General features: G+C 40.3%; 1 long non-coding RNA gene across 1 annotated transcript; it reads right to left on the bottom strand.

Annotated features, from left to right (window-relative positions):
- Positions 1 to 13,910: 13,910 nt before the first annotated feature.
- LOC132395038 (uncharacterized) lies at positions 13,911 to 40,518 on the bottom strand. The gene is made up of 3 exons (XR_009512501.1): positions 40,416 to 40,518; positions 34,738 to 34,793; positions 13,911 to 14,037 (listed from the first exon to the last, which is right to left on the bottom strand). It is a non-coding gene; the product is annotated as an uncharacterized LOC132395038 (long non-coding RNA).
- Positions 40,519 to 72,089: the final 31,571 nt, after the last annotated feature.

Raw genomic sequence — 72,089 nt, 5'->3', positions numbered from 1 at the left:
TAGAGCTTTTGGTAGACATTATAAGATAGATGTGTTCGCAGGCAAGTAAAAGAGACCTAATAAAATTCCTAACTAAGGTTTAAGAATGGAGACATATAGTGCAAAGATAGGGAGAATGACAGAGCAAAAGTTCGAAGCGGCTAAGCAATCGCCATCTTACCGGAAGTTCCCACCAGTCCATCACAGATAAAGCCCACCCCACCATTGAGTACATCCACACGAAGCGTTGTTGCAGGAAAGCAGCAACATCATCAGGGACTGCCACCACCCTGGTCATACCCTCTTCTCGCTGCTGCCTTTGGGAAGAATGTACACAAACCTCAACACTGACACCACCAGATGCAGGATCAGTTATTAACCCTCAACCATCAGGCTCTTGAACCAAAGGGGATAACTTCACTCAACTTCACTTACTCCATCACTGAAATGTTCTCACAAGTCACTTTCAAAGACTTCATCTCATGTTCTCAATATTGATTGCTTATTTAATTTGTTGTTATTATTTCTTTCTTTTTGTATTTGCACACTGGTTGAATGCCCAATTTGGTGGTGGTCGTCCGTTGATTCTATTTTGGTTATTATTCTATTATAGATTTATTAAGTATGCCCACAAGAAAATGAATCTTAGGGTTGTATATGGTGACATAATAATAAATTGATAATACATTTACTTTGAATTTTATTTAAAGTATTTAATTCTGTGAATTATTAATTTTATTTTTAAATAGTCACTGAATGTTTCTGAACATCAGTTGCAGGTCACTCTTCTCCTGCAACTGAAACTTGGATGAAGTTTCCACAGTGAACTAGTTTGTAAGGCCCCTCCAGAGCTGTTCCCTCCTTCCCTGTGATCTCCCTGACCCACAAAACTTGCATGGAAACTGTCTAAAAGGTTAAGGCATTGCTTCTGTCTTACCTACTGTAAAATACTTTGATAGGATCGTATTTTGTTGACGTTCAAAATTAAAAACTGAAAAAAATAATGCAATTGACATGTGAAATACTCAAGTATTTAAAAATAAAACACAAATGAATTTATGTAATTAAGTCAAATGTTTGTGTGTATATTAATCCTTGCCTTCCCACTTGCCTACAAACCCACTTTGGCTCCTTTCAAATCATTGGAGTTGAGATCACTGGCATAGATTGCTTCAATGGATCCTCTAGATTTAAATGTACTGGAATTGTCATTGATTATGATTCACTTCTGGACTTCAAGAACAGGCCAACATCAGACTACAGACAGCAAATTGCCAGAGTACAGCTGCCAAAAGGTTTGTGACTTCTATGCTTGTGCACAGATGCATGGCAGACGTGAGAGCCCTCTTCTTACCAACAGATGAAAAACCTTGGGAAAATATTCAAACCAGATAGAATTATTTCAAATGAAAATATCATGACGAACTATTGTTTAAAAATGTACTTCAAATAAACTGGAGAAGAAAAATCCCTTGAACACTTCAAGATTTCTGGTTAACTGTATGTCAACTTTAGCAGCCAGCTGACCCTCCAGTCAAATTTTGTCTCACTAGACTGCAATGAATGCGCAATATAGTATCTCCTGTAATAACATATTAATACAACTTGAAAGAATAGTTAACATAGATATAACTGATATTCAACATTTTGATTTTAAATACATCATGTCCATGAATCAAACTGCACAGAAAGAGACTTGTAGAGTAATAGAGAAGTACAACACAGAGACAGACCCTTTGGCCCATCCAGTCCATGCCAAAGCATTTAATCTGCCTAATCCCATTGACCTGCACCGAGGACCATAGCCTTTCATATCCCTCCCATCAGTGTACCTATCCAAGCTTCTCTTAAATGTTGAAATGGAGCTTGCATGCTCCACTGTTGCTGGCAGCGTGTTCCACACTCTCATGACTCTCTGAGGGAAGATGCTTCCCCTTATGTTCCCCTTGTACCTTCCATCCTTAACCCATGACCTCTGGTTGTCGTCCCACCCAACCTCAGTGGAAAAAGCCTGCTTGCATTTACCCTATCTATACATCTCATAAATCTATCAAATTTCCTCTCAATCTTCTATGTTCCGAGGAATGAAGTCCTAACCTATTCAGTCTTTCCTCATACTGTAAGTCCAGTCCTCCAGCCCCTGCAATATCCTTGTAAATGTTCCCTGTACTGTTTCAACCTTAATTACATCTACCTATAGTTTGGTGACCAAAACTGCACACAGTACTTCAAATTAGGCTTCACCAATGTCTTATACAACTTCAACATAACAGCCCATCTCCTGTACTCAGTACATTGATTTATGAAGACCAAAGTGCCAGAAGCTTTCTTTACCTGTGACACCATTTCCAATGAATTATTGACCTGTATTTCCAGATGCCTTTCTTCTACCACACTCCTCTGTGCCCTACCATTCACAACGTAAGACCTACCCTGGTTGGTCCTAGTGAAGTGCAACACCTCACACTTTTCTGCAGTAAATTCCATCTGCCATTTTTCACTTATTTTTCTAGCTGGCCCAGATCCTGCTGTGAGCCATGATAGCCTTCCTTACACCACCGTGTAATAGCAGAGTCAAGGAATATGGGGAGAAGGCAAGAACGGAGTACTGATTGTGGATGATCAGCTATGATCACAGCGAATGGTGGTGCTGGCTTGAAGGGCCGAATGGCCTAGTCCTGCCCCTATTGCCTATTACCACCAATCGGTGTTAATCTGCAAATTTGCTGATCCAGTTAGCCACATTATCATCCAGATCATTGATTTAGATGACGAATAACAATGGACCCAGCCCTCTATTCATCACAGGCTGCCAGTCAGAGAGGCAACCATCTCTGGCCTCTCCCATGAAGCCAATGCCTCAACTTAAATGCTGAGCAACTGAATTTTCTTCACCAACCTACCATGTGGGACCTTGTCAATTGTCTTAAAGTCCATGTAAACAACATTTTCTGCCTTGCCTTCATCACCTTTCCTGGTAAAATCCTCGAAACCCCCTATAAGATTGGATAGTCATGACCTACCCTGCACAAAGCCATGCTGACAATCTCTAATCAGTCAATGTCTACCCAAGTACTTACATATCCGGTCCCTCAGAATACCTTCCAATAACTTTCCCACTTCTGCTGTCAGGCTCACCGGCCTAGAGTTTCCCGGTTTATTTTTAGAGCCTTTCTTCAAACAACATTGGCTATCCTCCAGTCCTCTGGTGCCTCACCTGTCGCTAAGGATGATTTAAATATCTCTGCTAGGGCCCTGGCAATTTCTGCAGGCCTCACGCATGGTCCAAGGGAACTCTTTGTCAGGACCTGGGGATTTATCCACTTGATTTGCCTCAGGGTCGCAAACACATCCTCCTCTGTAAGCAGTAGAGAGTCCATGAAGTTGATGCCGCTTTGCCTCACTTCTAAAGACTCAGTGTCCATTTCCTGAGTAAATAGAGACGCAAAAAAAAAAAATTTATATCTCACCATCTCTTTTGGCTTCACATACAGATTTACAGATTACCATTATGATGTTTCAGAGGACCAATTTTGGCCATTGCGATCAACATTTTAAAATGCTTTTAACACTTCTGTGGAATCACCGGATTATCTTTCACCTAGAGCAACCTCATGCCTTGTTTTAGCCCTCTTTATTTCTTTCTAAGTGTTCTCTTGCATTTCTTATACTCTGTAAGCACCCCATTTGTTTGTTCCTGACTACACCTGCTGTGCACCTCTGATTTTTTTCTTAACCCCCTGAAAACCAAGGTTCCCTACACATGTTATTTTTATCTTTTATTCTGACAGGCACATACAAGTTTTGTGTTCTCAAATTTTCACTTTTGAAGGCTTCCTACTTACCTAGTACACCTTTACCAGAAAACACCCTGTCCTAATCTACACTTGCCAGATTCTTTCAGATACCTGCAAAATTGGGCTTTCTCCAATTTAGTATCTCAACCTGTGGACCAGACCAATCTTTTTGCCTATTTACTTTGAAACTTATTGCATTGTGATCACTAGATGCAAAGTATTCTCCTGCACAAACTTCTGTCACCTGCCCTGTCTCATTCCCTAATAGCAGATCAAATATTGCACATTCTGTCATCGGGACTTCTATATACTTATGTCTTTTTCAGGCACCCAGCACCTCTTTTCCAGTCCGAATGCTTCCCAGTCCATGAGATATTGCCAGACACCTTGAACAGTACGCGATTTCAAAATTCTTCTCGTGGTGAAGACCTGTTCCCCATCAACAAATTTGGATGGCAGCAGGGCTAATGGTGGTGGGGCTAATGGGCTGGTGTTCACAGGCTTTAAATTGGAAATCTGGAAAGTGAGGTTGATCTTGAGGATCTTGGGAGCTGCAATGTGTAGGCTACTGGGTTTAACTTCCCTGAGAATCCTGAAAGATCCAATGAACTTTGGCGCCAATTTCCTGGACTCCACTCACAAGAGGCAAATGTGAGTCAACATTGAGACCTGTTGCCCAGTTTGCAAAACTGGTCCCTGTCTCCTCTTGTGGTTAGCCTTTACTTCAACCTTCTGGGTAGAAGTTTAACAAAATCTCCCTTGCCCTAGTTCATCTCACCTTGTAACGTTAGATGAGATCTATGGCCGCAGGAACTCTAACCTCTGCCTCCTGCTCAGGGAAGAGTGGCAGAGAATACCCAAAGTGCAATGTGAAAGGAGACATCCCGTGTGGCGAATGTTGTAAAGTGTCGTGGGCAACCCCTACCCACATCAAATGGATACTCCACTTGTTCAATCTTTCAGAGGCCAGGCATCCTAGGGTACATTCCATATCTTGGTTCACCTGCTCTGTTTGGCCATTAGACTGCAGGGGAAACACAGAGGAAAGACTCACTGTTGCTCAATCAGTTTGCAAAACTCCCTCAGAAACGCGATATGAATTTTGGAGTGTGATCCAACACGCTGTCCACTGGAAGACCCTGGATCCTGAAGACCTGCTGCAGGGCAATCTCAGCCGTCTCTGCTGCAGATGGAAGTCTGCTAAGGAGATGAATATGCAGGCCTTCGGGAAACGATCCACAATTACCATCATAACGGTCTTCCCCTTTGAAGGACGAAGACCCGTGACAATGTCCACAGAGATATAAGCCTGTGGTCTTTCCAGAATAGTCAGAGTGTCTTCCCCATGATCCCCTATCCTCATCTGCAACATCGCAGTCTGTTACTCAGCAGGTGGCTGTTCAAGACACTTGCCGAAAAGGACTGACTCAGCTCTCGCAGCAGTATGTCGAACTGATGGGTGGTTCCTCTATCCAGAAACCTAACCACCGCCCGGAAGTCCACAAATACCCTCACCTGCCTTAGTTTCTTACCCCAGTTTATACTCTGCCTTCAGCACAAAGCCTATTGGTTTGGGCATAGTGGCTGCTACCATTACAGTTCTCCCAATGTTAGACAGTCTTAACAGTTTCCAAGGTGGCTGCAGCTTTGGACATTTGGCCTGCAGGTGACCTGCTACCCTGCAGTAAAGCAGCAACCTTGACTCTGGCGCTGGGACCTCTCATCGATGGAGAGTTGAGTGCAAATGACCTGCATGGGTTTAACTGGATCCTGAGCAGGTGACAGACTGGTCATGGTCCGGGGTTGGAGAGTGGAACAATGATGCGATGAGTCTGGGCTCAACCTCATGATGTAGTCCCATTCTCACTCTGCCAGACAATTATTGGGATGGATGGACTGGTTGATGAGAACTTCCAAGTACTCTGCTGGCTACCCAAGCCAAGGGCATCCTTCAATTTATCTCCGAGTCTGTGGTGGCATAGCATGTTCCTGTTCTTCCCTTTTCCGAACCACTCTCCCAGCCAAGTTCTGAAATGCGTAGTTGGCCACTGACCATCCCTCTTGTCAAACCTTCATCAGGCAGTCTGAGGCTTGGTGAGGAGACACTTCCCTCATGGTGCCCATGAATTCCTCTGTGTTCGAGCAAATCTCCGACCTGCGTTTCCTATGCACAGCGGCCCAGGCCGAGACTCTTCCAGTCAGAAGAGAGACAATGTAGGTCACCTTTCCGCACTCTGAAGGGAACCGGGGTGGCTAGAGCTCAAACACTAATGAGGAAGCAGCAGCAAGAACCTGGGTCACTCTCGAATCTCTTTGGGGTTGGAGGAAGCATTGGCCCTGGAGATCCTAAGCCACACTGGCCTTCTCCTTACAAAAGCAGACCCATGGCTACCTGGAGTTCATGTATCTGCAGGCTCCATTGGGAATTATCTTCACTTTGGCTGGTCACAGTGGACAAAATATTCTGATACCCCACTGGATCCATATTGGCTCAATCGTACTGTGACGAGAGCCTTGATGAGGATTATTTGGACCCAAATGCTGGAGTTAGGATTGATGCATGGCTTCAAACTGGATTGAGAATCGGAGCACCAAATAAACACTATTCAAAATCACGAGTAGGCTTACTATTGAGCACCAAACCTCTGTTCAAGTTCTCCTTATATTCTCAATCCTTGGCGCCCAAAACATGATTGCTAATTAACCGGACTGTCCTGAATCTTTAACAGGGCTGCACCAGCTCGCCGTACTCCAAGGAGTTAGAGCAGCTAAACCTCGGAAGCTGACGTGGATGGTGCATGTCCTAACAACTGATTAAGGAAACTTTCCTGAACAGTTTTGACAGACTCTATTCCATCTAGTTCTTTTACAGTATGGGAGTCCCAGTCAGTATGTGGAAAGTTAAATTCACCTACTGTAATAACCTTATGCTTCTTGCAATAGTTGGCGATCTCTCTGCAAATTTGTTCCTCTAACTCCCTCAGGCTATTGGGTGGTCTGTAAAATAGCCACAATAATTTGGTCACATCTTTCGTATTTCTCACTTCCACCCATAAAGCCTGACTAGTTGAGCTCTCCAGTCTAACATGATTGAGCCCTGCCATAACATGTTCCCCGACTAGTAATGCCACCCCTCCTCCTTTAATCCCTCTTGCACTATTGAATTGAATTGACTTTATTTCTTACATCCTTCACATATATGAGGAGTAAAAATCCTTACGTTACGTCTCTGTCCAAATGTGCAATGTGCAATCATAGTAATTTATAATAAATAGAACAGTCAATGTAATATAGAGTATACTCAAATCAGCGTGAGTTAATCAGTCTGATGGCCTGGTGGAAGAAGCTGCCCTGGAGCCTGTTGGTCCTGGCTTTTATGCTGTGGTACCATTTCCCCGATGGTAGCAGCTGGAATAGACAGTGGTTGGGGTGGTTCAGGTCCCTAATGATCCTACCTGCCCTTTTTACACAGCTGTCCTTGTAAATGTCACAACTACAGATGCGCTGGGCTGTCCATACCACTCTCTGCAGAGTCCTACGATTAAGGGAGGTACAGTTCCCATTCCAGGCAGTGATGCAGCCGGTCAGGATGCTCTCAATTGTGCCCCTGTAGAGAGTTCTTGGGATCTGGGACCATACCAAACTTCTTCAATTCTCTGAGGTGGAAGAGGTGCTGGTGTGCCCTTTTCACTGCATGGCTGGTGTGCACAGACCACGTGAGGTCCTCGGTGATGTGGATGCTGAGGAACTTGAAGCTGTTTACCCTCTCAACCCCAGATCCATTGATGTCAATAGGGGTTAGCCCATCTCCATTCCTCCTGTAATCCAGAACCAGCTCCTTTGTTTTTGCAATATTGAGGGAGAGGTTGTTTTCTTGATACCACTGTGTCAGAGAGATGACTTCTTCCCTTCTGAAACAACAGAACCGCAGAATAATGAGCTGGCAGTCCTGCCTCTCCTGAAACCAAGTCTCATTAATGGCTACAATATCATAACTCTGGGTGTTGATCCATGCCCTGAGCTCATCTGCCTTTCCTATGATACTTCATGCATTGAAATATGTGCAGCTCAGGACGTTAGTCATAACGTGCTCAAGCTTTTGATTCCTGACTTTGTCTCAAGTCTTAACAACATCTTTCTCCACAAACTCTTCACAATCTGTTCTGGCACTTTGGTTCCCTCCCCCTGCAGCTCTAGTTTAATCCCTTTTGTGCAGCGCTAGCAAGCCCTCCCACTGGGGTATTCATCCCCCTCCAGTTCCGGTGCAAACCATCACTTCTGTACAGATCCCACCTTCCCTGGAAAAGAGCCCAGTGATCCAAAAATCCTCCTACACCAACTGCTTAGCCATGTGTTAAACTTTTAAAATCTTCCTATTTCCAGCCTCGCTAGCATGTGGCATAGGTAGCAATCCTGAGATCAAACCCTGGAGGTCCTGCCCTTTAACTTAGCACCTAACTCCCTGAACTCACTTTGCAGAATCTCATCACTCTTCCTTCCTATGTCATTGATACCCACATGGACTATAACTAATGGTTGTTCACCCTCCCACTTAAAAATATTGAAGACTCAATCCAAGATGTCCTGGACCCTGTGGACCCTGACACCCAGGAGGCAACATATGACCCGGGAATCTCGTTCTCATCCGTAGAACCTCCTTTCTGTTCCCCAAACTAATGAATCCCTATCACCACAGCTGGCTTCTTCTCCCCCCTTCCCTTCTGAGTTGCAGAGTCAGACTCAGTGCCAGAGATCCGACTGTTGTGACTTTCCCCTGTTCAGTCAACCTTCCCAACTGTATCCAAAGTGATATACCTGTTGTTGTGGGGAATGGCCATGGGGGTACTCTGCACAGGCTGTTTAACCCCTCTCCCCTTCTTAACTGTCATCCAATTTCCTGTGCCTTTCACCTTGGGTACAACTGCTCTCTTTCTGTCCTCTCAATCACCCTCTTAGCATCCTGAATGATTCAGAATTCATCCAGTTCCAGCTCCAACTCCTTAACACAGTGTGTTAGAAGCTGCAACTGGAGGCACTTCTTGCAGCTGTAGTCATCAGGGACACTGGAGATTCCCCTTCTTTCCACATCCCACACAAGAGGCATTCCATTACCCTGCCTAGCTCCTCTACTGTTCTAACTGAGCAAATATAAAGAAGAAAGATCAATAAACTGTGCAGGTGATGACTCTACCTACCTACCTACAGATTTTTTGCCTTCTCTCTCTGAAGCCTCTCCTTGCTGAAAGCCTTGAAGAGCTAAACTGTTAAAACCCCCACTCCAACACTGGCCACTCTGCTCGCCCCTGCCATACTTTATCTTCTTCTCGCCAATCAATTCCAAATGCTGATTGGGCCCTGCACAACGCACCAAACTGCTGCGAGTTGCTGCATTTTCTATTCAGTCGGTGAATCCGTGTGACCAACATCTTCTCAGGCTTCAGCCCACTGTTTCCCTGCTGGCCATTAAGCATCTATCAGAATCAGGTTTATTATCACTGTGGTATATAACATGAAATCTGCAGCAACTGCCCAATGCAAAGGTTTAAAAAGTGCTATAAGTTACAAAATAAATAAATAGTTAAAAAAAAGGAAATAGAAGTGGAGTTCATTGGTTCATGGATCATTCAGAAATCTGATAGCAAAAAGAAAGAAGCTGTTCCTAAAGTTTTGAGTCTGTGCCTCCTCTTAGATGGTAATAAAGAGAAGAAGGCATGTCCTGCATGTTGAACGTCCTCTACGGCATGACCTCTTGAAGGCGTTCTCAATGGTGGAGAGGGTTTTGTCCATGATGGAGCTGACTGACCCTATGATCTTCTACAACCTTTTGCATTCCTGTGCAAGAGAGCTTCCACTGTTCATCTTTTGGAAGTTTGGAAGAGTCTTTGGTGAAATACAAAATTGCCTCAAATTCCTAATGATGAGGAGCTGCTGGCAAGCCTTTTTCATGATTCCATCAATTTGTTGACCCCAGGATAGATCCTTTGCAATGTTAATGCCCAGGACAGGAACTTGAAGCTGCTCACCCTTTTCATCACTAACACCTCAATGAGGATTGATGTGTGTTCTCCTGACTTCCCCTTCCTGAAATCCACAATCAATTCCTTGCTTTTGTTGACATTGAACAAATCTATACTAATCCCATTTTCTAGCACAGTCTTTGCAGTTCATGCTGTAGTAGTAAAGGAATTTAATTTATTTTCTAATTATTTCCTAAATGTTGCAAGAGTACTTGCCTCCCTTAAGCTCTACATTCTAGATTTCAACTATCCTCTGAGTAAAAGATTTCTCCCTCATATCCCTCTAATTCTGTACTCCTCACATTACATTAATGTCCTTTGTTTCTAAATACCTCCACAAAAAGGGAAAAAACTAAATTTATTCTTCTTGTACTGTATTTTTTTATACCTTTGGAAGGTTCCCGTTCAGCCTTTTTCACTCCTAAGAAAACCAACTCAGCCAATCCAGTCTTCCTTCAAAACTCTCCATCCCAGGCAACATCCTGATGAATCTTCTCTGCTCCCTCTCCAATGCATCACATATTTCCCATGTTATATTGATCAGAAGTTTACACTGCACACAGCTATATGGCCTAACTAATGATTTAGATAGTTGTACCATAACGTCTTTACTCTTATATACTTCGACTAATGGAGGCAAGTATCCTGTAGACCTTCTTAACCACCTTGCCTACATGTGCTGTTGCTTTTAGGGATTCTTGGGCACACCCACCAATCCCTCTGTTATTCAATATCTCCTGCACTTTTTCTATTCTGTTATGTACATCTTGGCCGGAGGAGTCCTCACAAAATACACAATCACATATCTTTCAGGATTTCAGGATTCACCAACCTTCTCTCTGCCCATTTTACCACCTCTTCAAAATCTTCCCATTTTAGCCTTCCTCGCTATCACTGACAACGCCAATATTCACATCATCTTGATTTTATTGTGCATGTATAATTTCAGATAATTTTGTGGTTATCTATGAGACCTACCAAGCAGATGTCTATTTGTAGTCTTGTTTTCACTGATTAAGGAGATGTGCACAGCAGCTGAAATAATTCTTGCACGATACTATACTTTATATGATGGCTGGTTATAACAACTGGATCAAATTGCAATCCAAAGAAGTTCAACATAAACAAACCTACAGTACAACAAAGGATTTGTTTAAATCTGTTTCTGCTTAGATGAATGACTTCCTTTCAGTGTTTAAAAAATCAAATGTCTTTTTTATATGTATAAAACCATGAAACAATTAATTTAAAAACCGCTCTTTTTATTATCATTGATGTTGCTCCAAGAGATTACCCATAAGCACTCCAGCAGCTCTCTCCAAACAGGTTACTTTCCAAATTCGTGCTACTATTTAATAGGTTTGTTGCAATTGTGTTTATTGGAAATACAGACATACACTCTGCATGTTTTTCTATTTATTTTAAATAAATATTGGTGATAAATCCTTTCATACTCACCACTGTTCATATGAAGTTAACGTTTTCCATACAACCTCAGTGATGGATTCCAGTGAAGACACCTACTACCCTGTCCAGGGACTAAAACTGGTTCTTTGAACAAACTGAGAAGCTTATGCCCACACTATCTTCCCAGAATAAGCTGCCAAGAAACTCTAAAGGCTATATACGCAAATTCAGTTAAGCCGCAGGGACTGACCAGACTTCCGCATCATGCTGCAACTGACATTTAAAATAAGAGATCAGCCACTGTCTGACAGAGTCGTTGCAGGAAGGAGCAGGGGCCCAATTTTAGAACCAAGTTTGAGGTGGCTGTTGGAATTGAACAATTAATTATCTGCTTGTATTTTAAGTAGCTTTTCTGTGCATGTAATGTTCAATGTCTCCTGTGGCTTTCCAAAGTATAATTCTGGAAATCTCTGTGAAAAGATACATGGAAGGTACAGATAGGTAGGAGCAAATGAGGTGCTTGCAGAGTACAAGAAATGGAAGAGAACTCGTAAGGAAGAAGTCAGGAAGGCTAAAGGAAGGCATAAAGTTGGTCTAGCAGACAAGGTGAAGGAGATTCCTAAGGGATATGTTAAGAGCAAAAAGATTGCAAGGGACAAAATTTGTTCCTCCAGAAGAGCAGACTGGCAATCCACGTGCAGAGCCAAAACAGACTGGGGAGATCTTAAATGCATCTGTATTTCCTCAGGAGAAGGGCGCAGAGTGAGGCAAAGCATCAACTTTATGGACCCTGTACAGATTACAGAGGAGGAGGTGTTTACTACTTTGAGGCAAATCAGTACGGATATATTCCCCAGGGCTTGACAATATGTTATCTCGGACCCTACAGGAGGCGTTCAGAAAAAGTCGGGGTTCAAGAAGAGATATTTAAAATATCCTTAGCAACAGGTGAGGTATCAGAAGATTGGATTATAGCCAAGATTCTTCTGCTATTTAAAAAAGGCTCCAAACAGAAACCAGGAAATTATTGGCCGGAGAGTCTGACTTTTGTTGTGGGAAAGTTATTGGGCCATATATATGAAGTACTTGAATAGACATGGACTGATTAAGGATAGTCAGCATGGCTCTGTGTGTGGTAGGCCATGTCTAACCAAACTTATAGAGATTTTCGAGGAAGTTACCTGGAAAGTGGATGAAGGCAAGGCAGTTGATGTTGTCTACATGGATTTTAGTAAGGCATTTGAAGGTCCAGCGAGGGAGACTGGTCAGGAAGGTTCAGTTGCTCGACATTCAGGATGAGGTAACAAATTGGATTAGACATCAGCTCTCTGGGAGAATCCAGACGGTGGTAGTAGAGGGTTGCCTCTCTGACTGGAGGCCACAGGGATTGGTGCTGGTCCAATGTTGTTTGTCATCTATAACAATGATCTGGATGATAGTGTGGTTAATTGGATCAGCAAATTTGCAGATGATTCCAAGATTGGGGGTATTGGGCACAGTGAGGAAGACTATTGTGGCTTGCAGAGGGATCTGTATCAGCTGGAAAAATGGGCTGAGAAAATGACAGATGGGATTTAATATAGACAAGTGAGAGGTCTTGCACTTCAGTAGGACCAACCGGAGTAGGTTGAGAGAAAAGAGCACAGTCAATGGATTGGGATGAAACTGCAATCGAAATGTTGACTGCACTCTTTCCCTAGATGCTGCCTGTCCTGCTGAGTTCCTCCAGCACTTTGTGTGTACTGTTTGGATTTCCAACATCTGCAGAATTTCTCTTGTTTGGTTTTAAGTACTGAAGTTGGGATGTTATGCTTAAGTTTTATTTAAATATTGGTGAGGCCTAATTTGAGTGCAGTTTTGATCACCCAGCTAAAAGATGTAAAACAGGTTGAAAAAATGTAGAGAAAATTTACAAGGATGTTGCCGGGTTTAGAGAACCTGAGTTAAAAGGAAAGATTGAATAGGTTAGGATTGTGTTCTTTGGAATATTGAGAGGAGAGCTGATAGAAGTATACAAAATTATAGAGGGTATAGTTAGGGTAAATACAAGCAGGCTTTTTCCACTGAGGTTAGGTAGGACTACAGTGAGAGGTCATGCATTAAGGGTGAAAGATGAGAAGTTTAAGGGGAACATGTAGGGAAACTTCTTCACTCAGAGGGTTGTGAGAGTGTTGAATGAGTTACCAGCATAAGTGGTGCATGCAAGCTCTATCTCAACATTTAAGAGGTTTAGATAGGTACATTGAAAGCAGGGGTAGGGAGGACTATAGACCCAGTGCAGGTCGATGGGAGTAGGCAGATTAAATGGTTTCAGCAAGGACCAGATGAGTGAAGGGCCTGTTTCTGTGCTGTACTTCACTATGATTCTATGACACTAAGCCTCTTTGTTCTGCATTATTTGATAAATTGGTTTATCATTGCTTAACTTGGCACTACAGTATTGAATAAGTGCTTCTTCATTGGTTGGCCCTTATCTGCAGATTTGATTTGACATTTTCCTTTTCTCTGTGGGTATAAAATAAATAAATACAAGGCAGCAACATCTTATTGTTCATCTTAGTCTCTTATCTTTAAACCCTATGCTACTGGCATCTGCTCCTGTTTCCATGCTTAATAAAACCATCGTGAAGCAACGAGATTTGTGCCTCATTCCTGACTTCTGAAAGAACCTTGGATTAAAACACCAGATTCCAACAAGTGGTGTAGTCATCAGGATTTTATAGTTGTAGAACTTGCAACATTCGAATCATTGCTTCTAAATAAATGAGTTTCAGCTTCTACCTCATTGGATTGGAGTTAGGAGTGAGGAATTGCTACAGTCCTTTCTAAAAACAGGTCTGTGAAAAAGAAACACAACCCGTTAGAGCCATATGCAAAACTAGTAAAGTGCAGATTCAATATACGTCAATAGAGCATCAAAAATTAAATTTGTACAAATTTGGATAAAAAGATAATAAATTCATGTGAGCCAGCGGAGCATGTGAGAAAGCTTGAATATCTACATGCTAACAGACATGGGAAAAATAGAATTAAATTGAGATTGCAGGACAATCTATTGAAATTTCAACCACAAACTATTAATATGTCAAGATCAAAGTAATAAGTGGATGTATGAATGAAAATCAAATCAAAGGAATAGCCAAAGTCATGAAATGAATTACAGAATCTTCAGTCACATGTGAACAGAAAACTGAGGGTTTGAGCTTCTACTTGAATAAATCATTTCAGTTTGATAGAGTTAATGAGAAAATCCGGCCAGATTAGGCCATCAGTGTTAAATCTAATGAAACGTGGCTCCCAGATGATATCATGAAAGTATGGGATAAGAGACAAAAAATAGCCGCTACTGACTTAAAGGAAAGACCACGTAGTTGGTTTGATTGAATGAGTGAGTAAATGGGATGAGTAAAGTCTTCTACTAATTGAACTAAATACAAAACTTGAGATAAACTACAAAAACAGGATAATACAGATAGTGAAAAATGTCTAAAGAGCAAATCTTTGCATTAAGCAAATGTGCGAAAGCACAACACAGTAATTCAATTGAAATACATTAAATGGAGATCAGTAGCCAACTTAAAAAAAATGGAAAAGTACAGCTGCAACTTCAATAGGTGGTCCTGCTAGTAACGCTTCCAGTGACACTACTGCTGGTGTTGTGCATTAGGAAATACCCGCCCAGTTTAATATGCCTCCAGTGGCAAGACAAAGTACAATTCTGGAAAGCTCTGGAAGCATCTTTGTTCTGCAGTATTTGAAAATTCTCACATCTCATGCATGTAACATTAAGAAACAGCAAAATCTGTACCACCATAAAGCAATTTTTTATCAGAGCTCTTGGATGAATATTCGGTTAAATACTTGAAGACTTAGGAATGTGTTACAAAGATAATTTCATAGAACTGAACTTCGGAAAGGAAGAAGATGATGTAAATGTCATCCAATTTCTGACCTCATGATTAGCATAAAAATGCTAATCAAATCAATTTGTCCATTTACATGGACTCCCATAAACAAGGTCTGCTATTTAGTGAGCCTGAAAGTCACAAGATGGCTATGGAGATTTTTAAGCTAATGGCACAAATGACCAGGTGATGTTGAATAATACAATTGAAAAATGGCAGATGGAGTTTAATGCAGATGAGTGTGAGGTGTTTCACTTTGGTAGGACCAACCAGGGTGGGTCTTACATAGTGAACAGTAGGGCACTGAGGAATGTGGTGCAACAAAGGGACCTGGGGATACAGGTCCATAATTCATAGGCTTGTAAATAAAGCTTCTGGCACATTGGCCTTCATAAATCCAGGTACTGAGTACAGGAGATGGGATGTTAGTGGTGAATAAGTGAAGTCAGAGCCAAAGTAAAAGCAATAAAGAGGGCATACAAGGAAGCCAAAGCTAGTGGAGAGATAGAGGATTGGGAAGCTTTTAAAAACTTGCAGTGGGAAACTAAGAAAGTCATTATGAAGGAAAAGATGAATTATGAACAGAAGCTGATGACTAAATGATCAAAGAAGATACCAAAAGCTTTTTTAATTATATAAAGGATAAAAGAAAGTTGATGGTAGATATAGGACCAATAGGAAATGATGCTGGAGGTATTGTAATGAGAGATGCAGAGATGGCAGAGGAACCGAATGGGTATTTTGCATCAGTCTACACAGTTGAAGACATCTGCAGTATACCGGACATTCAGGAGTGTCAGGGAAGTGAAGAATGTGCAGTGAAAATTACAACTGAAAAGGTGTTCAGGAAGCTTAATGGTCTCAGGGTGGATTAATCTCCTGGAACTGATGGAATGGACCCTTGGGTTGTGAAGGAAGTAGCTGGAGAGAGTGTGGAGACATTAGCAATGATCTTTCAAGAATCGATAGATTCTGGCATTGTACCGGAGGACTGGAAAATTGCAAATGTTACTCCGCCATTTAAGAAGGGTGGGAGGCAGCAGAAAGGAAACTATGGACCTGTTAACCTGAAATCAGCACTTGAGAATTTGTTGGAATTGATTGTTAGGGATGAGGTTACAGAGTATCTAGAGGCACATGACAAGATAAGCCAAAGCCAGCATAGTTTCCTGAAAGGAAAATCCTGCCCGACAAACCTACTGCATTTTTTTTTTGCAGAAATTACAAGCAGGGCAGACAAAGGAGATGCAGTAGATGTGGTGTACTTGGATTTACAGAAGGCCTTTGACAAGCTGCCGCACATGAGGCTGCTTAGCAAGCTAAGCGCCCATATAATTACAGGGAAGTTATTAGCATGGGTGGAGCATTGGCTGATTGGCAGAAAACAGAGAGTGTAAATAAAGGGATCCTATTCGGGCTGGCTGCTCGTTACCGGTAGTGTTCCACAGGGGTGGGTGTTGCGACTGCTGCTTTTTACGATGTATGTCAATGATTTGGATTATGGGATTAATGGATTTGTGGCTAAATTTGCCAATGATACAAAGATAGGTGAAGGAGCTGGTAGTGTTGAGGAAACAGAGAGCATGCAGAGAAACTTAGATAGTTTAAGGGAATGGGCCAAGAAGTGGCAAATGAAATACAATGTTGGAAAGTGTATGGTCATGCACTTTGGTGGAAGAAATAAATGGGCAGGCTATTATTTAGATAGAAAGATAATTCAAAATGCAGAGATGCAAAGGGCCTTGGGAGTCCTTGTGCAGGATTCACAAAAGTTTAACCTCCAGGTAGAGTCACTGGTGAGGAAGGCGAATGCAATGTTGGTATTCATTTCTAGAGGTATAGAATATAAGAGCAGGGATGTGATGTTGAGGCTCTATAAGGCACTTGTGAGACCACACTTGGAGTACTGCGTACAGATTTGGACTCATTATTTTAGAAAGGATATACTGACATTGGAGATGGTTCAGAGAAGATTCATGGGAATGATTCCAGGAATGAAAGGGTTACTGTATGAGGAACATCTGGCAGCTCTTGGGCTGTATTCCCTGAAATTCAGGAGAATGAGGGGGGGATCTCATAGAAATATTCCAAATGTTAAAAGGCCTGAACAGTTTCGATATGGCAACGTTATTTCATATGGTAGGGGAGTCTGGGACAAAAGGGCATGACTTCAGGATTGAAGGATGTCCATTTAGAACAGAGATACAGAGAAATTACTTTAGTTAGAGGGTGGTAAATCTGTCAAATCTGTTGCCATGAGTGGCTATGGAAGCCAAATCACTGGGTGTATTTAAGGCAGAGATAGATAGGTTCTTGATTAGCCAGGGCATCAAAAGGTATGGAGAGAAGGCAGGGGAGTTGGGACGACTGGAAGAATTGGATCAGCCCATGATTGAATGGCGGAGCAGACTTGATGGGCCGAATAGCATACTTCTGCTCCTATTTCTTACGGTCTTATGGATATGTTGAGACATTGGTGAGGCCTAATTTGGAGTGGTATGTGCAGCTTTTGTCACCTACCTTCAGGAAAGATGTGCATAAAGTTGAAAGAGTACAGAGAAAATTTATGAACATTTTGCTGGGTCTGTAGGACCTGACTTAAAAGGAGAGATTGAAAAGGTTAGGACTTTATTCCTTGGAATGTAGAAAATTGAAAGGAGATTTGATAGAGATATATTCAAAATCATGAGGGGTATAGATAGGGTAAATGCAAGCAGTTTTTTTCTACTGAAATTGGGTGGGTCTATAACCAGAGGTCATGGGTTATAGGTGAAAGCTGGAAAGTTCAAGTTTAAGTTTAGAGAGTTGTGAGAGTGTGGAATGAGCTGCCAGCAGAAGTGGTGATATGAGCTCAATTTCGATGTTAAAGAGAAATTTGGATAGCTAGATGGATGGTAGGGGTATGGAGGACTATGGTCACAGAGCAGGTCAATGGGAGTAGGAAGTTTAAAAGGTTTGACATGGACTAGATAGGCTGTTTCTGCATTGTACATTTCTATGACCTATCATTGAGGATGAAACTTTCATTCTCAGTGTCCTAGTCTTGCTGTCGATTTGTTTCTGTAAGCTAACCTAAACATTAACACAGAAACTCCAAAGAGCCCTGACATGCTTTTTCTGTTTCTACATAGCTAAAACTTGACAAATTTGCTTTTGGTGTGGAGTCCTGCTTACAGAGAATTCAGATCACAGAATTAATTAGCAATATCAGTTCATTTTCTGCTCACTTGTTTTCTCATATTAAGTTTGTCCATCACCATATTTGTCTGACAAACCTCCACCTTCAGAGCAATGGCCCAGAAACACTTGATTTAGAACAGGGATTCCCAACCATTTTTATGCCATGGAACAATACCATTAAGCAAGGGGTCCATGGAACCCATACTTTAGAATTTTGCTCAATTGCCAGAGTGGAGACTTGTGGACCTTGCTTGCAGGAGATCAGATAGGTAGAGCTTGAAGGACTTGGCTTCCTTCATAACTTTTCTCAGTTTAGCTGTCTTAATCTCTCTAAAGATACATAGTTATTTTCCAATGCTTGTTTCAAAGGTAATTGAGAATTTTCTTTCAGTATTGAATATGTTCCAGTTTTATGCAATCACTTTCTAAAGTTAGACTAGCCTGTTAAAACAAACATGCAAGTAAGTTCCAGATACTTTCAGATCCTCCTGTTCCAACATTTGTGCTTATAAACAATGGGAGCTGTTCCAGGTTCTTCAAATTTCTGGGTTCAAGACTGCCAGAGATTAATATCTAAACGTGCAATTCTGAGAGCTGGCCATATTTCTACACCTTTTTGATGACAAGTTCACTGGTTAGCTTGATCTTCTATTTCAGAGGAAATACTTTGACAACATGAATTCATTGGCTTGTCTTCTGTGTGACGCATCTTTCGTTTAAAAACCAGTGTCTTTGGAGACAGATATTATACCTCCGGACTGTATAACAGTTTATGAGAAACAATTGTTTTACTATTTAAAGATTTTAAAACTTGTTTAGTGTTATACAACACACTGGTGAGGTGCTCATAAAGGCCTGCTTTACAGTGATGAACATCTGAAAGTTCAAATTTCAGAGTAAATTTATTATCGAAGTACATATATGTTATTACATACTACATTGAGATTCATTTTCTTGCAGACATCTACAGGGAAAAAGAGAAACACAATAGAATTTTATGAAAAAACTATATATAAACGAAGACTGACAAATAGCCAATGTGCAAAAGGCAAACTGCAAATAAAAACAATACAGAGAACATGAGTTGTAATGAGGCCTTGCAAGTGAGTCTGATTGTAGGAGAGCCAGTCCCAGAGTAGTAGTGAATGAAGTTATTTAAACCAGTTCACCAGACTGATGGTTGTCCTGAACCTGGTAGTGTGGGTCCTAAGATTTCTGTATCTCCTGCCCTTGGTATGGATGAGAAAATTCCATAATCTGGATGGTGGAGGTCTTTGATGATGGGTGCTGCTTTCTTGTGGCAGTGCTCCATGTTAATCTACTAAGTGGTGGGGAGTGCTTTGCCTATGATGGACTTTTTGTAGCCTTTTCCATTCCTAGCCATTGGTGTTCCAATACCAGTGTGCCTTGACATTTTTTTCCTGTTCATAACATCTTCCATAACGTGGGGTGAGATTTGTATGGAAGGGACGTTTGGTAATGAACTTCTACGGTATTGAAGACTATTCTGGATCAACAAAGTAATATTATTAGACCATGTTCTACATATTTAAAATAATTCTTAGCCATCTAGATCTGAGATTACCAAAAGGATAAAAGGTACATTTTATCTGAACAATATTTAGTTAAGTACCTCTGGTGGATGGTAGATTTATGAAACAGAAACAGATGTTGCAATCAACTCTGCAACATTAACTGGCTAAGTAGCCTTAAGTAGGAAAAAAACAAAAACATTAAAGAATTGAGGGGAATTGACTATTGTTAGATGCAATAATATACCTATGTTAGCTGCTCAGCATCGGAGATCCATGCGAAAACTTATTTTTGAATCCAGATAAGTTACTCACTATCCTGGGTTCAGACTATACCACTACTCCTGCATCATTGCTTTGTCTAAATTCTGGAACTCTTCACGAATGGTATTGTGAAAGTACCTTTACCAGAAAGACTACTGTGATCGAAAAACACAGCTCACCACTGCCTTGTCAAGGATGTTGCTTCCTGAATATTTTTTGGTGTATCTTATGAATTTTGGGCTGCTGATCATGAAAATCATTATGAAATTTCTTCATCACACTATTTTAAAAAAATCACTTATATTTGTTATTTCAGTTCATAATTCAAATCATTCAAAATGTTTCCCATAATATAAGGTGCAAAGTTTTCTCTCTTGTCCAGACATGCCTGGACATACTTCGGCAGCGTGGATGCTCCATGGCAGGACAGGTTTTAGAAAGACTATAAAAGCATAATGCAAACAGCCTTCTGTGCATTGTGTTTACAGGTAAATCGGTTTGTGATCACATTGATGCACATGCTCTTCATGCACAGTGGATTGTATTTACTCATCATAATAAAGTAATTGTATTTTCAATAGACAATAGACAATAGGTGCAGAAGTAGACCTTTTGGCCCCTCGAGTCTGTACCGCCATTCTGAGATCATGGCTGATCATTCACTATCAATACCCAGTCCCTGCCTTGTCCTCATATCCCTTGATTCCCCTATCCATCAGATACCTATCTAGCTCCTTCTTGAAAGCATCCAGAGAATTGGTTTCCACCGTCTTCCGAGGCAGTGCATTCCACACCTCCACAACTCTCTGGGAGAAGAAGTTTTTCCTCAACTCTGTTTTAAATAACTGACCTCTTATTCTCAATCCATGCCCTCTGGTACTGGACTCTCCCAACATCTGGAACATATTTACTGCCTCAATCCTATCAAATCCTTTAATTATCTTAAACGTTTCAATCAGATCCCCTCTCAATCTCCTCAATTCCAGTGTGTACAAGCCCAATCTCTCCAATCTCTCTGCGTAAGACAGCCCTGCCATCCCAGGAATCAACCTAGTGAATCTATGCTGCACTTCCTCAATTGCCAGAATGTCCTTCCTTAAACCTGGAGACCAAAACTGTACACAATATTCCAGGTGTGGTCTCACCAGGGCCCTGTACAAATGCAAAAGGATATCCTTGCTCTTGTACTCAATTCCCCTTGTAATAAAGGCCAACATTCCATTTGCCCTCTTCACTGCCTGTTGCACTTGCTCATTCACCTTCATTGACTGATGAACTAGGACTCCTAGGTCTCTTTGCATTTCTCCCTTACCTAACTCTACACCGTTCAGACAATACTCTGCCCTCTTGTTCCTGCTTCCAAAATGGGTAACTTCACATTTATTCACATTGAATGACATATGCCAAGTATCTGCCCACTCACCCAGCCTATCCAAGTCTCCCTGTATTCTCCTAACGTCCTCTTCGCATATCACACTGCCACCCAGTTTAGTATCGTCAGCAAACTTGCTGAAATAGTTTTCAATGCCCTCATCTAAATCGTTGACATAAATCGTAAAGAGCTGTGGTCCCAATACAGAGCCCTGTGGTACCCCACTAGTCACCTCCAGCCAGTCCAAGAAACACCCTTTCACTGCTACCCTTTGCTTTCTATCTGCCAACTAGTTTTCTATCCATGTTGAAACCCTGCCCCCAATGCCATGAGCTCTGATTTTACTCACCAATGTCCTATGTGGCACCTTATCGAATGCCTTCTGAAAATCTAGGTACACTACATCCACTGGCTTACCCTCGTCTAACATCCTTGTTACACCCTCAAAAAACTCCAACAGATTAGTCGAGCATGATTTGCCCTTGGTAAATCCATGCTGGCTCGGCCTAATCCTATTACTGCCATCAAGATATGCCACTATTTCGTCCTTAATAATGGACTCAAGCATCTTCCCCATGACTGACGTTAGGCTAACAGGGCAATAGTTCTCCGTTTTCTCCTTACCTCCCTTCTTGAAAAGTGGGATAACTTTAGCCACTCTCCAATCTTCAGGAACTGATCCTGAATCTAAGGAACATTGGAAAATGATTACCAATGCATCCACAATTTCCTGAGCCACCTCTTTTAGAACCCTCGGATGCAGACCATCTGGACCCGGGGATTTATTAGCCTTCAGTTCTATTAGTCTACTCATCAGTTTCTTTCCTAATGTCAATCTGTTTCAATTCCTCTGATATCTTATGACCCTGGCCCATCCATACATCTGGGAGATTGCTTGTGTCCTCCCTGGTGAAGACAGATCTAAAGTACGCATTAAATTTTGTTGCCATTTTCCTGTTTCCCATAACAATTTCTCCCAATTCATTCTTCAAGGGGCCAACATTGTTCTTAACTATCTTCTTTCTCTTCACATAGCTAAAAAAGCTTTTGCTATCCCCTTTTATATTCCTGGCTAGACTGAGCTCATACCTGATTTTTTCTCTCCGTATTGCTTTTTTAGTTAAGATCTGCTGTTCCTTAAAACTGTCCCAATCATCTGTATTCCCACTCATCTTAGCCCTGTCATACTTCCTTTTCTTTAATGCTATACAATCTCTGACTTCCTTTGTCAACCACTGTGGCCCCTTCCCCCTCTTTGAATCCTTCCTTCTCATTGGAATGAACTGCTTTTGCATCTTTTGTATTATGCCCAAGAATATCTGCCACTGCTGATCCACTGTCTTTCCTGCCAGGGCATCCGCCCATTTAACTTTGGCCAGCTCTTCCCTCATGGCTCCGTAGTCTCCTTTATTTAATTGCAACACTGACACCTCTGATCTGCCCTTATTCCTCTCAAATTGTAGATAAAAACTTATCATGTTATGATCACTACTTCCTAATGGCTCCTTTACTTTAAGATCACTTATCAATTCCTGTTCATTACACATCACCAAGTCCAAAATAGCCTCATTCCTGGTTGGCTCAAGCACAAGCTGTTCCAAAAATACATCCCTTAGACACTCCACAAACTCCCTATCCTGGGGTCCAGCACCTACCTGATTCTCCCAGTCCACCTGCATGTTGAAATCTCCCATAACGACTGCATTACCTTTAACACATGCCAATGATAACTCCCTAATCAACTTGTACCCAATATCCATGCTACTGTTTGGGGGCCTGTACACAACATCCATTAGGATCTTTTTACCCTTACTGTTCCTCAGCTCAATCCACACAGACTCTACTTCCCCTGTTCCTAGGTAACCCCTTGCTAAGGACTGAATCTCATTTCTCACCACCCCCCTTCCCATATTTCTGTCTCTACGATAGCACGTATACCCTGGTACACTCAATTCCCAGGCCTGATCCCCTTGCAGCCATGTCTCCGTTATCCCAACAATATCGTAGATCCCCATTTTCATCTGAGCTTCAAGCTCATCTGTCTTATTTCTGACACTACGCGCATTCAAGTATAGAATTCTTAGCCCATTCCTCCCCTCTTTGCTTAAAACACTGTCTATTGTACCTAACCCAGCTCCTTGAACTTCCATCGGGCTAATTGCACCTTGAATTTTGATGACCTTCTCAAGATCACCCAAACCTTCTACACATTTAACCCCATGCTCTTTCTGACCAACCCTCTGTACATGTAACTTTTCCAACACATGTTCTGTCTCACCTTTCTCCTTTACACAATTAATATTTGGGAAACGTGTATTCCCCACCTGTCCCTTATCCTTCATCATATCATCTTCTCTCGTATTCTGGATCCCTGCCCCCTGCACATCTAGTTTAAACCCCCCCGAGCAGCACTGGCAAACATTCCTGCAAGAATGTTAGTACCCCTCCAGTTCAGATGTAGACCGTCCCTTCGAAACAGATCCCAACGCCCCTGGAACAAAGACCAATTATCGAAAAACCTGAACCCTTCCTTCCTGCACCATGCTCTCAGCCTCGTATTAATGAGTATTCAGGAGTATTTGTGATTGCAAAGTGACTTACCAATGTTGTAACAGCTCCAATACTTTTGGTTATATTTGTGGTGAGTACATGCTTAAATCTCAAAGTCTGAGCATGACTCCTCATTAAGAAAGCATATGAGCTCTACTTTTGGTGTAAAATTGCTGACCAAGACAAAGCCTGGACTGGGCTATCTTTCCTTTCAGTTAGTCCTGATGAAGGGTCTCGGCCCGAAACGTCGACAGTGCTTCTTCCTTTAGATGCTGCCTAGCCTGCTGCATTCCACCAGCATTTTGTGTGTGTTGCAAAGCCTGGGCTCCTCACATTTGTTACACAACATGCGCAGTCCATCTTAGAGCTTGGCTCAGAGATACTTGGAAGTCAATGCTGTTCACTGTCCTGATGATATGATGAGAGCAGAAGGATTATGTGACCAACTGCTATGTCTGTCTGATCAGTGTGTCTGGTTTCTGTTAAAGAACAAGAAATCCATCGAATACCTCAATCTCCCTTCAGCTGTGCCTCATGACGATCGTCTTCTAGTACAGAAGTACATGGGGTCTAGAGGAGTCAGCCAAAGATGCCATGATGCAAGAGCCAGGAATGAACGACACGGATACTGATACAGATTTTGAACTCCTTATGTCAAGTGAGCCTCAATCTGAGTTAAATGACCTGGTCAGAGACGGGTTTGTCAAAGTCAAAAGCAAAATTACTGGGTGCAATTTCTGCAAGGATGGAATCTGTTATCACCAGGCACAAAATCTGTGCTTCTGCATTAACATTAAAGGGCTTTAGATCATCTTAGGTTGCCAGCGAGGCCCACAACAGTATAGTCTTTTTGTTGATTTTTCATTGTTAAGCCTGAAAGTTGAGCTGCTAGACAACAGCAATATCTACCCCTTAATACCAATTGGCTGTGCAGAACACATGAAAGAAAACCACCAAAACCTGGAAGCCTGGTTGCGACAGCAATTACAACTGGAACATCTGTGATGATTGGAAAGTAGTAGCAGTGCTACTAGGACTGCAGCTCAGATACTCCACGTACTGTTGTTTCATGTGCAATTGGGACAACCGCGCTAAAGAATCTGATTACATTAAAAAAGACTGTGTACTCCGTAAGCAGTTGGTTCCAGAATAAAAAACGTGGAACATAATCCAGTTTTAGACCTAATGAAGATATTTTGCCTCCTCTTTATATAAAACTGGGGCCTATGAATAATTTTAGGAAAGTGATGAACAAATAATGTGAAGGATTTTGATATTTGAGACAAAGGTTACCCAAAATAACTGCTGCCAAGAATAAGGAAGGCATTTTTGTTGGTCTGCAAATCAAACAGGTCACCAATGACTTGCAATTCAAAGAACTTCTAGTGGGACTGGAGAAAATCACACGGAAGGCATTCAAGGATGTTGTTGAAAGTTTTCTTGGCAACTACAGATCACCAAACTACGTGCTGCTGGTTGATGACATGCTTCAAGCATACAAAACCATTGAAGTACAACATGTTACCGAAGATTCATTCCTGCATTCCCATTTAGTCTTCTTCTCTGCAAATCTTGGCACTGTCAGTGATGTGCATGGTGAAAGGCTTCACCAGGATATTGCTGTCATGAAGAAATCGTATCAGGTCAAATGGAATCCATCAATTGCTCGCTGATTATTATTAGACACTTAAGTGAGAAACCTCAGACACAGAATACAAATGAAAATCATCATTTTTAGCTTAGTTGAACAAGTGCAAAGCGTTAGCACCATTAATGTAATTAAATGCATTATATTCAATATACAGTAAGTTAATTCCTTGTTTCTCCAAATTCGTACTGGATACAAGAATTCTGAAATTATATTTGTGTTCAGCTTCAATTAGTCTATCATAACCACAGAACATTTCTGGGGAAGCAACACTTTCAAGAATGTTTGCTGTCCAGTGTAATTTTCTTCTCAAGTCACATGGTGTGGCTAAGTAATTCAAGTAGTGCTTCAGGGACCCAGGTTTGATCTTGACCTTGGGTAGTGTTTGTGACACCAGCGTGAATTTGCTCTGATTTCCTCCCTCATCACAGAGATGTGTTGGTAGGTCATTATTTGTAGTAAAGGTCAGTGACAGAAGAATCAGAGAGTGAATGGACATGAGAGAGAGAATAGATAGCAGGGAATTAAGAGGAGGAAAGAAATTGATGGGATTACTCTGCTGGTAGCTGGTATGGAGACGATGGGCTGAATGGTATCTTTCTATGTTGTGACAAGTAAGTTTGCCAGCAAAATTCACATCTTGCAAATGCACATAATAAAGCAGTAATCAGTTGTCCACCATTTCTAATCTGCTACAATACACTAGAAGTTCCTGGTCATCTTTAAATAGTCCTGGTGTGCCGTCGGAGGACAGGGCTGGAGCCAAGTATGGATGAATAGCAGGCTCACAGTCACAGGAGGCACTGACAACGATTTGAGCCCAGGAGCAGAGGGTGGCAGCCTCATGACTCGACCCAGGGGCGGAGGGCGGAAGCCTCACGACTTGACCCAGGGGCGGAGGGCGGAAGCCTCACGACTCAACCCAGGAGCTGAGGGTGGAAGCCTCACAACTTGACCCAGGGGCAGAGGGCGGCAGGTTCACGACTCGACCCAGGGGCGGAGGGCAGAAGCCTCACATCTTGACCCAGGAGTGGAGGGCGGCAGCGTCACAACTCAACCCAGGAGCGGAGGGCGGAAGCCTCACAACTCGACACAGGGGCAGAGGGCGGAAGCCTCACGACTCGATCCAGGAGTGGAGGGCGGAAGCCTCACGACTCGACCCAGGGGCGGAGGGCGGAAGCCTCACAACTCGACACAGGGGCGGAGGGCGGAAGCCTCACGACTCGATCCAGGAGTGGAGGGTGGCAGCCTCACAACTCGACACAGGGGCGGAGGGCGGAAGCCTCACTACTTGACCCAGGAGCGGAGGGTGGCAGGCTCACAACTCGACCCAGGAGTTGAAGGCGACAGATTCTCCATGAAGAGATGGGAACGAGGTTTGACAGAGCCACAGGGGAGTGACTGAGTGGCACTGCAAGACAATTCATTCTCTCCAACACAATGGCTCCACTGAGGGACTAATGGAGAGTCCTCTATAAATAATCATAGCATGCGAAAAACACGTGCCAGTCACAGATAACCTGACCAGATTAAACCAAAAGCACAAGGGCTTAAAAGCTCTAGTTAAGACAACAATCAGATGCTGATGAATTCCATAAGCTCAGCACTCTATGGCAAGCCACAGAGGACAATGCATTAAGTAATGTTGAATTTCATTTCTTGAAACCAATAGGAGTGTTGCCTCTGACGCAGCCCATCCCTGCCTAGTAGCACAGTAGCAGAAGAATCCTATACTGTAGTCCTCCCCTGCCGAGCCCTTGTGCTGGCTGCACCAGACCTCAGTGCATTCCTCAGCGCAGACTCCTGTGGCTTGGAACATGCTGGTCAACAGCATTCCTCCGCGGACATCTCGATATGCTGGCAGACCAGAAAGTTTCAATCAAACCAAAGCGCATCTTTCTCCGAGCTGATTTCCAGCAGCGCTTGGTGTCTGTCTCTGGGATCAGAGAGTCTCTAGTCATGTAGTTGCTCAGGATGAAGCATGATGCATGGACTGGCATAATTCAACACACCCTCTTCACAAGCCCACAGTCCCTATTACACATTAAAGTATCATGACGCCAGTTTAAAGTGCAAAACCAATACCCCCAAGAAGAAGCCCCAGACAATACATCAATCATTGCACTGGCTTGTCTGTGTTGCTGGCCTTAGAGACTCCTTCAATACTCATGTAGAAAAAGGTCCAATGCAATTCAGTTTCCATGTCTATGTATTATATTTTCAGTCATCCGTGAGCCACTGTTATGTGCAAATGTGCCAGCAGGCTTACACTGATTATGATAGAAATTGCAATTGCTGAGAGTGAGGCATTTTGTCGTGTCCAGAGATTGTGTAAGATATTACTCAATGCAATTTCTCGCTATCTTTCTGCCTGTGCCATTATAAGAAGGGCATAGACCGTTCAGCACTCTGTGCCTGCCTGTAATGTGAAGAGTTGCCGGTCGAGAGCCACCTCTGCCATGTTGGTCATCGGTCCGCCTGCTCAAAGGATGCAGCTGCTCTTCCCCATTGGTCGCCATGTGTGCCACAGCACCAGTGTCCGGTTTCAGGCACGTCCAGTCCGCGGCCACTCATCACCACACTGAGGTCCCAAGCAGTGCTGAAGAACCACTGGGGAAGAATGTTGTACTTATAGGCGGCCCCATGCACACTCTGTTCGTTCAATGCTTTGTTTTGTAGCTGTGTCATCTGGAGAGACTTAATGAGGTAACAGTTGAGTTTGTAATGTTACTGAATGATTAGTATTGTAGTTTGTGTAACTTAACGAGGCTTAGATGTTTGGTTGAAAGTTTTACTGTTTGCCTGTAAATAAATAGTTTATGTGTTTGTTTGTAATCAGTGTCTTCTCTCTCACTTACCAAACCTGTGAACCTGCTTCGTCACAACACTGCCCTCCAAATCATTCAGCCTCACACACTCATGAAACTTCTCAACATCCTCCTCTGAGTTTATATTTGCCAGCCAGTTTTTGTACAATCAGGAAACTTCCCTAATACCCCGGGTTTCCTCATCCATATCACTGAGACACATTGTGAACAGCTAGGGACTGGACTCTAAACCAAGGATTACATGTAAGGAATTCATTCACAGTGTACAACAATTACACATTCCTTTAATGCATTAAATTTATCCACCTGTAGCTAATGACAGCAGTAGAAAAGACTGATAACATGGGCAAAAGGAGAAATTAAATTCACCTTTAATCCGAAAATGTGAAAAAACTCTTACCTGCTCTTGGCCTGCAGTTTGAGGAGAGGAGTGGAATTAAAGGGTGGATCATTTGTATGGATGGGGCTTTTTTGCATAACTTTGATAGACTGCCTGAATGTTTGGAACCAGATGCCATCTTATCGATTGCAGGACAGAGATGGAAATCAGCAGCCTCATCCCGATACTGAATTATCAGTATTTTTCACACAAGGGATTAATAATGGGTGAACAAGTAACTAGCAGGAATAGTTCTCCAACAATTTGCTGATTATTGCAGTCGGTTCTTTTGAAGCAAGATTTAGGAGGATTAAGGATGGGTGCTCGCACGCGATGTATGCTTCCTCCCACAAGCAGTCAGACTGCTAAATAGCTGCTCTACCTGACTCTGCTTTGGACGCTTTTAACTTGCACTGGACACTTATAACTTGTTTTTATATGTGGCTGTTGTGTTTTACTATTTATTGTTGCGTTTGTTATGTTATGATTGCACTTGCCCCTGGGAAACGCTGTCTCATTCTGCCCTGCAGAGCTGATGTACAGTTCGAATGACAATAAATTTTTGAATCTTGAATCTATTAGTCCAGTCACACTGAAATATGGTCTGATGTACAGTATGAGATCTGATTCGCACAGAAGCTTAAGTCTGATCTATATTGCAGCACAAATTGACTATATTCTCTGTTACTGGCAGCTGAACAATAGGTTGATTTCTCCCTAGGTTTTCCCACATTAAGTCAGGGACCAGTTAAAATAGGCCCTATTGAAAATCCCAAACTACTCTGGGCAGAATGGATTCCTCTAAGATGTATTGACTGCCATTAAGATTTTTAAACTTGAGAGGCAATTAACATCCAGCAAGTTCACACAAGTAACAAGCGAGTCCTATTTTTAGGACTAAATTGTGTTAAAGAATTATGTTAATGAATTAAATAACAGGTTTAAAAGAAGCTGAAAATACAGTTATTTTGGTGGTATTCGTTTACAGAGGAATTTTGAAAATTAAACGCTGGGACCTACTGATGACATGTGTCCAAAAGCTTTTGGCTCAAATCCCATTTTACATTATTCCCAGATTAGCTCACCTGCAAGTCAATATATATGTTTCAAAGTTGTTGAGCAATAGTTTATATTGTTTTGCATTTTATTCCCCAATACAGCTAAGAGCAGCCAAGTTGGAAGAAAAGCTTTGCAAATTACCCATCACTCTTGAAGTAGTCACCCAAGATGGATAACTTAATTTGTTCAGTCCACTTAAAAGAAAACATTTATGAGCAATGTGTTCTTTTAAACTTGATATCTTGCAATATAAAACTTTTGACAGCAATCATAACAATGCCTGAGACCAAAGTCGAGCAGACAATTTCCTTGGGTTGAATATAAGTAATGCAGCTTTCTTCAAGCCAATATTATGAACTGGTTGGATTTTCCTATGGGTACTCTTGACTTAATCTATAGTAATTAGAGCCAAGAACTGGGCTTGGTAATTTTTTCATGCCATCAGTCATTCCTGCCACAGCTAATTAAATTCAGGCAAAGCATAAAGTCTCTTGCAGGGCTACATATTAATTATCTTGATGGCCACAATCTTCAACACTGGACGTGTGGTTTGGAGTAATCTTAGATTTTTAGTCAGACTTATTTTAGTAACAACAGGCTTTTGAAACTTAATAATCTATACTTGGTTAGAAAAAAATTATAATATTATTTAAAGGAATTAACCATTTAGTATTATATTCATAAAACAGCTACCAAGGACAATATTTGCTGTGGAATTCTTATTCATCATTGGCAGAACCAACAATAAATGGCCATCCCTATTTGCCCTTGAAAAGGCAATGAAAATTTATTACGCACCACTGTAGTCTGTGGTCACATACTTCCACAGTGACTGAAGGAATTTAGATGACAGGCAGGTTGTGCCCCGTAGGAAACAGGAAGGATGAGGTTGTGAGGCAGTGGAGGTGATGGATAGATGGAGACTGACAATGAGAGGCAAGATCACAGAGGGGGAGCAGTGAGAGAGGGGTTCACTGAACTTCTGTCAAAGAAAAGATCTAAACTTCTGAATGGTAGGCTTCCCTCAAAGAGACTTCACAGTGGAGCAGCAAATCATAAATACAGAGATTCTGCAAATGCTGGAAATCCAACTCAGCACACACAAAATACCCGAAGAACTCAGCAGGTCAGACAGCATCTATGGAAATGAATTAGCAGCATGCGATTTGGGCTGAGACCCTTCATTAGGGAGCCTCCAACCTGATGGCAAAACATCAATTTCTCCTACTTCCAGTAATTGAAATAGAAACCAGAACTAAATTTTTAAACTATCTTTTGAAAGCAACAAAAATCATTAGAAATATAGAATTATGCATTGCTGAATGCTAACTCAAAAATAAGTTAAATATGAAACCTTAACCTATGGCTTCCCCTGCTGTAATTGAACACGTTTATTCCACTCAACCTGAGCTACAGTATGTTCAGAATAATTGAAATGTATCTTCCTGAACTCTGGATAAGTTCATTAAAAACCGATGGTTGCATTTTTATGGTGATATGCAGTTTTGATCATCTTTGTATGTATATATATTTGGGCTACTTCCAAAAATATAAGGGAAATAGATATAACCGATTGCTTCTCCACTACTGATGATTTAAGCTTCTCACTTCTTGACTTTCATGGCTCATATGTTAAAACTGTAAAACCGAAAACAATGCAAGCATATGGAGAACTGTATTTCTGATAACCCCAGAAACAACACATTGCTACTCCTTTTGTGAGGAAATGCAATTAACAATTCTGACATAAACTATGATCCTGTTTGTGGTGTATACATTACCCTTGGTAACCGAGGGTCTCAGAGGGCCAAGAATCCCCTGCTACTTGGAGTTGTCAGCCCCCTTAAGCTTTAGTCACTCCTAATCCATGGCATTGTCAAAGAGAAGCAGATACACTCTGTAGTATTCTAAATGTTAGATATCCAATTTAATGTTAGTGGAAACTTGGCACTTCAGCCAATTCATGGAAAGGGTTAGAAATTTTGACCCTTGTATATTTTTCCCAAAGCAGGTTATTGTCAAATGGCTCTTTTTGCTTTATACTGTATTGTATTATTTAATAATATCAAAAGTGATTGGTGAATTGTGAAATAATATGTTTAAAATCTGTTAGCAGGTAGGATAAATTTAAACAACACATACAAACTGCTGGAGGAACTCAGCAGGCCAGGCAGCATTGATGGCAAAAAGTACAGTTGACGTCTCGGCCCAAAACGTCAACTGTATTTTTTTCCCATAGATGCTTTCTGGCCTGCTAAGTTCTTCCAGCATTTAATGTGTGTTACTTGGATTTCCAGCATCTGCAGATTTTCTCTTGTTAGTGATTGAGTAGAAGTTTAAATTTGTGAATTCAAATTGATTGTGAATGAAATCTTTGGATTCTTTTGTTTATATGTGATTACTGTTGGCAAAGGCAATGCAGTCACGTGGAAGTATATACTTCAAAGTTCAAAGTTCAACTTATTATCAACATTTATAGATGTTGCCTTATTCAACCCTGAGATTTGTTTTTTTGTGGGCATGCTCAGTAAATCCAAGAAACAGTAGAATCAATAAAAGACCACTCCCAACAGGACGAACAAACAACCAATGTGCAAAAGACAGTGAACTGTGTAAGTAAAAAGAGAAATATATAATAATAATAAGAGGAAATGAGCAGTAAATGGAAAGAACATGAGATGAAGATTCCTTGAGTCCATACGTTGTGGGAAAAGTTCAATGCTGGGGTGAGTGAAGTTATTCCCTCTGGTTCAAGGTTGGCTGAGGGTAAAAACTATTCCTGAACCTGGTAGTATGGGTCCTGAGGCTCCTGTATCTTCTTCCTGATGGTAGCAGCAAGAAGAATGCATAGCCTGTGTAGTGGGGGTCCTTGACAATGCATGCTGCTTTCCTACAACGGTGCTTCGTGTAGATGTACCAAACGGTGGGGAGGACTTTACTCATGATTGACTGGGCTATATCTATTACCTTTTATTGGATTTTCCATTCAAGGGAATTCGTGGTTCCATACCAAGCTGTGATGCAATTAATCAGTATATTTCATCACACATCTACAGAAGTTTGTCAAAGTTTTAGATGTCATGCCAAATCTTCAAATACTTCTAACAAAATAGAGGCACTGCTGTGCTTTCTTCTTAATTGCTCTCTCTGAAATGATAACACTGAGGAAATTAAAGTTGCTGACCTTCCCCACCTCTGATTCCCCCAATGAAGATAGATCTCCGATTTCTTCCCCCTGACGTCAATAATCAGCTCCATGATCTTGCTGACATTGAGTGAGGGGTTATGGTCTAGTTAAAACCAGATAAAAATGTACCTAGTTTGGAGACTTTGTTTATCTTTTCTGTTTCAGGATATGAATTGTGGAAGAGGCAGGTTTGTAAAGATCACTTGTGATGTTGTAATCAATAAAAACTGAGCAGAGTTAAATCAGGTTTGTTGCAACTTGAGTCACGTATGAGGAATTTCTTTTGGGTTTCTCTCATTTGCTGGCGGTAACTTTGGAGGAATATCAATGGAATATCTATTGCAAGAGTCCTTCAAGAAATTCCCAGTAACAATTTGGTCAAGTTGGAATGGTGGCAAGTGACTAGAGTCAACCAATCAGAAACAGGTGTGGAAAAATTGTTTTAAAACAAGAACTAAATAAAAATATTTAAATACCGCCTTTCATATCACTACCTTCCTAAAATATTTCACCCGCAATAAATAACACTAGGCATGTGAACAGTTAATACAGTTTGCACAGCAGGGCCTCTCAACAGAGGGGAAACCAAACACTCATTTTCAGCCACTTTTTCAATATCATCCAGATATCCAATAGTTCCATGAGCTTAAATACGGTTAATGCAATTATTTTGTAAGTCGTGGTTTTGTTTGGCAGGTAAACATAGGAAGACATTTTGCACACAATGGAGTGTAAGATATGGAAATAAGTACATGACAAGATATAAGAGTTATTTTGGCCAGTACGTCAGAATAGCCTCGAAATAGGGGACAGAAATAGAAGTCAGATCTTTGTAAGCTGAAATTTAGCATAAATTTGAATCCTTATTGCCGATCGCTATAAAGTTCAAAGATGCTGAATGGAAACTTGTGGGTAGAAAACCCTAGTACTGCTTAAAAACATTTTTAGCACCAGTCTGATTGGTTGTCTAGACCCAAACAGTTCAGATGGCTCATAGATCAATGTGATTCACATGTTCCTAGTCTCCCCTGGCTTCCTTGGCCTCTATTATTCAATCTTATTAAAGAATTCAGTAGGTTTATCCTCCATTACTGGGGAAAATTACGTTTTTGGCTTCTCAATGCACATAGCGACACTGAAGCCAGGTGCAGTTTTTGTGCGTTCTTTATTAGTTCTTTTTCTTGGGCCTCTCTTAGTCTTTAATGTCCATTTATTGTTTAGCCAGTTAAATACTTTTGAGATTGCATCACATCTATTTTGAACTTGTTCATTGGTGCATAATCAACAGGGGATCTTGAAATTACTTGCTGACCATCTTAGTGCCTTAAGGCTCTACCAAAAGAAGCCTATGAAATTATTTCTTTATGTTACACTTGCTATCAGACCAATTACTTTGCCATTACAAGTATGCCACAGATTCAATATTATACCTGAGTCCTATGGAGCAGTCTAGAATTAATTATTATGTTCTTGTACATGGATGAATGGAAGATAATTTTCAGTTTTCAATTAATAGCAATTATTACAACATGTTTAAAATTGTGTATACTATAAATGGGGAACATCAGGTGATATTGACAATTTAATTAGAGATTATTAATAAGGTGCATGTTAATTTAAAGAAATTGCATACCTATGCATTTGTCTTGCTTAATTCAGCTCATTCCAGAATTCAGTTGTGCTTTTGGACTAAAAACAAGAGTGGTGAGTTAACAGACAGACAGACATACTTTATTGATCCCAGACATACTTTATCGACATTCTAAACTATTTAAATTTAAATCTGCACAATTAACCCCAGCATAGAATCTGTTACAATTATTCAAATTCTACTATATTCCAACATTAAAACAAGTGTGGAAGCTGATGACTAACTGCTGCTCTGAGATATGAATAAGCAGTAAGGTGAATCCGAAGACGGATCTAAATGACCAAGTAAGTATTTCTTCTCATTGAGACTCAGCAAATGTGGTAATATCAAGACGTTCACACTGAGTACACGCTGTGCATTTTTTATTAAAAAGCAGCCAACACTTGAGCCCATAGCTATTTTCAATGTTAAACACATTACAATTTTAAATATTTCCAATACTGTGGTGACCCACTTCCCAGCGCACTCGAACTGGCTCACAAATCGGCGCGCGCCGGCATTGAGGCGAGTCCCAAAAAGGGCGCCAAGTCTGCTTCACCAGCGACGGGAAAAGCCCGCGCGTGGGACCCAGGGAGGGCGGGATCAGGAAGGCTTTAAAGCGAGGCCGCAAAGTTCGAATAAATCTCTTTTGCAACTGCAGCTCATTGACTACGTGTCGTTATTTCAGCGCTGCGTGTAGCACACCGCTACAATACTTCATTTTGTTCATTTAAAGTTGAGGATTTGAATTGAATTTGTGAAAATTAGGAGATATGAATTTACTAACTTTAAAAGATTCTTCCTTTATACCAGCCATTCATGGATTGGGGATTAATTTTATCTTTTATTAGACCAAAAGTCTATATGACATGGGAGCAGAATTAGGCCATTCAGCCCATCGAATTTGCTCCACCAGTCCATCATGGCTGATTTATTTTCCCTCTCAACCCCATTCTCCTGCCATCTTCCCAGAACCTTTGACACTCTTACTAATCATATACCTATCACCTCCGCTTTAAATATATTTAGTGAGTTGGGCTCCTCAGCCATCTGTGGCAATGAATTCCACAGATTCACCACTCTCAGGCTAAAGAAATTCCTCCTCATTTCTGTTTTAAAGCAATAGTACCGTGGAACGGTCTCAGGCACATATGATATAGATACAGCTATGGTGCCTAAGACTATTGTACAGTACTGTACTTGTCAACATGGAGCAAAGAGTGAGTTGGTAAATTTGTCGGGAGCAAAGGATGTTGGGAGTGGTGAGGGTGGAACACTGCTAGAGGGATGTAGGACAGGTAGCAGAGAAGGAGTGGTGCTGGTGCAGACACACCTAGTCCTAAGACACCTGGCAAGGTAATTTGATTCCAAACAACTAATTTGGAATCAAAGGACTCCCAGTTAAGTGACAGTGATGGAAAGAGGTGAATAATAAGAAATAAGAACAGAAAATGGAAAAAACCAGCAGATCTTGGGAACATCTGTGGAGAGAGAAAAACAGTCAACTTTTAAGGGCTGCACTAACATGCTGCCAGCTTTTCGTTTCACCCAGTGCTATAGAATTATTATATTTTGCCTTTTATATGGAACTAATAAGAGATAGGATCAATCACGTCCTTTCAAGGATTGAACTGGTAAAACTAAGTGACCCCCAATGAACACAAAAAGACATGGAAATACATCGTGAGTAAACGCATTTCATGAAACTAGACTGGGATGTCTGAGCTACTTTAGGAATACAGCTATGAAAGGAATATCAGAAATCATTGACCAATGTTTCCTCTGTTAACCACAGAATTGTGGAGGGAATCATTTACCTCAATTGGTCACGTTACCATATTCCATGGGATGCAAAGAAGTTGATCAGCTCTCTATATGTCACTGAAATATTTCAGTATAGCCTCTGCTGCTACCTGAACTTTCTCCAGTCTTATTCAGACAATTTAGTTATACATTTGATGCAAAGGATTGATTGTCCCCTTTCGATTACTTTTACTCCAGCTAATAAAATACAGACGTTCATCTGTAGAAGTCATATTTTCTGATGAGAGCTGTTGAAGGCATTCAACATTCCAATGGATGATTTCCATTTCCACATACCCTATAGCTTTAGGAGCTGGGCAAGTGAAATCTATAGCAATTCTGCCACAAAAGCCCTGTTTGAGATGAGCTAACTGTATTTAATACTAACGGTATTTTTTTTTCAGCTGATCTCAGGAGTGATTTGTTTTGCGTGCCACATTAATCCTCTCCACATTTTCTGGAGCCGGATGGTCAGCATCCCACTTGTGGGGCTTTTTATTAATACGAGATCTGAAGCAAAGCAACGCAGATCCAGGCCTAACAGATTCCTCCAAAGCTACAAGCAGGGTGGCCTATTTTGACAATACACAACAAAGGCACAGACTCTGGCCAGTACTCCTGACGTTCTGGGCTCACGGCTGGGAGGCGATCCAATTGTCTTTGAGTAATTGGGTTGCAATTAAGTCGAGCAGTGATGTGGTGTGTAGACGTACTCAACAAAGCAGGCGGAAGGTCAGTGACACCAAAATCAAAAACTATCTTTATCCAAGTAAAAAATTAGCAAGAACTTCGTTAAAGCAATAGTTATGACCATGAATGAGTAAAATTAATGGTTATATTTATAGTTTAGTGTGGTACCAGTATAAGTATCATAGAAACTTAGAAAACCTACAGCACAATACGGGCCCTTCAGCCCACAAAGCTGTGCCGAACATGTTCCTGATTTAGAACTACCTAGGCTTTACCCGTAGCTCTCTATTTTATAAGCTCCATGTAGCCATCCAGGAGTCTCTTAAAAGACCCTACCCTTTCTGTCTTCATCACCGCTGCCGGCAACCAATTCCAGGGACTCATCACTCTCTGCGTAAAAAACTTACTCCTAATATCTTCCCAGCACCTACTCCCAAGCACCTTAAAACTGTGCCCTCTTGTGCTAGCCATCCCAGCCCTGGGGAAAAGCCTCTGACTATCCACATGATCAATGCCTCTCATTATCTTATACACCTCTATCGGGTCACCTCTCATCCTCCATCGTTCCAAGGAGAAAAGGCTGAGTTCACTCAACCTATTCTCATAAGACATGCTCCCCAATCCAGGCAACATCCTTGTAAATCTCCTCTGCACCCTTTCTATGGTTTCCACATCCTTCCTGTAGTGAGGCGATCAGAACTGAGCACAGTACTCCAAGTAGGGTCTGACCAGGGTCCTATATAGCTGCAACATTACCTCTCGACTCTTAAACTGAATCCTACAATTGATGAAAGCCAATGTACCGTATGCCCTCTTAACCACAGAGTCAAACTGTGCAACAGCTTTGAACTTCCTATGGACTCGGACCCCAAGATCTCTCTGATCCTCCACACTGCCAAGAGTCTTACCATTAATGCTATATTTTGTCATTATACTTGACCTACCAAAATGAACCACCTCACACTTATCTGGGTTGAATGCCATCTGCCACTTCTCAGCCCAGTTTTGCATCCTATCAATATCCCTCTGTAACCTCTGACAGCCCTCCACACTATCCATAACACCCCCTACATTTGTGTCATCAGCAAATTTACTAACCCACCCCTCCACTTCCTCATCTATGTCATTTATAAAAATCACTCATTTGAAATATTATTACATTTTGAAATAGCTTAATGGGATGATTAATTTGCCTTCATATCTCCCTATTCCATTACACGGTAATTCTCCTTCTATTTCAAAGCAAGGAAGCAACACTAACCAAATGGGATCTCTCCTGGATCTATAGTAAGGAGTTTGTACGTTCTCCTCATGACCACATGGGTTTCCTCTGAGTGTTCTGGTTTCCTCCCACAGATGTACTGGTAGGTTGGTTAATTGGTCATTGTAAGTTGTTCTGTGATCAGGCTAGGGTTAATCTGGGGGTTGCTGGGCAGCATGGCTCAAAGGGCTGAAAGGGCCCATTCCACAGTGTATTTCAATAAATCAATAAATAAACTGCTGGGTTTTGGTGAATAATTAAAGTTGCCTAAACTTGAGTATATGCTGTTCAAATGATTAATGGCACTGAGTTGGTGCACATTCTTCAGCTTTCTTCCTGGAAGAAATATAAAAGGTAGCTGATGGGATTGTGACGATCCAGGCAGAGTGGCATCAGAGAGTTGCAGCCAGTCACTCTAGCACGTTTTTTAAAAATATCAGTTTACATGCAATATCTGCAATTTCCCTTTGTACCAACAAACTACAACTAGATGGATAGCTTAAAGGGAAGGGAAGGGAAAAAAATGAATATCAAGAAACACAAAGTGTAGGTGGTTTTATAGACATTCCAACACCTCTGGAGAACTTGAACTCTCACCAACAGGTCTGACATTCATTTGCAGCTACACTAATGCTGGGAAACATATGCACTCGTGCACACACACACACACACACACACATGCACAAACTCTTCTTCACAGTCACTCTAGACTCTAAGAAATGGTAATTTAAAATATTATTTATTTTCTTTTGTAAACTTGAGACGACATCCAGAGCTGCAATAAGGTTCCTCTGAAGAAAATATCTCTTTATTACCATTAAAATAAATTAAGATCTCATAATTGAACTGAAGAACTTTGCATTGGATATTCATCTGAATGGCTGTTTTGAATGAAATCAAATTAAAAACCTGCCTTTATCTGTTTTCTTTTAACTGATCACAATATCAATAGCAAGACTTATAGTTTAATGCTGCATTTGGGAGCATGTTATTAAACCTTTAACTTGAAATATTTGATGGAGTGTAATGTGACAAAGGTAGCCATTAATACCTGTGCCAATACTGTCCATACAATCAACTCTTTAGTATGGATTGTCTTTCTGAGAAGCTGGTACAGGAGCTGGTTTATATTTGTATTTCAGGTCTGCTAACAGCATTTCAAAGGAAGGATTTGTAATGTTAGAGTTATTGCTGTGCTTCAGTCTTGTAGAGTGGATCTTCACTCAGTGTTTCCATCTCTCAACCTATTTGATAATGCCCTGCATTTCTGACTATGGTCAGAATTGTACAACCTTTGTAATTGTAATTGTACAATTACAATTACAACTACTATGGTCCTATTGTTCCTTCAGCTCTGCTACATTTTCAAAACCAATACAGCACAACAGAGTTCCTAACAAGAGCAAGTAGGAAGTATTCTATCAAACTGCTACCCTTTGTCTTGTAGGTCGTGGAAATGCTTTTCAGTGTCCCGAGATGAGATATTTGCTAGAAGATGCCCAGCCTCTGACTTGATCTTGCACACTCTGTGATTGATCCAGATCAGTTTCTGATCAAGGGTAAACTCAAGCATGTTGATGGTGGGTGACTCAGTTTTGCTAACTACTTTGAGCATCAAGGGTGAGTGGTTAAATCCTGTCATGGTGAAGATAGTCATTGGCTGGGACTTGTTGTCTGTTGCCACCCCACTTTATTGGCTCATTGTTACTTAGATCTGCTGAATATAGTTCAAAGTTCAAAGTACATTTATTATCAAGGTACATTATACAACCTCGAAATTCATCACTTTGCAGGCAGCCACAAAAACAAGACACCCAAAACAGCCCCACATAAAAAAGACCAACAAACACCCAGCACGCTGAAAGAGAGAGAAAACACAAGTAAGCAGAAGCATTTAAAATGTAAGTGAGTCTATCAGAAATCCCACCTCTCCTGGAAGTTCTGGGAGTGTCCCGCATATTGATAGCGGCTCCCTGACGCCCGCAAATTATATACAATATCCTGGAAATCGAATTTTTTCAGAGGGAAAGGGTAAGGGAGAGGGAGAGGGAGAGGAAGAGGAAGAGGAAGAGCGAGAGCAAGAGGGAGCATCCTGATTGGTCTCTCCTCGTGCTAAATAGACCTATCAGTTTTCTCTGTGGGCGGACTTTACAGTTGACCTCAAAGATAACGACAGTGTTGCTCGCTGCACTGTTTGCAACAGTGACTTTTCTATTGCCCGTGGTGGGTTAAAATGTAAAAGACATGTTGAGGTGAGTTTAGCAGGTGTCATTCATTCATTAGCGTGGCTAACATTATTTCAATTAACATGTACAACACACTGGAGGAGCTCAGCAGGTTGGACAGCATCCATGGAAATGAACAGTTAATGTTTTAGGCCAAGTTCCACAGATGCTGCCTGACCTGCTGAGTTCCTCCAGCGTGTTGTACGTGTTGCTTTGACCACAACATCTGCAGTGTACTTTGTGATATTTAAACTAGCTGATGAAATACGTACAAACTGGGCAAAAGTGAGCTTGTTATTGGGTGGTGTATGCTGCTTGATAAAACCATAGCTGGGGCAAAGAATGAGAGCAGAATGACTGGATGATAATTAGTCAGGCAGTGTTTTTGTGAATAGGATATAGGTAAGAAATTTCTGTCAATATAAAAGCAGAACATTTTAGAAGCACTCAGCAGGTTAGTCGATGTACATAGAAGACAAGTTAGTTTTAAATGAAAGGGTAGATGAGTGATGGAAAGGATAAAGGAAATAATTGATGGAATGAGTTCAGGGTTGCCATGGGGATAAACTATCAGTGTAGTTATCTGTTGATTAAATTATCTGTTTGATGGGTTAATATGGACTGTTTGAGGGAGAGAATATAATAAAATAAACACAAGGTTCTCCATTTTTATTTAGAAATGGCTTTCTATCTCTGATTCAAAGATAAACTTTAGATGAAGTCAGCCAGTTAATGAAGAGGGGGAGTGGTGTGCGGGTGGGTTGGGGAGAGAGATAGCAAGAATGCACTAAAGAAGATAAAGAAAAGCTATGAGGTGAGGGCAGTTAAAGCTAGGAAGAAAGAGGCCACAAAACGCGGAACCTGAATCCGAGGGATGGCACTAGCAATTTAGGCACTAGTTCCAGTCTGCAGATATGTGTGGGAAGTGACAGCAAAATCTATGACTTTGCCTTGTCAAATTCTGTGCCTAGATTGATGTTTTGTTCTATCTCAATGGAGGACACTTAAGATCATGCATTGATCGTCCATATTATTAATGGAAATATTAGATCCAAAGCCTGCACAATGAGAATTGAACTCGAACCTTTGGATTCTGCTCCTAGCTTCTGTTTTATTCGCCAGGCAACTGAACTGCAGCAACATTACCATCTGTTGTTAACCTTCGGTGTTGCTCTGCTGGTGAGGTCTGGGTAGAATCAGGTATTTAAATAACAACTTTCTATTACTGTGCTGCTGATCACCAAAATATTATCCATTGTGTAATTTAGGAATGTCTTGGATATATCCCGGTTTGTTGTTAAAAGTCAGAAAGTGACTGCTTATAATCCTTTTAAGGAATATAATTGAAATAATTTCCTACCATTACTTCATTTTCATTTTCAATTATATTGCATTCCTACAATAGATACTCAAAACTTTTGCCAGGTGATAGCCCTTTAAGTTTGCTGATGCTGAGTAGTATGAATGCCAGTATGAGCAAACAAACATCCTTTTCATTTCTGCATGGTGTTGCCATCATTTATTTCTTCCTCAATGGTCTCTTTACTTCTTCCTGCAAATACACTTTCATCTCAAAGGTTGTACAATTCCCTGTTAACAACTTGTTGCAAATGATAATATTAAATTAATCATATAAATATTTCTTTTTACTAGAACTATTCCTTACTCTAATTTTTCTTGCATATCGGACTTAAAAACACAACCTTCTTGAAGCCATTTGCAACATTGAGCAGTCTTAGTTCAATAGATTGACTAGGTTAGGACTTCATTCCCTGCAGTTCTGGAGAATGGGAGGAGATTTGGTAGAGGTAAACAAAATGATAAGGGGTATGGATAGTGTAAATTCAAGTAGGCTTTTTCCACTGAGGTTGGGTGAGACGAGAAATAGAGGTAATGGGTTAAGGGTGAAAGTTGAAATATTTATGGGAAACATGAGGGGGAATTTCTTCATTCAGAGAGTGTTGAGAGTCTGGAATGAGGTACCAGCAGATGTGGTGAATGCGAGTCCAATTTCAACATGTAAGAGACATTTCTATAAGTACATGGATGGGAGGGGTATGGAGGGCTATAGTCTGGATACAATTTGAAGGAACTAGGCAGAATAATAGTTTGGCACAGACTAGATGGGCCCAAGGGCTGGTTTCTGACTGTAGTGATCTTTGATTGTATGACTTTTCTAAAAGGAGAAGGAAGTTTAGCCACTTCGGATGCTAAAGTAAACTTCTTCAAAACATTATCACTTTGTTTACAGCCTTACAAATGAAGCTTTTGAGAGACATGCATCAATGTTAAGATGGTCTAAAATCTTTCATAGGACTTTTCCATGACACAAAGGAAAGAGTTTTTCATCACGTTTAAATGAAGTCCTGGAGGTTACAACCTATCCCACACCTGGACTGATTTTCCTTCCCTCGGAGAGAAGGGATGACTACTGTACAGTGATAATAAGCAGACAAGTGCTGGGTCATTGCCACTGGGGTTTACTGCACTAGCTTTGTTTATGTAGAACTAAAGAAAGCTGCGAGTGTGACTGGAATGTCTCCCCTAGGTATTTGCAAACACAGTAGTTATGTTTCGATTTCCTCCTCCACACATGTGCCAAGGAAGTTAATTGTGTATCGCATCCTGTCTCGCCCAAAAGCTAGATTTAAAAAAAAATCTGAGCAGCCTCGGCTCAGTAAGAGGAGTTGGAAGCTGTTAAGTTCGTAAGACCATACGACATGCAGGTAGAATCAGGCCATTCGGCCCATCAAGTCTGTTCTGCCATCATGGCTGATTTATTTTTCCTCTCAACACTATTCTCCTGTCTTCTCTTCATAAACCTTTGATGGCCTTATAAATTAAGAACCTATCAACCTCCACTTTAAATGTACCCAATGGCTTAGACCCTGCAGCTGTCTGTGGCAATGAACGCCACAGATTCTCCATTCTCTACCTAAAGAAATTCCTCCTCATCTCTGTTATAAAGTGATGTCCTTCTATTTTGAGGCTCTGTCCCCTTGGTCCTACACGCTTCCACTAGTGGATATGTCCTCTCCACATCTGCTCTATCTAGGCCTTTCAATATTCTGTTGGTTTCAATGAGATCCTCTTATTTTTCCAAACTCCAGTGAGTACAGGCCCAGAGCCATCAAACATCCCTCATGTTAACCCTTATATTACCAGGATCATTCTCGTAAACCTCCTCTAGACATTCATCAATACCAGCACATCTTTTCTTAGATAAGGGCACAAAACTGTTTACAATACTTGAAGTGTAGCCTGACCAATGCATTATAAACCCCTAGCATTACATCTTTGCATTTATATTCTAGTCCTCTTGAAATGAACGCTAACTTCTGAATGCTAATAATTGCATTTGCCTTCTTTACTACTGGCCAAATCTGCAAATTAAACTTCAGGCAATCTTGCACGAGGACTCCCTCGTCCCTTTGCACCTCTAATTTCTGAATTTGCTCTCTGGTTAGAAAACAGTTTACATCTTTATTCCTTCAACCAACGTGCAAGACCATACAATTTCTTACACTAATTCCATGTGCCATTTCTTTGCCCATTATCTTAATCTGTCCAATCCCTTCTGCAGACTCCATAATTCCTCAACATTACCTGGGCCTCCACATATGTCTGTACCCTGACACAGTGGTGTCAGGAAAACAAACTTTCCCTCAATGTCACAAAAACAAAGGAGCTGGTTGTGGATTACAGGAGGAATGGAGACAGACTATCTCCTATTGACATCAATGGATCTGGGGTTGAGAGGGTGAACAGCTTTAAATTCCTTGGCATCCACATCACTGAGGATCTCATGTGGTCTGTACACACTGGTTCTGTGGTGAAAAAAGCAAATAACACCTCTTTCATCTCAGACAGTTGAAGAAGTTTGGTATGCATCCCCAAATCCTAAGGACTTTCTACAGGGGCACAATTGAGAGATTCCTGACTGGCTGCAACAGTACCTTGTATGGGAATTGTACCTCCCTCAATTGCAGGACTCTGTAGAGAGTGGTGCGGACAGCCAAGTGCATCTGTAGATATGAACTTCCCACTGTTCAGGGCATTTACAGAGGCAGGTGTGTAAAAAGGGCCTGAAGGATCACTGGGGACCTGAGTTGCCCCAATCACAAACTGCTTCAGCTGCTGCCATCCGGTAAATGGTACCACAGCATAAAAACCAAGGACAACAGGCTCTAGGACAGCTTCTTCCACCAGGCCATCAGACTGATTAATTCATACTGATACAATAGTATTTTCATGCTATATTGATTGTCATGTTTTACATACTATTTATTACAAATTACTTATAAATTGCAATTTGCACATTTAGGCAGAGACATAATGTAAAGATTTTTACTCATCATGAATGTGAAGGGTGTAAGTAATAAGTCAATTCAATTCAATATTGTTCTCAAACCAACCCCAATGAACACCACTAGTCACTGGCAACTAACCTGAGAAGGCCCCAATTATTCCCATTCTTTGCCTTTTGCCAGTCAGCCAATCTTCTCCCCATGCCTTTATCTTTCCCGTAATGCCATTGGCTCCTTTCTTGTTTAGCAGTTTCATCGACAGCACCTTGTTACAGGTGTTCTGAAAATCCAAGTAAGGAACATCCACTGATTCTCCTTTGTCAATTCTGCCTGTTATTTTCTCCAAGATTTCCAACAGATTTGTCAGACAGGATCTCCCTTTCAGGAAACCATGTTGACTTTGGCCTATTATATCACTAAGATTTCCAAAAGCTCACCCTTAATAATGGACTCCAACATCTTGCCACCACTGAAATTAGGCTAACTGACCTATATTTTCCTGTCTTTTGCCTCCCTTACTTCTTAAAGAATGGAGTGACATTTGAAATTTTCCATCCCAGAAGCTCGTATTTTTTGAAAGCTCACTGCCAATGCCTCCACAATCTCTTCAGCTACTTCTTTCAGGACATTGGGCAGGAGTGCATATAGTCCAGACCCTTCAGCTTTCCAAACACCTTCCTCTGAGTACCAGCAACTACAGTCACTTCTGCCCCCTGACTCTCTCAAATTTCTGGCATGTTACTGATGTCCTCCATGGTGCAGAATGATACAAAATACAGTACCTATTCTGCTCATCCAGCATTTCTATCTCCCCATTACTATATCTCCAGCATCATTTTCCAGTGGTCGGATATCCACTCTTGCTTCTCTTTTATTCTTTATTGTATCTGAAAAGAATTTTGGTATCCCCTTTTATAGTGCTGGCTACTTTACTTTCATATTTTACCTGTTCTTTCCTTGTTGCTTTGCGGTTGCCTTCTGTGGCTTTTAAAGGCTTCCCAATCCTCTCATTTTCCACTAATTTTGCTATGTTGTATACATTCTCATTTGCTTTAATTTTGTCCTTGACTACCTTTGTCAGCCAAGAACACCTCATGGTCCCTTTAGGATGTTTACTTTCACCTTTGGGAGAAACTGATCCTGCATCTTCCAAATTACTCTCATTAACATCAGTCATTGCTGTTCTACTATTCTCGGCCGCTGTCCCCTTCCAATCAACCTTGACCAGATCCTCCCTGTACCTCTGTAGTTCCCTTTCCTCAACTCTGATACCAAGACATCCAATTTTACCTACTCCCTCTCAAACTGCAGAGTGAATTCTATCGTATTATGATCACTGCCTCCTAAGAGTTCCTTTAACTTAAGCTCCCTAATTAAATCTGGTTTATTGCATGACACCAAATCTAGAACTGCCTTTCCCTAGTAGGCTCAACTACAAGCTGCTCTTAGAAGCCATCTCATAGGGATACCACAGATTCATTCTCTTGGGATCCAATACCAACCTGATTTTCCCAATCTACCAATTGTTGCCATGTTTGACTCCAAGGTTTTATATGACTGCTTTACAATATGTTGTTTGGAATTGATTTATATAACCTTCATTGTCATATGATCCCGGTATTATTATTAAGCATTTTCTTCTTTTAAAACCCAGTATTGCACGTTAAAATATGTATTAACATAACTGCATTTGCTCGGATATTTTGCATGTTTTAATTTCCTTTCATGGCATGCTGTATATAAATGTAACAGAACAATTTGCACACAGAAAACATTTCGAATTTGCATTGAGATAAATTAGCAGATTGGAAGCTTCAATGATGTTGTATGGTTAATAAATTTTGGTCTAAACACTGGAAGAACTCCTCTTGTTTGCCAATGGATTTTAATAACCTCAAGATAATGGATGGAGCCGGATTTAACCTCTCACCTGCTCCTATCTGAACGTACACATATGGTATCAGCTAACAGTTGCACTGCTTTTGAAACTCAGGTCTATTTTCAATAGAACACATAACTACTATTACATTTAGTTCATGTGAATGAGGATGAAGTTCCAACACATCTGCTATCACAGCTGGTCTATCAGTACCACAAGGGAGACCAAAACCATGTTGTCTTCTCAGGTGTTTGTAAAAATCTTTGCATCTCATCGTTCAGACTCAAACACAGGAATGCCACCACTCAGTAGATCTGATATTATGAGAAGTTATACTTTCCTTTATTAGCATTTTATTTTAATGTAAAATTATTCAGTTTAATCATACAAACCACACATATCCTCAAAACTGTACCGAAAGATAGATTGGGCATTTTCAGGTATGAAGGGGTTGTATGTGAACAAAGATGATCAAGCCTGGTTCCAAATGGTCCCTCTTTAAATTTAATAAGATGTAAGGTCATTAAGCTTCACAGATTTTTGAATAAAGCTAATATTGTGTTACTTGTCCTACCAGATTCAACACATGAATAACTTTAGGAGGAGTGAAGGGTTTTATAAGAATAGGGAGAGGAAATTGAGATATTGCAAAGTTAAGGCGGAAGTATTCAAATGTATTTTTTCAAAATTTCTATTGTCACGTGTCCTAAAAGTGGCCATTACCACCCTGTACATAACGGAATCTATTTCTATTCCAGACATTGGAACTTCAGAAAGGCTCCTGCTGGAAATCTAAAACAAAGCTTTGGGGCCTCTAATGAGGGTTTAATGTTTACTTAAGGACCATCTGCAGCTTTCCTTTATCCATCATAAATAAATCAATAAAACTAAACAAGACTTCGTCTTATTTAAATTTGGAACAATGCTTTAAGTAAATTTTACACAGAAAGCGATGAGTGCATGGAATGGGCTGCTGGCAATGGTGGTGGAGGTGGATATGATAGGGTATGATAGGGTCTCTTAATATGGAGCTTAGAAAAATAGAGGGCTATGGATAACCTTAGGTAGTTCCTAAGTAAGTACATGTTTGGCACAACATTGTGGGCCAAAGGGCCTATTTGTGCTGTAGGTCTTCTATGTTTCTATGTTTCTAAATTAATCTTAAAATGAAAAGTATAAGTTCATCCTCAATCACTGCACTAAATGTGCAAAATAGTACTTTATACAATTCATACATTACTTCCTAGGCTTGATTCCAATGAAGTCAAAGAAACTAACCTTTTCAAAGCAATGTCCAATATGGAGATAATTTAACACCATAAGACCTAAGGATAAAGTTGAAGCTATGTCTCTATTCCAAAGGTTCTAAATAGATTGATTTTGTTGCAAATTTCTTTATTGAGCAATCAAGGGCAAAAGTCATCTATGTAAGATGGAGAAAAGGAGGAATTTCTTCAATCAGGCATAACTCTCCACCCCAGAGTTAGTAAATATATTCAAGGCAAAATAAAACTATAAGAAAGTTAAGGGATGGGGAGTAGGCTGATATTTGATTAAGTATGATCTTGTTGAAGAGTGGAGCGGATTTGAAGTATGGGTGGACTGGGTCTGTTTAGTAAGTTTTTGAGTCTTGTATAACTGCCCTGATCATGGTCCAAAGTGACATAGACAAGAATGATTCTTAAATTAGAGGCACTTTTGACTACTTGAACTTTCCTGAAACTCTGTTTTACTTACGTTATACCCTTCATTTTAGGCTCTGGAAGGAAGCCCAAATCTTAGCATTGATCAACATTTAAGAGAACTTTTATATTTTAAAGAACTTTCATGGATGAGTGTAATTACCATCACACCATCAAAATAATGAATTTAATTTAAAAACATAGAAAATCTACAGCACAATGCAGGCCCTTCGGCCCACAAAGCTGTGCCGAACATGTCCTTACCTTAGAAATTACCTAGGTTAAACCATAGCTCTCTGTTTTTCTGAGCTCCATGTACCTATCCAGGAGTCTCTTAAAAGACCCTTTCGTACCCGCCTCCACCACAGCCGCTGGCAGCCGATTCCACATACTCACCACTCTCTGTGTAAAAAACTCACCCCTGACATCCCCTCTGTACCTAAAGAGAAATGAAAAATAAAGATTTCAAAGTCAATCCTGCAAATAAAAACCATGCCCTTAAAAAAAACTGTTTTAGCTCATTTTTAAGTACATCCAGAATATATTTTGAGACTTATTTTCTTAAGCATGTCAACATTTCCCTTGACTAAACAACTAAACATTTGTTTACTAATTAGACTATTGGAACTTAACACTTTTTGACATAATGCTGATTTTGGCATGAAAGCTCTTGACTCCAACAAATGACTTCAGACCAATATTACTAAACAAAACTTTATTTCCCATCCAAATATGCACTGTGATAGTAATGACAAAATACATTTGACAATGACAAACAATGGTTATACTTTAATATTAACTCTGACAAAACATTTGTCCAAATAGAAGAAGTGATACTTACAATTAAAACCACATCCTTACAGTCTGCACTCACTACTTATAAAAGTTTCATCAGAGATCACAAGACAGGCAGCTGGAGAACTTTGTAAAAACATCCACATGAAACATGAACATAGGCACCCCAGCTAAACTAGGCATTGTCTACTCTTGTTTAAAAAAAACAATAATACTTACAAAACATCTGCCCATCACCTCCCCACCAACTTTGGAATAAGCAGCATTTCAAATTTCAAACAGATTATAGGGATCTTTATTTTTCAAATGCCCATAAGAGTGAACACTTGACAAAACATTTACCCAACCCTCTACACACATTTTTAGCAGTAAGACTTATAAAACATAGACAAAAATCTCAACAACTCTGAAAAAGCAACACTTGAAATTTAGAGCACCCTCTTATAATCTCCATTAGTTCATTATTCAAGTTTCTATGAGAGAGCACACTTTTTCCCAAACATTCACAAGAAGCATCACGTGTCTTTTGAGTCCTGATGAAGGGTCTCAGCTTCTTTTCCATAGATACTGCCTGGCCTGCTGAATTCCTGAAGCATTTTGTGTGCATTGCTTGGATTTCCAGCATCTGCAGATTTTTTCTTGTACTTGTCTTTTTGTGAGTGGTTGAGTCCCTGGGACAAGGTGAGGAGCAGAGAAGATCTCCTCTCATAGACCAAAAGAAGTAATTTCTCCCACTTTGGCTCATTGTTTTGACAAGGCAACAACTTTCTGCATCTACATCCTGAATAATGCCAGGTTGCATATCCTGGTCATATTGGATGACACACTATTGTCCTATGAGTTGATCTATGATCTCTGAAACTGGGACTAAGGCTGTTGATTGTGGGTCCAACTCTGGTATCTTCAGATCCGAGGGTAATTCTCTCTGTGAATGACCATTGTCTGTAGGTTATAACACTTACACTCAGAGATTGTGGAAGAGCAGTGAATTCCTTAGGCTCTTGGTATTTACATGCATTTGTTTCTTCACTTTTATTTTTGGGGATTTGTTCAGCCTCTGGGAGAGCCTGTTGTACCCTTACTTGTACTTCTCCATCTTTCTCAAAGTGTCATCAAGATTGTGCGTGTTGGCTTTCGATCACATTGGCTCTAGCTCTGTTTGCTCTCACTTCTTTCCAGCCTCTCCTATGAGATGTTTCATGGTGTATGTTAGAATGCATCGGTGAAGTCTCCGGCAGTTGGAGGTTATTCTATTCTTGTCGCTGGTCTACTGGAGATGCTGTCTTGGTATTCCCTGCTATAAAACTTCGTACCGCCTGTCCTTTCTTATCAGCTGCCCTTACTCTCCATTGCCTTCTTTTTAGTCTCTGTTAGCACTTTGGTATTTGTGAGATGATCTTAAATTTCCTGTCTCCCTTCTCTTTTTGTATCTTTCTCTTTCTCTTTCAAGGTACTGCTGATTTTTCACTGGGTCTTCTTTAACCGCAACTCTGCTTTCTTCTTTGATTGGCCTGCTGATGTTTTTGGGGCCATCTTGATAACTTCAAACAAAAATCACGTAAGTTTATTTTAGAGTGTACTCAAGTATATTACTCAAGTGGAAGATTGTTGAATTTAATTAAAGTCACTGTAATTTTAAAATATACTTACATATTATAATTATACTTCAATAGAGATAAAGTTGATAAACTAATGCACTGTCTGTGTCACCACTGTGTCTTTATCATCACAGCCAGTTGTGTGATGGTAATGACATGTGATGACAGTGACATTCCTTGCTTCTTAAAGAAAAAGTTGGCTAAGTCTCGCACTCTCCTACTCTACTGGATAAAGACAAAGTGAAGTTACTTATTTCTCAGTTAAATCTCTCAAATATTAACTTGTTTGGTAATAACATATAATAAACATACTCTTGGATCAGGAAGTATAAATCTTTAAATTACTCACATTTCTGGACATCAATATGTTAGTCTTCTGCCAATGACAGCCACATGCTCCCCTGTCACTTTGCATTTCCACGCAACCACATAAGTAAAAACACAAAATGCTGGCAGAACTCAGCAGGCCAGACAGCATCTATGGGAGGAAGTAGTGACGACGTTTCAGGCCGAAACCCTTCATTAGGAGTTTTGGGTTTCGGCCCGAAACGTCGTCACTACCTCCTCCCATAGATGCTGTCTGGCCTGCTGAGTTCTGCCAGCATTTTGTGTTTTTATTTATTTCCAGCATCTGCAGATTCACTCGTGATGCCTTTCAAACACATAAGTAGTTGTTTGAGAAAACTTGACTGGTCTCTCAAATATGTTGCATGTTAGTAATTACAGAAGTGTTGGTGACAGTGGTACACAAATTGTATAAAAAATAATTCACATGACTTTGACATGTGTTTCAAAAGTTCGTGTGAGAAAATACAAATCAAAAGTTTCATGAATTTAATACTTACCGTTACTTTCTTTTGAAGACAAAGTAACAGAGTCTGGGTAGGGAACAAGCCCAGAATAGGGGAATTCTGGCACATTCAAGTTTTCAACACAATTTAAGAAAATATTATCTAGGAAGCATACAGAAAAAACGTTTAGAGTTACTATTACCTAACTTTTAAAATTACAGTACTTGTTTTTGTAAAAGTTATTTTTTTTCTTGAAAATCTACCCCAGGGACAGGAAAGTTACCCTAATTAAAGAATCACCCACAAGCACATACTACAGAATGGCATTATAGATATTCCTTTCCATTGTGTTGCGGCATTGTGGTAAAAATATTACAGTAAATTTTAGACTAAGGTTTGGTCAGGAGACTGTGAGAAGAATGGGCTGGCAAAAGGAATCGAGAATTGAGTTGGTACCTAGATCAGGCACCATTGGTTAGAACAGGCCTCGAGTAGGTCATATCAGGGCCTTGTGTGATGAGTCATACTGATTATACCTCACCTTGGGTTCAGATTAATGTGTTGCTGGTCAGGGGCAGGCTTGGATGGCAGGTTCAGATTAATGTGTTGCTGGTCAGGGGCAGGCTTGGATGGCAGGTTCAGATTAATGTGTTGCTGGTCAGGGGCAGGCTTGGATGGCAGGTTCAGATTAATGTGTTGCTGGTCAGGGGCAGGCTTGGATGGCAATGAAGAGTCGAAAGAGAAGAGTTGTAGCAATCAGTTGTAGCAAAGGAGGTATTGGGGTGGGGTGGAATGTTTTGCACTGTGGTGGAGAGGAGATAAGTATGAAGCCCATATGTACAGGATCTCCAAGAGCCTGGCTAGGGACTGCACAGGCATTGGCACTGTTAAACCTTGGTTCTTCTGTAAGTGCTGAGTGACACGCTCACCATAGAATATCTTGACCCAATTTCCTGGTCATTCCAGATGCATTTGTAACAGAAGTGTGTGTCATCAGTGCAATTGCTATCTGTGAGCAGAGTGCTCCATCTATTTCTGTAGTATGAGCTTTCACCCTAAGAATTACAGCTATCTCATTCTGCACAGTCCTACCCAGGTGATTTTTTTGCTTAAGTTTGAGTAACAGTAGGGTCAAAATGCATCAAAAACCTTCTATTTAAAGTGCACAAATTGCCTCAAATTATACAGGAATAAAGGCAAAATTAAAGCTGCTGCTCTCAATCTGTGTGTGGACACAGCTCTATCAAAAATCCTGTTAGATAGAAGCTTTCTTTCTGGGATTTTTTATGAGATTTATTTTCTTTTGTGAAACTGCGAAGAGTTAAGTATGTGTTAAATTCAATACAGAATAACCACACACCTGAATATGCTAATACCGTTGTTTCAATGGCAAATAAAGAATGGTAGTCTTCACACTGTATGCTTTAAATCAGAATAAAAAAAACTATCCCACCCAGGAAGCAGTACAAAAAACTGCTTATGTATCGGAAATGATGCTCACACAAAGCAAACAGCTCCTCCAGAGGACAGAACATTTTTACCATTTCTACATTCCAGATTCAAGCATACAAAAGTTTAGAATATAATTTGTTCGTTGTTTGTACCACATTGCTCTTATAAATGCCAAAAGGTATTAAATAATCCTGTTCACCAATGAGAAAATTATACATTTAACCATTTATGCTGAGCATGATAATGTGATCCACAAAACAGTTACAAATGAAGCAGTACTCTAAAACTTATTGATAGCAAAATGTTGATTGAAACATGGTTACAATCCTTTGCTAAAGGAAGGAAAATATACACTTGAGAAACAGCCAGAGTCCATTTCCTGTGACTGGTGAAGCATGAAAATATTGCATTGCTCCATTGAGTTTTATTGATCTCCCCAGATTGAGTTCTTTATTCAGGTATTCAGGTATTCTAGATGTGAGCTGGAGGTGATGTCTTCACTGCCAATCTAAAGCTCCTTTTATATTCTACCTATCGATCAATGTTGTAGTCCTACATGGTATAACAAATCCACTTCTCCTGCTGCCATTACTCTTCAGAGTGTAACAGTGCTGACTCTGGAGATTCCAACCTAAATAGCTGATGCTCGTAGCATCATGACTGGGTTTCACTCTATTATATGGCAAGAATTTTCAGTTTGCGAAAATCCAGGAAATGACAAATATTTAATGGATTCAGTTGAATAAAAACTTGAGTATAATTGTTTTAAATATTTAGAGTAACCGTAATGTCCTGGCTCGTAAACATAAGCACCAAGTTTCTGAGTGTGCAAGTGGAGGAATTAAATGGCTGATTCAGAGACTGTGGGCCAGAAATTGCAACCCAGGCCCCAATGTAAGTGGGAATCTCAGAATATCTGTGTTGGATCGCTTTTGTGAAGCTGATAATACAATGCTCATTTTTTGCAACATCACCGTGTGCCAGGAGGCCACATTATACTGAATTGAGGCTCAACCAACAAATTATGTGTTGTTGGATCTGGAAATGATGTTGTCCTGAAGGTTCTTCGGAAGTCAAGAATGGGGCATAAATCTTATGCCTATAGTAATTTCATTAGATCTTCACCATGCACCGTCAGGCAGGGTCAGACAACTAAAGAAGGCGAGCACACTGTTTCCTTTTATAATCCAACTGGTTTAGGCCAGTTTAAATAAGAAGCTAGTTCAGAAGGTACTGACTAAATCACTCTGCAGCTTTGAAGACAAAGAAACTACAGAAGCATAGAACCAAATATACTGTAAGTTTCTAGAATTCTGCAGATAACAGGTGACTATATGAATGCTTAAAGTGTAAAGAAAGGTAAAGCTGCAAGGAAAGTTACAATAAAAAATCGTGTCCCTTATCCAAACACAAAGCACAGTAGCACAATCGCTACAGTTGTGTTTCTGTATGGCTTCTTCTCTTCTTCTGCTGTCCATCGATTTTGATGTTGACTGAGGCCTGGGCAAGGTTATATGGAAGACCGACAGTTACCCATGCTGCAAGTCTCCCCTCTCCACGCCACCGATGTTGTCCAAGGGAAGGGCACTAGGCTGATACAGCTTGGCACCGGTGTCATCGCAAAATAATGTGTGGTTAAGTGCCTTGCTCAAGGACACAACACTGTGCCTCAGCTGAGGCTTGAACTAGTGACCTTCAGATCACTAGACCAACACCTTAGCCACGTGCCAACACTGGCATTAAGTTATGTAAGAGCTTGAAATGGAACTTAGGAACAAAAGTGGGATGTTCGGATCCTGCAGCCTCTTACATGGTGAATCACTGCTGATCAGTAATTCAACTCCGCCTTTATTATTTTCTATATTAAAACCCCACAATTTCTGGAAATTACAGTTCACTCACTTTCAACAGGCTTCAGCTATTTTACATCTTTTGAATAGATAACCTTTAAGAGCACTGCAGCACAGCTCCAATGTCCCAGGTTTGATTCTAACCTCTTCTGCCATCTATGTGAAGCTTGCCTGTTCCTGTTGTAACTGACTGGGTTTTCTCCTAGTGCTCCAATTTCCTCCCACATCCACAGAGCTAATAGGTTAGTCAGGTTTTCTAAGTGGGTGGAAGGAGAATTAGGGGTAGTTGATAGGATTGTGAGGAAAAATGCATTTATAGAGAGGTACTAGGGAATGTCTGGAGAGCTGGCATTGTTTAGATGGGCAGAACTGTCTCCATCATCATGATGAGGAAACATTATAAATGCATATGATGTTTTGCACAACCGGCTCTTGTAATTTAACTTTTCCAGACCATTAATTAAAAAGCAACATACGCAAAATACTGGAGGGACTCAGCAAGTCAGGTAGCATCTACGGAAATGAATTTCGGGCCGAGACCCTTCTTCAGGACCGGAAAGGAAGGGGGAAGATGACAAAATAAAGTGGACTGGGGAGGGGAGGAGAATAGTTAGAAGGTGATAAGTGCTGCCAGGTGTCTGAGAAAAGTAAAGGGTTGGAGAGGAGAGTGGACCATAGGAGAAAAAAAGAGGAGCACCTGGGATTGGTGAACACAGACACATTAATAAAGTCATACTTAAGACAAGTAGCCCAGAAAGGAATACTTCTCTGTGGGTAAAAACAGCATCCTTTACACCTGTAGCATCTGCCATCATGATTAGTAATTCTGATAATGTTTTATACTTGTTCCCTGGATTTTACTGACTCATACATATGATCACCCAACCCCATCTGCCACATTATTATAAGCATTTGGAATTTGCTCAAACCCTATTACAACTTTTCTCAGTCTCTTCCTATCTGCTGCTATAAGTTAACACACTTAAAACAACATGAACAATGCCTTTTATGTAAATGTCAATACATTGTATATTTTCATTCCTATGATCAAAAACTGCAGTTCCTGCACAGCTCACAGTAATATTCTCGTTTCCCCTACACGCTGTCTCCAATCTTGAGAACAATGGAGATTAAGTACCACCTGGAACTCCAAAGCACTACATTCACAGAACGTTATCATTTCTGGTGACCTCTTTCTAATATCCAAACAGTTTTGTCATGTATTATTAAAATCTGATACATTTATACATACTTATTTTAATCAGTACAGACCTGTACACGTGGTCTTTACATATTTTGAATACTAAATGAATTGAGGGATATGGAATTAGTGCAGAAACATGGTATGTGGTAAAAGACTCTCAACTTCGTTGACTGGTTGAGCAGGCACAAGGGACTTAATTCCTGTTTCTATTCCCGATGTTCTTATTTTACCATGGATTCCAGAACCCTTGAAAGATTTGATGTAAAAGTGGATAGCCTTTAGCTTGCTCATTTCTCCCTCCCTTCCTTCTTAAACTATCCAGAGATACAATTTATTAAGCAAGAAAACTATTGAAAACTATGACCTAGTCAGCTGTAATATCTGAAAGTGGTTACCAGCAGGTCCTAAAAATTTGACTTTCTCAAATTTTATTATTTATTGCATTAATAATTTAGTTTTACTCATATTAAATCCATTCACTCAGTTTTACTTAATGGTTTCATTGTGACGCTAGTACCTTTCCCCTCTTCGATGCAGAAATACTGTTGATGCAAAGGATTAATGTATAATCTCCTTACTGTTTATTAAAGCCTTATTAAAGTGTGTCTTCAACGGTCAATCACACTTCATTCTTTCCACATCTTAACCACTCCTCTAGATTCTAAAAATTAACTAATCATTAAATACTCTTAATGACCTAGCCTCCACATATCTCTGTAGTTGAGAATTCTAGGGATTCGCTATCCTCTGCAAGAAGAAATTTCCCTGTGACTGGATCCTTATCGTTGAACTATTTTTTCCCATTCAAGACTTGATATCTACCATCATGCCTTCTCAGCAGCATAAATATTTCAATTAGATCACCCTTTCTTCTTCTAATCTCTAAAGAATAGACAATTCGCTTAGCCTCTCTTGTTAGGATAATATTTTCATTCCAGGCGTTAGCCTGGAATACTGTTGGAAATCTAAAATAGCACTGAAGATTCTGGGGGAACAAGATATTAACAGGTCCAGAAGCTCTGATGGAAAGATGAGAAAAAATATCTGAAATCTTTCGACAGATGTAATGGAAGGCCGGATATGGGAAAGTTCGGCAATTGCTGTACATTTGATTTTGTTTGCATTTACTCCATCAAAGGACTAGTGGCAAGTATCATGCACTCGTGAGGGACCATATTGCTACCATCAAATTTCCCATCACCAACCCCCTGAGAAGCATTATTTGTTCAAAGAGTTTAATTAGACCAGCCACATTAATACTGGGGTCACACACACAAGAATACTCCATGGTGAGTGGCTTAACACTGGAATCAGAAAAATCTTCACACCATGTTTAAGGCATACCAAGAATGCAATGTAATATTCTTCACTTGCCTGCAAGAATGCAACCTTAAAATACTTAACAAGCTCTATACCATCCAGGACAAAATAGCTTTCCTGACATCTCATCGACTGTCTTATCAGAATCATTGGACTATACACATAGAAACAAGCATTACTGTACTGCCTCTTCCATGTTTATCCACACTAATCCCATTGGCCTGCAGTTGTCCTATATCCCTCTATGCTGTGCCTCGCCAAGCACCTCTCCAAATGCCGCTTAAACATTGAAAATGGATCTGTCTCCCATCGTCTCTTCTGACACCTTATTTCTAGATATTCACCACCTTTTGTGTAGAAAAGCATGTCCCTCCAATCTCCTCTTAATTTTTTTCGCCTAACCCCTTAAACCTGCATCCACTTGCTCTAAACTCCCTTTCTAAGGAAAAAGACTATAAAATGTTATCTATTCACCCATTATTTTATAAACTTTTAAGGTCATCCCCTCATTCCAGATTTTTCAGATAGAATAAGTCCAGCCAATCCAATCTTTCCGTCCAACCTAGGGCCATCTATTCCAGCCAGCCATCCTGATGAATCTTTTCTGCACTCTCTCTATTGTTACAATATCCTATATTGTAGTGACCAGAACAGGACAAAATGCTGCAGATGTGGTCGAAGTGACATCCCAGCTATTAAACTCAATACCTTGGCCTATGAAGCTAAAAGCATCAAAAGGAATCTTTACCATCCCATCCACCTGCATCACCAGTTTCAGGGTGCAGTGGACTTGCACTCTGTTTTCTCTACTTATGTTCTTAAAGTTCTGATTCTGCATTTTCCATCGGAATTTGACTTCCCAAAATGCATCAATTCACTCTTGTCTGGATTAAATTCCATCTGCCACCACTCTGCCCAACTTTACAGCTGACCCACTGTGAATTTGGATAAACTTTTTCATTAATAATGACCCCATCAAATTTTGTGTTGTCTGCAAACTTACTGACTATATCACCTTGTAATGAGAGAGTCAAAAACAACTTTAAAAAAAAACAATGGAGCTGTCAGTCCACAGCCTCCACAAGGAGCAGAAATGTTATTCAGGGAGACAAGTAAAACAAAAGATCTTAATGAATAGGGTCCTTGAGGCCTTGAAACATGCAGATGTGAGGCATTAAGGAATGTGAAATGACAAGATCACTTTTTCGGGCAATATAAAATTAATTAAGAAATAATTAGTTTTAGAATTATAGCTGGAATGCATAAATGAGATAAGAAGTGTGGGTTTTCTCGATTGTACAAATGTGTTGGGTGAACAATCTCATTGGACTTCTCGTTGGACCATAATTGTGATTGGAGTCAAGGACTTCAGAAATTTTCCAGAGCAGTCATCATAAATTAGAGTCTCTCGTCTTAACTCACACTCTGTTTTGAAAACTGATGAGAAATATTTATTTAGGATCTTAAACATACCCCCTGGTCATATGCATAGATTATTCCTTCCATAGCTAACCTCTTGCATCTAATATACATAAAATGCTTTAGGATTCTCCATAATCTTACTTGACAAGGTCATTTCACAGCTTCTTTTTTGCCCTTCTAATTTTGTTCCTAACTTCTTAAATATTAACTTGCTCCACCATTGGTCCTTCATGGTTGTTTCCATGGATAGTTTAATCCATATCATTTACAAAATAAAATGCAGCGACTCGCCAAGCTTTCTTCAACTGTCACACATTTCAACATTTCACAGTTGAAATGTGTGATCTCAAATATCTCAAGGGACGGAATGAATTCAAACATTACCAGCAGCAAATTTCCTGCCAAGTCACACGCCATACTGGCGTGAAATTAAATTCAATTTCTTCATTCTAGTTTTGTCAAAATTCAGGAACTTGCAACTTCCCAGTTTTGTGTGAAGACCTTCAGTGCTTGGACTGCTAAGTCTCAAGAAGGTAACCTGCAGCCATGATAAGAATGATTAGGGATGGATAAGTTCCAAGTAAATTCAAAGTTCAAAGTCAATTAATGTCAAGTTTTAGAAAACCTAGAACATTTATTTTTCAGCATAGTCTCCTCCTACATTTGCACACTTAGTCCAGCGGTCATAGAGCATACGGATCCTTCTTTGTAGAGGTCGGCATCTTGGACCTCCAGAAGTGGTCCACAGCACAGGGTGATTGATAAGTTGATAGCCTAAGGTAGAAGGAGATGAGTTATTAACTTCAAACTTTCTGCATAATCACTCAAAGAGTTGAACTGCCCGTGCATATAAGAAGAGCTGTATAACTCATCTCCTTCTACCTTAGGCCACAAGCTTATCAATCACCCCTGCTGTGGACCACTTCTGGAGGTCCAAGATGCCGACTTCTACAAAGAAGGATCCGTATGCTCCACGACCGCTGGACTAAGTGTGTAAATGTAGGAGGAGACTATGTTGAAAAATAAATGTTCTAGGTTTTCTAAAATTGACTCCTTCTACCTTAGGCCATAAACTTATCAATCACCCCTCCTATCTGTATGTGTGTGTGTGTATCACACACATACATGTCGCCATATACTATCCTGAAATATTTTTTTTTGCGGGCATTCACAGTAAATAGAAAGAAACACAATAGAATCAATGAAAAACCATACACAAGAGAGATGGACAAACAACCAGTGTTCAAAAGACAACAAAAAAGATAATGATAATAATAATAATTATCATCATCATCATCATCATCAATAAATAAGTAATAACTAGCGAGAACACGAGTTGTAGGGTCCTTAAAAGTGCGTCCATAAGAGGAATCTGTTCAGTGTTGGGGTGACTTAAGTTCTCCCCTCTGGTTCAAGAGCCTGGTGTTTGAGGGATAATAACTGTTCCTGAAATTGGTGGTGTGAGATTTAAGGCTCCTGTACCTTCTTCCTGATGGCAGCAGTGAGGAGGGAGCATGGTCTGAATGGTGGTGGGTCCTTGATGATGGATGCTGCTTTCTTGTGACAGCGCTCCTTGTAGATGTGCTCAGTGATGAGGAGGGCTTTACCTGGGAACTGGGCTGTATGCTACTTTTTGTATACCTCTCTATTCAAGGGCACTGGTATTTCCATACCAGGCTGTGATCCAACCAATCAGTACACTCACCACTGCATATCTACAGACATTTGTCAAAGTTTCAAATGGCATGCCGAATCTTTATAAACTTTAAAGAAAGTTGAAGCACTGCCATACCTTCTTTGTAATAATAGTCACCTGCCAGACACAGGACAGACCTTCTGAAATGATAACACCAAGGAAATTTTGGAAATATTCTCTTATTGAAACCATAATGGAGGTAATTCAGGAGCCTGAAGCCACACACTCAATGTTCCTTCCCCTCCGCCATCAGATTTCTGAATGGACAATGAACCCATGAAAACCTCAATATGTTTCCCTCCTTTTTTGGCATTACTTATTTAATTTGTTTTATATATACTTCTTATTGTAACTTATAGATTTTATGACTGTGTATTACAATGTACTGCTGCCACAAAGAAACAAATTTCATGTCATCTGCCGGTGATGTTAAACCTGATCCTGAGTGGAACCTAATAGTGCTTTAAAAAGTAGAATAAATGTGTAATGCTTCTGCTTTAAAGCTGAATTGTTGATGGTTACATGGTATGCATCACTGGCAAGACTACTACCAAACAGCCATTCTAAATTGCTCTAAAAGAGGTGAAAGCCACTTCATAATCCACAGTAATCGCACATTGAAGGTATTCCATCACCGCAATTACTAAATATAATGGCCCAGATTTTTCCTGTATCTGCAGTAAGTTTACACAAAGCTGCTATTACTTACTTGTTTTCTGTGGGAATATGGAAGACCAAAATTTGCTAGCTATTCTCCATTGTTGGGCTCCATTTGAAGCTGGAGACTGCTGGAATTGCCTTGTTTTTACTTTGGGGAGTTTGCTCTCAGATTCCATTTAGATTAATAATTTGAGTGTGTAGTGACATTTTTATTCAGATCTGTTTAAGGTGGCCTTATGTTTAAATTTTTAAATGCATTTTTGCACAATTTTAGAATGTATTTTTAATTTTTTAAAATTGTTTTGGGATACTTTTAAATTTCAAGGACGAGCTTGGCAGTTTGTAGCTGAGTCCGACAGCAAAGTCAGATAGATGATTTGCCGACACTCAAATTAATGGGAAGGGTTTGTTCTGGCCCTCACACGAATATGTCACACGAGATCTTGGTGTCATTCATAGCTTTAGAATGAGTACAGAGCCAAGTTCTTCCTGAAGTACATACAAGGCAAGTTCAGAAGAGATGCATAGTTCAGTGGCATGTGTTTATATTAGACCACACTGAGAAAAAGCAATATCAAATGAAGTGATATGCTGAGTAATCAGTAGTATAGATGAGTGGACATGAATAGTGAGTGCTGTAGCCACCTACCTGAGCATTATCAAGTGCAATACGAGAGATTTTAAATGCAATAATAGTAACTTTCAAATGACGATTCAAGTATCAGATATTATTCCACTCTGCAGTACCAAAGCTGAATCAATATGTAGAATCACACTGGACAACCAAGATTTTGCTCCCTGAATATTTACTGTTATGGATTTTGCTCTGCTGATCATGAAAATCACCATGAAATTTCACTGCTGTGCACCATTTTTTAAAATCAAAATTTGTTATTTCAATTCACAATTTAATTCAGAATAACTGATGCAAAGACTAAGAAAGGCATTTTTGTTGGTCCGCAAATCAAATAGGTCATCAATCACAGGCAAGTTGAAGAAGTTCTCGAGGAACCAGAGAAAATTGCATGGAAGGCATTCAAGGATGTTGCTAAAAAATTTTTTTTGGCAACTGCAGAGCAACAAACTGTATGCATCTGGTTAACAACATTCTTCAGGCATACAAAACCATGAAGTGCAACATGTTACTAAAGTTTCATTTTCTGCATTCCTATTTAGACCTCTTCCTTGCAAATCTTGACACTGTAGGTGAGGAGCATGGAGATAGGTTTCACCAGGACATTGCAGCCATGAAGAAATAGTAAAAGGCAAGCGGATTCCATCAAAGTTGGCTAAGTATTTTTGGACACTTAATCAAGAAGCCTCAGACACTTAATACAAATGAAAATCATCAATAAATCATTTTAGCTTATTTCAATATTGCAAAGTATTAGCACCATTATGCAATTAAATGCATTATATTCAATAAAAGTTAATTTCTTGTTTCTCCCAATTCCTGCATGATACAAGTGGTCTGAACAAGGACTTGTTATTTCATGCTCATTATTTATTGCTATTTATTTATTATCTGCATTTGCACAGTTTGTTTACAGTTCACAGTTACTGTTCTGTGGATTTGCTAAGTATGCCTGCAGAAAAAGATCTCAGGGTTATATGTGGTGACATGTATGCACTCTGATAATAAACTTTACTCTGAACTTCTTTGAAATTATATTTGTATTCACCTTCAAGTGGTATATCATAAATAAAAAGCATTTCTGAAGAAGCAACACTTTTGAAAAAATTGTTGTCCCATGTAATCAGTTTCTAGATTATGAATAGAGAGATCATCTCAGTGTTGTTTTCCAGGGTAGAATAGGAGAGGTTTCTAGTCTGTAAATTGAAGTAATGATGAGATGAAAAAGCAACACGTATGAACTCTTGTAATTTACATGAATCTACAAGCTAGTTCAGATTATGCTACTGAATTGAATGGTCCTATAAAATGAACACTCAGATTGAGATTGATAATTAGCTCATCATCTTATTCTGCAATGCCGACAATTTGCGTTGCCTCCTCGTTACTATTTATTCAGCAACTGATCTGCACCCCATCATGAGGTCTTGTTTTCTGAGTAGCTAAACCAATTTCAGGCTAGATTGCACTGTTTGTAAGTAACTTGCATCTCCTACAGAGAAACGTGTCTTTGCAGTGAAGGAGATAAAATGTATTTCAGAGGACATTGCAGCTTGCCATAAGAAATGTATAAGATGGAATCAAAAACCCCGACAATATTTGACTAAGCCTTGAAGGTATCAGGAAGGAAAAATGTCCTTAATCTGCAAAGGGACTGTTGTCCTTCAGTGCATTTGCTGAAAGTTCGCTGCAGGCTGTGGGACTGAATACAAGGATTAGAGGCCTGGGAATGTGGATTTGGTGCCACACAACGTTCCATGACTTCACTAGTGTGGTCAAGGGTCAGTTAGTACCTTTTCAAATGCTATGACCAACAAATTACAGATTCAGCTTCACTCATCCTTATTTTTAACCTCATGCCAATTTCTGTTACCACAATTCCAAAATCACGCATATGTATCAAATCAGCTTTGCACATTGTTAGATGAAATGATCATTGCAGATTTTTGATAATGGTTCATACCATGTCTTCTGCTGCCTTCCCTAAGAAACTATCTAGGATGATTTGACTCACAAATATGCACAAGCCTCATTTCGAACTGGCCCAAAACTGTGCACTATCAATCCACATGGTTTGCACAAATTTTTGTATTGAATTACTCCCTTCCACACTCCGTTCATTTTAATTCCATTATATTCCCATGAAAATTTTCCGCTTCTAATTTGCAATATTTACATTCTGTTATCATTCGCCACAAATCATTGCATTCCAGTAACTTTGCTTTTGCAACTCATATTGAAAAACAAAAAAATAATAAATAATTCATCAAATATATACCACAAGTATTACAAATCGAAAGTATCTAGTTACTGTGCAAGTGCTCCAGTTCCAATGGATATACAGTGGAAACATGCCAAATCAATTTAGCATGCTAAATATTGTACATAATGAACAGTAAGTCATGACGATACAGGGCTCACTTCTCTACTTCAGCAAAATCTCCTCGCCAATTACTTGCCATGTCTCCAAATGGACAAAGTATAGAATTAATGTAATTAAAATTACTGAACAATTCGTAATACCTTTATAATAGCTTTAGGTAAAGAAACAATTTATTTTACAATATGTGGGTATCATTAACAATCAATGAGCTGATTTAGAAATAAGAGGGGAGCATTAAATAAAGGAGTGGCATATTGTTTGTATGCGGAGACCGAGCACAGAGTTCTGTTAATCAGATTTTTAAACAATGAAGGCCTGTTTCTTATTAACAGACCAATGTGGTTTGTTACGATCAATTACCAATTCAAGAGATCCACATTATGAGATATTTCCCGAGAATATCTTGCATGTTTCTCTTACCAATTTGTGACTCTATATGTTGTATATGCAGGACTCTTTTCAGGTGTCCTGGTTAGGTGATAAGGGTCGCAGCTGTTCTTCAATTAATTGGTTTGAATATAGTTGGCAAAATAGTATTTATTTTCTCATATCTAAGTAACGTTTTGCTGGCTATTTTTTTTTGCATGGAACATTTTTATTTTTATAGTACGTCTAGCATGAATGATGAGATCCGGAACTTTAAAACATCTGGTGCATACATGAAATCAGATGAAGACAAACAAAACCGAATGATTATTTTAAAGATATCTTTGCTGTGGCTAACTTCATATAAATATAGTGGTCTTAGGGACCAATGCCAGAGGTCCCCAACCATTCCTCTGAGGGGGGGCATTGACTCCTCTCCTATGAACATTGAACCCAGGAAGATTACCTCACTACTTTTTTTTTAGTTTCTATTTTTGCACTACTTATTTTATTGAACTGTTTAATTACATATATATGCTTACCGTAATTCACAGTTTTTCCCTATATATACCACGTATTGCATTGCTCTGCTGCCGCTATGTTATCAAATTTCACATCATATGCCGGTGATATTAAACCTGATTCTGACTCGGATTTAATCTATCCCGGCCAACCTACCTTCCCCAACACTATTCTATGTAACTGATTATTATTTGGGGTTTAAAATTCTGCTTTCACACTTAAATACGTCGCCCACATAAAATGTAAAATTATATCATATTAATCCTTACTAACTAATATTAGTTATGAACTGTTAACCCTTACTAACAACAAAGGTATCCCTTACTAACTAATATTGTCTCATTTACAGAAAAAGAAAACAGTATATTTAATGTGACCAGATCAAAAAGCTACTTCCCCCAGCTGTGTTTTATTCTTGTTATTTTTTATCTATACTTATATTGATTCTATCTCCTCAACTTTTAAATGATAATTTCTTGTACCTGTTCACTTTAAACCAACCTTATCTGCTTCTCCTTTTTTCCAATACTGTCTATTATTGCTCAGTATCAAGTGCCCTGTATATAGGTGTTAAATCATGTCTCTATATCATTTAAATGGCTATTAGGTAAAACCTAGACTTACTTGTGCCAGTATTTCATTTGTCCTGTTAAGAGTGCTTTGAACCTTTATATAAAGTGCTTCTAACTTGAACTACTGCACAGGATCAAAAGAAGCCGCAGAAAGCTGTGAACTCAGTCAGCTCCATCAAGGACACCAGCCTCCGTAGCATCCAGGACATCTTCAAGGAGCGATGCCTCAAAAAGGAGGCATCCATCAGCAAGGAACCCCATCACCCAGGACGTGACCTCCTCTCATTGCTGCCATCACGAAGGAGATACAGAAGTCTGAAGGCACACACTCAATGATTAAGGAACAGCTCCATCTCCTCTGCCATCTGATTTCTGAATGGACATTGAACATATGAACACTAACTCACTGTTTTTTTTTGCACTACTTATTTAACTACAGGGTGAATATATATATATATATATATCTGCTCTGATGGCATCCGTTGGTCTCACGAGACCATGGATCTGCGCCTGGAAAGTCTTGCTTCAGTCTGTGATGGCAGAGCAACGTCTGTTGTGGCTGTAGAGGCCCACACAGGAGTGACCGTCTCGGCTGCAGCAACTGCACTTGAAGGCGCTGTCTTCTGGTGTTGTCTTCGTGCTGCTTTCCCGGCGAGTGCACTTTTCTTCAGCAGCAAGCCACACCTTTCTTCTCCTCTTTTTAGACCTCTGCATAGTTCCAGCCTCCGGCGAGAGTGGTCGCTTGAAATGTCCTCCCACCTCTCGACGTTCATGTTCAGTGATTTCATGTCTCTCTTGCAGACATCTTTGAAATGAAGATGGGGTTGCCCTTGTGCTCTCTTGCCGGAGGCCAGTTCCCCTTACAGCAGGTCTTTCGGGACCCTCACATCTGACACACGGTGTATGTGGCCCAGCCAGCGGAGACGGCGTTATTGGAGCAGGGTGAACAGGCTGGGTAACTGGGCGCGGGCCAGGACCTCATTGTTGGTGACTCGGTCAGTCCACTTGATGTCCAGGATGCGTTTCAGGCTGTGAAGGTGGAAGGTGTTGAGACGCTGCTCTTGTCTGGAGTAGAAGCTCCAGGTCTCGCTGCCGTAAAGCAGTGTGCTGAGGACGCAGGCCCTGTAGACTGTAACTTGGTATGCGTCGTCAGCTTTCTGTTCTCCCAGACTCTGTCAGCCTGGCGAATGTTGAGGCTGCTCGACCGATCCATTTGTTGATCTCGGGGTCTAGGGAGAGACTGTCCGTGATGGTGGAGCCAAGGTATGTAAACTCGTGAACTACCTCCAGCTCATAGTTGTTGATGGTAATGACAAGGGGGTGCTCAATGCCTTGGCCCAACACGCTGGTCTTCTTCAGGCTGATGGTCAAGCTGAAGTCCTGACAGGCTTGTGAGAAGCTGTCCATGAGGCGTTGCAGTTGCTCTTCAGAGTGTGCAGACAGTGCCGCGTCATCTGCAAACAACATGTCCCCGATGAGTACTTCACGAACCTTGGTTTTCGCCTTCAGCCGGGACAGACTGAACAGCCTCACGTCCGATCTGGTGTGGAGGTAGACACCATCAGTTGATGTTCCAAAGGTGAGCTTCAGCATGATTGCGAGGAAGATGCTGAACAGGGTGGGGACAAGCACACAGCCCTGCTTCACACCGCTGCGGATGTTGAAGGCCTCCGAGGAAGAGCTGTCAAACTGAACGATGCCCTTCATATCTGTGTGGAATGACTGAACTATCGTGAGGAGCCTCAGGGAACAACCAGTCTTGGCGAGGATTTTGAACTCTCTCTCTCTCTCTCTCTTCTGCATACTACTCTCTTTCTTTTGATCTGACCCACTGATGCACATTGAGTGTGAAAATCACTAACAATCATTTACAAGATTGAGAATAACACGTCATGTCTTGAGAGCATCACTTTCAAATTTGTGACTCAGTCAATTGTAAAAACAAATCTCTTGCTTTCTGATCCAAAACAAACGTGACTGGATCAGCTGCTGGTTGTATTCACCTTTGCCCAATTGACAGGGGAGCCAGCTGTACAGAGTTGAGAACAACTGAAAGCTGATAACCTTACAGGTTTTAACACTGGTAAATTTCTCTTGCACTGTTCCTTCCTTAACATTACCCAAATTATTACCCATCCCTATGACCTTTTCTATTTTTAAACATGATTCTAAACTCATCTGATTTGTTCCCCCAACGTCTTTTTAATTCAAAGCCTTTTTTACACCCCAAAACTAATTGCTCCAATTGCTAAGTTGGTATGAAAGGGAGAACTCACACAGGAGTATGAGTTTCCATCTCCAAGATGAAAAAGTAGAAATGAAAACTTCCTTGAGGAATAGCTGATGAGTCATGAATGGAAAAATTGGACACCAAAGGGAAACGGAAAGAATGAAAAAGGAGGCTGAGAGACATTGAGTAAGCTAAAAGGAAAAAAAAATGGTTGATATATTATTAAGTGCTGGAGGAACTCAGCAGGTCAGGCAGCATCTGTATATTTTGCACAAATATTCTGATTGCCAAGGTTTTGATTACCGTAGAAAATTGGAACCAATAACTTACAATGAATGCATAAGGTGTAGCAATTTAAAGTCATCTATTTATGTAAAATGGCAATTGTTCTAGCCTTGAAACATTTTTCCAATGATACTTTTAATATTCATTTAAGATTTTAATTTTAATACCTGTGAACCTGTCTCCCTAAATTCCTCATTATCTAGCACTTTTTCTTTCACTACCTTGATATTTTAATACATCTTAGATGTGTTGGCATTGAAGTTATACAAAGATATGGTTTCTGCTGCATTTAAAAAAATAGAGGGAAACTGTTCTGAAAAAATCTGTGTTTTCAAAATTGAATTTGTTTCTTTCCCCACTTTAACCACTGATCAATATTTCTACAATAACCTACTTTGTTTATCTGAACTTAGTTCTGTTTTGAACAAAATGCACACACATGATAATTTACCAAAATAAATGTAAAGGGTTCTTACGTTACTGCGTATGTTAATCAAAGTGGCTTCTTTGTTTGTTAAAAGTAAAAATGCTTCTTTGTCAAGCTAACTGGAGAGAGAGTGCTTTCTCTTGCAGCTTGTTTGGTTTATGATAACTGGTAACGGGAATTGTATTCATTTGTTAACCGATTGGGATAGATGTTATTCTTTCTTGTGGGTCTGCGAGCTGTGGTTTTGCATGTTTTTGAGAGTCAGGGCAGAGATCGTGAGGAAGGTGGATGGTACTGGAGGCACTGCTGGTCGATCACCGAGAGTGGTCCCCAGCGCGTGGGTCATGGAGGTCGGAGAAGATTGAATCGTGGACCAAAGACTTGGTGGTTGAGCTCCAATGATGTGCACTAATTGACTGAACCCTGATAAGTTCTGGTACCTTTTCCTTCCTTTCTTTTCTTTCATATACCGTAAATTCTGGACTATAAGCCACTACTTTTTTCCCACGCTTTGAACACTGCGGCCTATACTACGGTGCGGCTAATGCATGTTTTTTTTTCATGCCGCCAAAAACATTTTGCCTCGTAACAGTAGACCAATAAAATTGATGAGTAGTTCACAGAGGTCCAATGAAATTGTACGATAAATCAAGCGCACTTTCACAATTAAATTATTGTAAATCAGTCATTTGTACTCACCCTCATCAACATGGAAAACACTCGAAGAAAAGCATATGATGCAGCTTTTAAGTTAAAGGCGATCAATCTGGCGGTTGAAGAAGGAAATCGAGCTGCTGCACATAATCTTGGCATAAATGAATCGATGTTGAGACGGTGGAGACGCCAGCGTGAAGAACTGAGTCAATGCAAAAAGACAACAAAAGCTTTCAGAGGTAATCATAGCAGATGGCCCGAACTTGAAAACTTTCTTGAAGACTGGGTTAACACACAGAGAGCAGGCGGCCGCGGTGTTTCCACCGTGCAGATCAGACTGAAGGCTAAAGCAATCGCCACCAAAATGAAAATCGAAGATTTTAGAGGTGGGCTATCGTGGTGTTTTAGATTTATGAGACGAAAAGGCCTGTCCGTCAGGGTATGCACGACTCTGTGTCAGCAGCTTCCTCCTGACCACGAGGAAAAACTTGCTAACTTCCACACATTCACGCAAACAAAGATAGCGGAGGAAGATGAAGAAGGCGATCAATAACTTTTCCTGGTAGGCTGCAGTATATATTTTTTTTTACCAGTCGTTAGGAGATATTGGAATGTTGTTCGTGCACTGTTCAGTAAAAAAGTATACGCAAAGTAATTTGTGTGTTACCAATACGTATGTATATTTAAAAGTAGCTGTGTTACAGGCACTGTTCGAAAAAAAGCATTTGCAATATGTATTTGTTTATGTTACCATACGGATTTAATTAAAAGTTAAAAAATCCTCACGTGTAATATCTTTCTGTGTAAATATCTCATATTACAATGTGGGACACCTGTGGCTTAAAATCCGGTGTGGCCTGTACAAGTACAAAATTGATTTACTTTCTAAAATTAGAGCGTGCGGCTTTTAATCAGGTGCACTCTGTAGTCCAGAATTTACGGTATATTGTATCGCTATTAATCACTTAGTTCTAGTAAGATTTATAAAGTGTATTCTGTAAACGTACATGGTGTGTGCTTGATATTGTGTGTGCGAGTTTGTATTAGTGTGCATTCCACAGCATCCACGTATATGGGAGGCACGGTTTGGCAGGCGGACGAATCTTTCCCTAGACATACACCAGCCGATCGCATAAGCATTTACTTAAACAAAAGTAAAAAGCATTATATTGCAATGCAAATTAATTTCCTTTTGAAAAAAGAAAGTAAACTATCAACAATTAAAGGTGAGATTAGGATGATAGTGAGAGATGTTATAAAATAGGAGTAGAATGTTGAATTCATTTGGGTAGAGATTAGGAATAGTAAAGGGAAAGAAAACCACTGGTGGGAGTTTCTATCAGCCACCAAATAATAACATTACAGTGGCACAGGCAATAAACAGAGAAATACCTGAGTCACGTAAGAATGGAACAGCAGTTACCATGGGGGATTTTAATTTACACATAGATTGGGTGAATCAAGTTGATCGAAGCAGTCTTGAGGAGGAACTCATAGAATGCATCCGTGATGGCTTTCTTGAACAGCATGTTATTGAACCTACAAGGGAACATGCTACCTTAGATCTAGTCCTGTGTAATGAGACAGGTAAAATTAGCAATCTTGTAGTTAGGGATCCTTTTGGAAAGGGTGATCACAGTGTGACTAAGTTTCTCATACAAATAGAGGGTGCAATAGTTCGATATAAAACCAGTGTATTATGCCTAAACAATAGAGACTACAATGAGATAAGGGAGACTGTCTACACAGTCTCTGCTAGTGTAGACTGGTGTCTCAGGCTATGTGGCGGGATGGTTGAGGAACAGTGGAAGACTTTCTAAGAGATTTTTCACGGTGCTCAACAAAAGTATATTCCAGTTAAAAGCAAGGACAGTAAGGGTGAGAAAAGCCAGCCTTAGCTAACTAAGAAAATAAAGGAAGGCATCAAACTAAAAGCTCGTGCATACAAAGTCACCGAGAGTAGTGGGAAACTGGAAGATTGGAAAAACAACGAAGAACCACTAAGCAAACAATAAAGAAAGGGAAGGTAGATTATGAAAATAATCTAGCACAAAACATAAAGGCAGATAGTAATTATTTTTATAATTATATAAAGCAGGAAAGGGTGGCTAAAGTTAATGCAGGTCCCTTGGAGGACAAGAAAGGGGAATTGATATTGGGTAATGAGAAAGTGGCAGAGTCTTTGAATGACTATTTTGTGTCAGTCTTCACGGTGGAGGACGTGTCTAACATGCCAAAGAGAGATTTTATGGATGCAATGGGAGGGGAGGGCCTTGATACAATAGCTATTACTAAAGAGGTAGTGCTGAACAAATTTGCAGGCCTGAAGATAGACAAGTTCCTTGATCCTGATGGAATGCATCCCAGGGTACTGAAAGAAGTTACAGTAGAAGCTTTGGTGATAACTTACCAAAGTTCTCTGGGCTCTGGGCAGGACCCAGCAGACTGGAAGACAGTAATGTCACACCACTGTTCAAAAAAAGATGAAGGCAAAAGGAAGTTAACTATAAGCCAGTTAGTTTAACATCTGTAGTTGGTAAAATGCTTGAAGCTATCATTAAAGAAGAAATAGTGAGGCATCTGGAAAGAAATGGATCCATGAGGCAGACACAACATGGATTCAGCAAAGACAGGTCCTGTTTGACAA

The sequence above is a fragment of the Hypanus sabinus genome, chromosome 6 (assembly GCF_030144855.1).
Source record: "Hypanus sabinus isolate sHypSab1 chromosome 6, sHypSab1.hap1, whole genome shotgun sequence".
NCBI lineage: Eukaryota > Metazoa > Chordata > Chondrichthyes > Myliobatiformes > Dasyatidae > Hypanus > Hypanus sabinus.
Note: the sequence above shows the minus strand (reverse complement) of the source record. Positions and strands in the feature narration are given on the sequence as shown.